The sequence below is a fragment of the Mastomys coucha genome, unplaced genomic scaffold, assembly GCF_008632895.1.
Source record: "Mastomys coucha isolate ucsf_1 unplaced genomic scaffold, UCSF_Mcou_1 pScaffold21, whole genome shotgun sequence".
Taxonomy (NCBI): Eukaryota; Metazoa; Chordata; class Mammalia; order Rodentia; family Muridae; genus Mastomys; species Mastomys coucha.
Window position 1 is genome coordinate 72,001,812 of NW_022196904.1, and position 72,089 is coordinate 72,073,900.

At 43.7% G+C, this 72,089-nt stretch overlaps 1 protein-coding gene across 1 annotated transcript; it reads right to left on the bottom strand.

Annotated features, from left to right (window-relative positions):
* Window positions 1–10,073: 10,073 nt before the first annotated feature.
* On the bottom strand, window positions 10,074–36,237 carry Bnc1 (basonuclin 1). Its single transcript, XM_031387201.1, has 5 exons — window positions 35,988–36,237; window positions 22,006–22,105; window positions 20,797–21,032; window positions 16,812–18,667; window positions 10,074–12,296 (listed from the first exon to the last, which is right to left on the bottom strand). The coding sequence occupies exons 1-5, from the start codon at window positions 36,081–36,083 to the stop codon at window positions 11,612–11,614; spliced, it is 2,973 nt and encodes a 990-aa protein (XP_031243061.1). The 5' UTR covers window positions 36,084–36,237; the 3' UTR covers window positions 10,074–11,611.
* Window positions 36,238–72,089: the final 35,852 nt, after the last annotated feature.

Consider the following 72,089-nt stretch of genomic DNA (forward strand, 5'->3'; position numbering starts at 1 on the left):
GTTCTCACTGTTCTCTGTAGCACAGCTTGAAAAACAGGGAAGAGGGGAGTGTAGGGCAGAGATCAGAGAAGCATGGACTTGCAATGGCATCTTCTGAATGGTTTTAGAGAGAAAAGCCTTTCCTTTCTTAGTATCAATCCACACAATATTCAGTGATCTCTGGCTTTTATAATGTTGCAAAAGTGTTCCCATACAATGAGACAGTCAACACTTTATACTGGGAAGGCGTGGCAGACAACTATGTACCACTAGGCTAACACAGGTGCTGGGTTACGGTAGGACAGACCACCTGTGCTGTTCAGTAGGCTAGCAGGTTTTGAAGAAGATGGCTGAATCATTAAGTTGGAAAGCATCTATGAATAAAATCAGGTAGGCGGGGAGATGGGAAGGTAGGAGGTTAGGTAGGAGTAGAGTAACTACCATCTAGAATAATCTATGATGCATTACAATATAACTAGAAGTTCAAAGGTCACTAGCACAAGAATCCATTGATGCCTCAGGAGGGGAAATGCTTGATTAGGTTGTTGCATGGTACATACCTGTATTGAATTTGTTTACAATAGACCATACCTGTATGCAATTGTGTATTCTAGAATGTGGTCCTTTGAGCAAACCAGCTGCCATTTTTACCAAACCAGTTGTGCCTGTTTGCAAGAGGCCCTGAAGAACTAGCTTGATGACAGTTGACAAGACAGAGAGGTCCTGAACATCCTCTGGTGCCCACAGTGACTCTAGCCAGTCCTCCTAGCCATTTGTATTCAAATTTGCCTTCATTGCCTACAGCCTCAGAGACTTCAAGTCTTAGGACATGGGCGGGAAAGTGAAAGGGTCTCTCTCTCTCTCTAGGGCTGTGAGTTGCCATCAATGCTGCTGAAGACTTTACAGTGCTACTGTTTTGGGGTAACCCATACTCTTTACTCACGCTCACTGGTAAGCCCATCAGTTCCCCAGGTGAACTTTGGTAGATCCATATTTTGGTTTGTTGCTGGGACCTTATGAGGAGCGGGTAGACATTGTTCACATCTTCCCACAGAAGTAATTCTCACAACAGATATGGAAAGAACAACGACCCCTCAAAGAACCAACCTTGGAGAATATAATGTCACACACCTTTAAGTCTAGTACTTGGAAGTGGAGGCAGGAGCATCAAGAGTTGAAGGACAATCGGAGCTACAAGAAAACCTGTTTCAACATCAGGGACTGTAACTGAAAACCAAAACTCCACCAAAAACAACAACAATAAAACAAAACAAAAACAAAAAACCAACAACCCCCCCAACCCAAGGAAAAATCCTGAACCCCTAGTAAAACCCCAATCGGATGGAAATTGAGTGAACTCCATCTCATGGAACTAGAGTGAGCTCCTGCACTGTAGCTTCTCTCTACAACCTCTTCCCTGTCCTTCAATAATGCCACTTGAGGCACTTCTGAGACTCCCCCAGAACACCTCAACATGCAATCTGGGACCACCATGTCACAGATCCGGAGATGGGGACTCCAGAGTTGATGTTTAAGGTCTCACAGCAGGTGTGTTGAGGTGGAAGGTGATGCCAGGGGCCAGGGCAGGAAGCAGGATAGGTTCCTGAAGACATGGACTTTCCCATTCTGCTTTTGTTTCACCAAGGAAATGCCAAAGCTGTGGTGTCTGGAGCCCTGGATTGAAGTTCTATCTAAGGCACTTAACTCCTGGAGGAGGGACTATGCAGGGACAGGTCCCTTCTCAGCTGCCCTTAGAACTGGAGGGCAAGGATGGCAGCCTCAGGGGAACTTCCCACTTACATTCCTAAATCTGGAGGACTCCAGAGTAGCACACAGTGCCTATTGCAATAACCCATAAATTCTGGCAGAGGGCACTCCTCCCTAACAATCCAAACAGCTAACAGCTGTGATTGGAAAGCCACAGTATTTCTTTATGATTTTCCCCTTGACCTCAGTATTCCAGCCCTTCCATAAAGATAAAGTACCACGACTATGATTAGAGAAAATTCATCACTTAAGACTTGTAGAGGCAGATTTTGCATGTTTTCTCTCACTTGTGAATCCTAGATTTTATATAGATGCATAAACATATCCTCTCCTCTCTCTCTCTCTCTCTCTCTCTCTCTCTCTCTTTCTCTCTCTCTCTCTGTTTCACACACACACACACACACTATATAAACATGAAAGTAGAAATATCAAATAATATTATACATACATGTAAGAAATTAGAAGTGAGACTGGGGGGAAGGAAAGGCCCTAGTAAAAAGGAGGAAAGGGGAAGTCACAGAGGATGAATTCAGCCAAAGTAGATGACATACATTTGAAAATGTCTTTATGAAATGTACAAGTACAATTGGTACCACTATTTACCAATATAGGCTCAAAACAAAACTTATATGACACAGATTTATAATGTAAATGCATCAGGTAGGAATCCTTCCTCTGAAGTGTCCTTAAGTAGCTACTCTAAAAATTCCTGGAAAAACTGGCTTGAGTGAATAGCTCTCAGAAGACGTTGTAAGCTGGTGCCCAGAAACTTGGTGACATTTTCCTCCTGCTCTCACCATGGCGGGGCAGCTGGGCCAGGTCTCATTTCCCTGCACAGAGGGATCTATGTCTACAGGGTTGCTCCCTTGGGTTTCACATTCCTCTGTAGCCATCTCGTGTTCTGTGTGGTGAGCCTGGCACCCACTCTACTGTCTCTGTGAAGGGGTGACTGGCAGAACCCATGCATGTCAGGCCTGTCTAACCTGATGCCCCTTCACACATCCCAGAGTGGCCATGAACAGGGCCCAACACATTGACAGATAATGACATCATGTCACGACATCAAAAGGTTGGACACCTCTGGTAGACCAATAGCTCTCGCCTTGGAGCTTCTTTGTCTCCACCCCCATCAGGGAATGTTTGACAATGTGTGGAGGCATTTTAGTAGTCATAATATCGTTAGGGAACTACTAACTAATGAGTAGAGGTCAGGGCAGCAGCTGAACACTCCAGTGCTTAGGACAGTCCACACAAGGCAGAGCGCCCTGATCTGAGACATCAATAGTGACGAGTTTGGAAAAACAGGGTCCAGACCTAGGACTTGTGCTTCTTAAAGTATGGTCCCAAGATTTAGCATGGCAGCATCACCCGAGGACCTGGTACACACATGGAGTCTCGGGCACCACCTCAGGCCTGCTACGTCAGAAGCTGGGAATAACGGCTGTGCAGCAGTGTGCCTTGCAGATGATCTGCAGCACGCTCAAGGCCGAGAGACCTGTCTAGGGAATGTAATACCTGAAGCTGGACGTTTAGTGGTGTACTTCTAAGCTGGTTCACTTTGAGGAGGAAAGCATCACTGAGTTTCTGGGCACCAGCTGTGTTGTCATCCTGAGTGGGTTGCTTGATCTCTGTCACCTTCTACCCCTCACCCACAACGTCTTCTGAGAGCTATCCACTCAAGCCAGTTTTTCCAGGAACCTTTTAAAAGTAGCTACAAGGAAAGTTCAGGGGAAGGATTCCTACTAGTCACCCGATGCTTGTATACTATAAATCTGTGTCACTGCAGAACTACCAAGATACAGGGTCTGAGTTATTTAACTAGAATTTACATCTCTTACAAGTTTCGGGCAGCCAGGCAGTGGTGGCACACGCCTTTAATCCCAGCACTTGGGAGGCAGGGGCAGGCGGATTTCTGAGTTCGAGGCCAGCCTGGTCTACAGAGTGAGTTCTAGGACAGCCAGGGCTACACAGAGAAACCCTGTCTCAAAAACAAATTAAAACAAAACAAACAAACAAACAAAAAACATTTCAGACAATGCTGTCAATGCTTGTCTATGCCCACATTTTGAGAAACACTCAACACATTGCCTCAAATTTGCCTGTGTGAAACCCAGCCAGAGTGTTTAGATCCAGGCTTCCCTCACTCTCAACTAGGAGGGCATCTCCAAAGGAAGGACCTATGGCTAGGTTTGATTTTTTTTTTATTAAATTTATTTTATTTTTTATAAACAAGTGTATGTTTATAAAATGGAACATATGATCAAACTGGGTTGAAAAATCTTGTCTGGGAGGTTAGGTGCAGGAGTTATTGACTAATGACACAATCTCTAGGTCTCTCAGGCCTACCGCAGAAGTTGTTGAGCCAGGATGGGGAAATTCAGCTGGGGAGTTTCCAAGCTTTGTACCTAGGTCACAGAATGAACAGGCAGGCTACATCAGAACTTCTGAAGGTCAGACCTAACAAGCGGTTCTTTAAAAAGCTGCACAGGGGAGTCCAGTATAAAGCCACATTTAGGAATGAGGGACCTTCAAACAGTCTAGCAATTTCTCAAACATACAGTTACCATATGATACGTAATTCTACTCTTGTATAACCACCCAAGGGAATTGAAAACATGAACTTACACAAAAACTTGTTCATAAATGTTCACAGTCATAACAGCCATAAAGTGGGACAAGAGACACCCATCAGCCAATGAATGGATCAATGCGTTAAACAGATGGGTTCTAAGGATGCAATGGGATAGTGTCTAGTGATATCAAGAAATGACATGTTACAACATGGAAAAACCTTGAACACATAAAGGAAACAAGTTTCAAAAGGTCTCAAATTGTATGACCCTATTTCCATGAGGTATTAAGAATGGGTGAATCCATAGAAACAGAAAGTCGACCAGTGGTTGCTAGGGGCTGGTGTTGAGGCAGGAATTTCCAGAGTGAGTGCTTAGTGGACACAGTTTTATAATGAAATGTTTTGGAACTAGATAGAGTGGTATACAACACTATGAAAGCTATCGAAGAGAACGCTTTAAAGTGCCATGTTTTATGTTACAGAGATTTTATACCAAGGGAAAATGCACACAACCAATAAACAAAGCCCACCTCAGTGTTCTGTAAGCTTTCCTAAAAAAGGTTTTAAGAAACCAGGGGCGATGTAGATGTATTAGTCTATTAGCTTAGTCAGGGGAAATACCCTAACACAGACAGCATGACATAGCTATAGTCCTGTGATTTTGAACACTTGACCGGGTTAGGAAGTGAGATGCTTTTGGAGTTTGAAGTATATATGACCAGACCCTGTGATTAAGGGCAAAGATGCAAGCTTTCTCCCAGGAGCTGTAATTTATTATTTCAAAGTCTGTCTTTGTGCTTTCTGACATGTAGAGGCTAATGGAGAGAATCATTGCTGAGATAAATTTTCTGCACGTGTGTGGTAGAGACTCAGTTATTTAATATGAATATAAGTGGAAGGATGGCCTGCCACTATAGGCAATTGACACTTAAGTTACACGTGTGTACGTAGCCATTAATGTAGCTAGTCTTTTTCTGTGTTTCTGTGGGTATGTGCATGCACACATGCTCTTGGAAGCCAGAAGAGGGCATCAGATCTACTAGAATTAGAATTACACAAACTTGTGAGCTGCCAGACATGGGTGCTGGGAACGAAACTTGGGTCCTCTGCAAGCGCAGTGTCTCGGTTACTTTCTTATCGCTGTGACAAAATACCATAACCAAGGTAACAAAAAAGAAAGCATTTAATTCTGCTTATGGTTTCCAAGGCTTAGAGTCCATGATGGAGTAAAGGCATGACCACAGGAACATCTGAGAGCTCATGTCTTGATCCATAAGTAGAGAGTGGACAGCTAACACAAAATGTTGTCTTTTGCAACCTCAAAGCCTTCCCATCATTGCTACCTCCAACAAGACCACACATCCTAATCCTTCCCAAACATTTTACCATTTGGGGACCAAGTATTCAAACATGTGACCCCATGAAGGCCATTCTCATTCAAATCACCACAAACTAACAATATGAGCTTTTTTAAAAAAAAATATTTATTTATTATATGTAAGTACACTGTAGCTGTCTTCAGACACCTCAGAAGAGGGCATCAGATCTCATTACAGATGGCTGTAAGCCACCATGTGGTTGCTGGGATTTGAACTCAGTACCTTTGGAGGAGCAGTTGGTGCTCTTACCCGCTGAGCCATCTCTCCAGCCCCCAATATGAGCTTTTTTTTTTAATTTTTTTTTTTTTTTTGAGACAGGGTTTCTCTGTATAGCCCTGTCCTGGAACTCACTCTGTAGACCAGGCTGGCCTTGAACTCAGAAATCTGCCTGCTTCTACCTCCCAAGTGCTGGGATTAAAGGCATGTGCCACTACTGCCCATGAGCTTTTAACCTTGTTTTAAAGAAGAAAAGCCATCGGAGGTGTCCTGACCCTAGCCCTCAGTTATTTACAAATGGCTATCTATGAGAGGGATTATAGCAAATAAAACACAAAGTAGAATTGTCTTCTAACAGTTAAGCTTGTATTACTTTCTTGTTTTAATTTTTTGGCTTAGAATCTTTCTTTTCTTCTTCTCTCATAATTTACATCCTCCTTCAATTCCTCCCAGTTCCTCCCTTTCTTGATGAACTTCAAATTTCCTAAGGGCAGGGACTAAGTGCTTAGTGGAATTAATACTATGTATTTAGCAGTGCCTAGGTTCTCAGTCTCTCTCTGATGATGGACACCAACCTGAAGGCCAACCATCAAGAATTGTGAGCCGGGTGTTGGTGGCGCACGCCTTTATTCCCAGCACTTGGGAGGCAGAGGCAGGTGGATTTCTGAGTTCGAGGACAGCCTGGTCTACAGAGTGAGTTCCAGGACAGCCAGGGCTACACAGAGAAACCCTGTCTCGAAAAACCAAAAAAAAAAAAAAAAAAAAAAAAAAAAAAGAAAAAAGAATTGTGAATACTGAGGTGCTGGTCCTGGAGTAAGGAAATCTGTGAGCCAACCCTGAGAATGTGGTGGTGTTCAGCCTGCCGTGGAAACAGTAGGAGTCAAAGCTTCCTAAAAACCATGATTGCCGAGTTGAATCTCAAAGGAAGACCATGGGCCAGAGTTGGAAAGGTGGTTTCTGTAGAGCAGGTGTCATATGCAGGGCCACAAGAGGCTGAGCCCAGAGAGAGGGACTGGCTGTAGAGGTCAGGCTGTGGAACATGGTTGCAATCATACGACAGGCTTGGTCTTGCTGGATTCTAACCTGAAGGTGGTAGGATGCTAGCAGCTAGAGGTTGGGACACAGTCGAATGTGTGCAGTGGAGGAACTTCCTGTGATTGCTATGTGAAGGCTGGATTTGAGAATTTGAGAGCAAACAGAAGTAGTTTGCTGGAATAGTCTTAGATGAAAAGAGGAGAGCATTGTCTTTATCAGTGCTTCTCAACTTTCCTAATGCTGCAATCCTTTAAAACAGGTCCTCACATTCTGGGGAACCCACAACCATAACACTGGTTTCATTGCTACTTCATAACTGTAATTTTGCTACTGTTATGAATTGTAATGCAAGTATCTGTGTTGTCCAATGGTCTTAGGTGGCCCCTATGAAAGGCTCATTTGACACCCTCCCACCCCCCACCCCCAAAGGTTCATTACCCATGGGTTGGGAACCGCTGATCTTGATAAACAAAAATTCATTATGGGTATGAAGAAGTGTGTGGGGAAGGTAGTGTGTTGGGATTTGTTGGCTGCTGTCTACCAGGAGTGAGGAAAAGAAGTGCTAGATTGTGTGTGGCACCATAGACCACATTTGTTGAGCACTTATGTACCTGGCACTGAGCTAAGAGCTACATGCCCACTGTCATTAGGGTCTTACATGACTCCTGAAGTGGAGACAATTTTCTATGCTTGTGGTATTGATAAGGAATGATGACTCAGGGAAGTCCTTCATCCACTCCACAGCTGTTAGGATGTGGAATAGCTACTTGACCTTAGACAGTTGGACTTGAAGAGCAATGTCCTTGATTACAGTCGACGTTCTTCCAGGTCGTTCATGGTAATGATACCTCTTCTCTAACATGAGAAGTATTCAGAGGATAACGATTGGGTAGAGGAGAAACTGAAGTGCCACTGAATTGAGTTTGGGTAAGTTGAGCTGGAGAGGCTGTGAACTGGTTATTCTATGACATCCAATGGACATTTATCTCCTGCCTGAGAAGGCACTAGCTATGCCTAGGAGTCAGTTGTGGGGAAGAAGAGACAAAGCTCATGTTACAACCAAGAGACACCAAAGAACCAAACATATCCTTTGAATGTGGCTATCAGAAAGTCACTGGGAACCTTGGTGTGTGTTGTCTCTTTAGTAGGGTAACAGAAGAACCATGACTGACTTGGCTGCAGGAGACTACCACAAGAAAGGACAAGAGTCCAGAAGGGTTGGCTTTCTTCACTTTGGAGATGAAGAGCTTTGTAAATGTTATAAAGGAACAAACTGGAGTGAGTTGGGCGTGATGGTGCACACCTGCAATCCCAGCAGGTGGGAGGTCGAAGCAGGAGCATCTCGAGTTCAAGGGAGCCTGGGCTGTGTGGGATGCTCTTGTCTTTAAAATAAAGAAAGTAGTAGAAAGGATGGGTTAGACACTAAGGGACAGGAGAAGCGATCATTGCTGTCCCTCAAGGGGAGGGGAGATGGCATACATGCGGAAGAAACCTGGTGGTTGAGTTGAGAGTAGCATCCCTCAGACAGGACAAATACTTCTGTGGAGTCTAGAAAAAGTAAAGGTTTGAACTCACTTTGACCAGGACATAGGGGTTTCAGAAAGGTGGCACTGGCTAAGGGCTCCAGGCACTGTGTTCTGAAGTTCACGGCTACCTTTACACTGAAGCCCCCATGGCTGTGTGGACTGTGAAGTGATCTTGGGTGCTTTCTCTAGATCTTCTTTCCCTTCAGGATAGAACTGCATCATGTTTGCTGTCTGTCCTGCTTTCCCTTACTCCTTTTCTGACTTAAAGAAGTTCCTCACAATAAAATCCTCCTGTATTTTAAATCTGGTTCATAGAGGTCCCATACCTATACATAGCTCCAAATAGGGAAAACAAACAAACAAACACAAACCAAAAAAAGCCAGACAGGTGGGAGCTAAGGAAAAACTGGATCTTTCAGTCATAGGTGATTCTAGGGAGACTGAGATGGGACTGAGTTGAGAGATGGGTGGTGGGAGAATCCCACTCACGTCTTAGAGAGATTTACAGGTCACTCTGATAGTGCACAGACACAAGCTGGATCTTCTGCAGGTGTAGACAGATGTGACCACACACAATGAATGTGAATATGAGCGTTGTGAGAAGGGCAGTGCCCAAATGGATTCCTATCTAGTTATCTGAAGAAAGAAGTGAAGTCAGCTGCAATGTGATTTGTGAATGGAGTTTTGAGAGGGCTACTGCAGATGGAAGAGGAACACTGTATGCAAAGAAGGCAGTGTAGTGGACAAGAGGATGGAGAAGTTAGTAGAGGTAGAAAGATACTCCAGGTGTTTGTGAACCTTGGTATGCTTCTGGGTTTTCTATCAGCTGTTAGGGGAAGCCATTGGAGGGGGTTTGAACTTGTCCACATGATCTAATTTACAACTGGTCAAGATCATTGTAGCTGCTATAGGATGCAAGACTTGCAACAAAGGGCCATTTAGGATGCCACTGTAGCCACCCAGGAAGGCTTAGGAGTAGAACGAGACTAGTATAAGTGCTAGTAGATAGTTTCCCTCTAAAGATGTCCTTTACTTAGTAAAATATGGAAGGGAGGCTGGATGGACAGATGTGTTCAAGCTCTTTCTCTATGGGCTCACTGTCACTCACTGATTTTCAGAAGTTAGCATTCACCAGGAAACTCAACAGTCTGCAAACTGGGAATATGCAGTTTGCAACTTCACCATCTGGTGGACATGCAGCTTCCTGAGCTGACGGAGTGGCCAGATATTTGACACCAGTTTAAGTGGAATACTAGATTCATGAAGGTGGACAAAAAGTGAAGAAGTTACATTTAAGGAAAGCTTATTGTTTCATTACGTTCAACTTTAAGTACTAGGTAAGGCTTATCCTGAACAGCACAGGATTTATGAGACACCACAGTATGTGGTTTTTCTTTAAAGATAATATTCAGCTCATCCTCTCAATGAATTAGTCACTTCATCTCTTTGACCTTTTCCTTGCAATCTATATTGTATAGGAAGTCTTGTCAACTGCGCGGACTTTCAGCTCTCTCAAGTCCACAATGTCTCTGAGTTTGTACATATGAAAAAATCCACTCGTGAAAATAAGACATATAAATGAAACCATTGTTATAAATATTTGCCTTTTAAACAAAAGGTATGCCATATATTTTTATTAAATCATAGAAAACATTTGCATACAAAATTTTCCATTTTGGGGAAACTAGAATGTTAAACATCTCAGTAACAAAAAAAGCTTGAAGGATACATCTCTCCTTAAGAAGAGACAACTTTTAAGTAATTTTTTTTTTAAGTCGAAATAATTGCTAACATGTTGTTGGCTTTCTCTATCTTTAAGCCGGGGGATAATATCTCTTATAACCATCAATTTCCTTTAAGGATTTTTTTTAATTAAGTCAACATGAGTCAAACAGTTAACTTGAACTCTGAATACAAAATCCACTTCTTTTAAAGCTGCATAGCCCTTATGACTATTGTAAATGCCTAATTCCAAGAGACATTCTCACTTCACAGGGCTGATTACAAATCCTCTCTATAGTGGCAAACATGTCTAACAGTGTGGAATAGATCTTGGAATAAGTTAAATATTAGACACAAAACAAGGCAGTAAGGTCTCTGCTTTGCTTTCTACCAAATGAATGTCAAAGTTCATCCAAACCTTATATATTTACCAACGAGTGAAGACCAAAGGATCCAGTGATATTGAAAATACACAACAGCTATAAGAACCATGTTCTCTAAATAGCTTGGTGGATATATACAAATGATTTAGTCAGAATCACGCTTACACTCACCCCAATGGGTCAACAGACTCTGCAATTCACCACCTGAAGACAGGCTGTGGTTCTGAAGCAAAAGTTGTCATTTGTTCTAATTCTGAACAGAGATTCGGAGGTGACAGGGACATGTTTGCACTCACACCAAATAGTTACATAATATAAACTCAAGTTAAATATTATCAAAATAACTTTAAATTAAACTGAAGACCACTACTCTTAAGTGCATGAAATATTTTCCCTCTAGCTTTTTAAATGCATGTTACAGATCAAGACTTGACAAGAAACATATTGGAGGCCACCCAGCTTCCTTGGAGAACTCCCTGGAGTTCCATGATAGACTGAGGGAGCAGTTAACAACTCCCAGTGGAAGGATGCTCTCTGAATGTCAATTCCCTAAACTCAAGTCTGGATTTTGGATTCACTCCTGCCAAAACAGGGAGGAGGACCTGAAAAACAACATCTTTGGGACTGGTGTCATGCCCATGGTGACTGTGCTGTATTCCAGAGAACATCTTCCCTGGTACCCTTAATACTGCAGGCCTCACGTGTGCCTGGTTCCTGACCCCTACTCCCTCCAGTTCATCTGTAGACCTGGAGGTTTCCTAGGAAACATGTAAACAAATCTGGGAAAACTGGCTTTCTGTGTTTTCCTTGTGTCAGTGAAAAACTCTGTGGGCTAAGAAAAAAAAAATAGGAAGGGCTACCCCAGTGTCAGCTTCTCACAGGCGCGTCTTGCGCTTACCCTGCTGTAGAAGGCTGTACAGTCAAATCACTTTTGCTTCGCTCTTGAGAAATGGTCCTAAACAGTCCAGCTACCTTATTCTTTGGATCATTCTATTCCTGAAGTATGTCAAACACGTGTAAGTCTTTGGCTTGTCACTGGAGGTGGCTTGGGGAAGCGGCCAGGCTCTTGTGCAGGTTGGGGTTCTGACTGTGCCTATTGCGACTGCGGACAGATGAGAACATCGTGTTGCAGCCTGGCACCTTGCACTTGTGCAGTTGGCGCAGGTGCACGGTCTTGTAATGGGCTCTAAAGGTCCCTTTGTTACTGTACAGCTTCTGGCAGAGATGACAGGTAATCGGCAAACCAGAGGGCAGACTAGCAAGGCTCTGGTCAGCCTTCTCCATCAGGACACAGAGGGGGTACTCATCTTCCCCAGAGACAAGGCTCTGTCCTTCACAGTTGCCGTCACTGTCCTCCATAAGGGCAGTGCCTTCCTCGCTCACGCCATCAGAGTCCCAGGAGGAATGACTGCTGCTCTCTGACTTCATACTTGAGGTAGTGCTCAAATCCAGAATGGTGCCCTCACTAGGAGGGCCAGAGTTGTAGCTCTCCAGGCTGGCACTGTGAACTTGAGATATTGGGTAGACCAGGCTGCCCATGCCACTTGTTCCCTTGAAGATGACAGATGTCTGTGATGCTTGTGGTGTAAAAGCCACATCCTGATAGGCCTCCTTGGCCACATCTTGCAGAAGGTAAGCTGCACGAAAATGGTCCTCACTAGTCTCCAATGCTTCTTCATTCAGTACTTTTTGGTGGAGGCTTAGGTTCGAGCTGTGTCTGCAAGAGTGAACAGACAGTCAGAAATGAGTTGCTTTGGTTGTTATTTTAGAGCCATTATTCTGAGTAGAGAGACTCAACAGACACTAGGAAATCCTGTGGTGTGGTGGGAGTCACAGCTGGGGTTAACATCCTGTAAGCCAGGCTATGTGGTCAGTGGGTACTAGACCATTGTGTGGCTACCTATCAGAAGCCATCATTCACCTAGGAAAGCCAACAGTCTGGAAACTTCAATTTTCACCACCAGATTACATGTAACTGCTGTTATCTCAGCCATAGAGGATGGCGAGACTACTTTAATTAGGCTAATTTAATGGGGATACTAGAATTGGGAGGGGGCCTAAGAAGAGCACCAGTCACAAATAATAAGAAATTAAGCAGGGTATTTTATTTCAGTGAAATGAGGAAAGAGTACCATCTTCAAAACACACCATGCATATGGCCAACGAACACTTGACACACTGCCACTGTCATATACAGAAATGATAGTATTTGGGCTATATTGAATTAAACATGTTATTAAACCTTGCATTTCCTGATTCCCTTTGCCCTTGACCTTTTGATGTTGTGGGTAAAAAAAAAAATCAGAGATTCTTTTTTTTTTTTTTTTTGGTTTTTCGAGACAGGGTTTCTTTGCTATCCTGGATCTCACTCTGTAGACCAGTCTGGCCTCGAACTCAGAAATCCACCTGCCTCTGCCTCCCAAGTGCTAGGATTAAAGGTGTGCGCTACCACTACCTGCAACATTAGAGATTCTTAATGTGGTTTCCCATCATCTTTCTATTGGATAGCACTGGTCTAGAGTAGGTGTACATGTTTCACTCCAGAAGACCTGAAGTTACAGCAGGCAACCTAACCAGCTGGAATCGTGTGTGTGTGTGTGTGTCTGTGTGTGTATGTCTAGTGTAGGTCGTGCTTGCAGTGTCTCGTAAGGAACCAGACAGGAGTTTTGCAAATGCAGCAGTGTGAACACACTGCCAATCTTGCACCCGGTGATTTACTCCTAGCGGGTGGATGATGAGCATCCATTATGGCACATGCTGCTTACCCCCATGTTATCATGGATGTAACTTGTAAAATCAATGTTGCTCTTTCTTGGGATCCCCTGATCACTTCTGACAAGAAAAAAATATCCCTATATCAAAAGGTGACAAACTTACAGGTGACAGGAGAATGATCCCAAAGAAGAAAAGTGTCTCCCTTAATATAGACCAGAATTATGCCAGAGTCAAGGAAACACCCTCTCTATAAATAAAGAATTAAAATTTCCCTTCTAAATCCCTCAAGGTATGCATATGAAGGCGATTTAATCATATTTCATAAAATTTATATATTTGTCATGCATTTTTTAGCCCCTTATACATTTTTTGTAGACATAATGAGAATTATACCTCAAGATCACCCACTCTGCAAGCAGCTCTTCTCAGCTATTGCCCTGCCCTGTGATTATGTTAATGTTCTGCACTGAAGGGCTGGTACTTGTCTGGCAGAAAACCAGACAGCAGATGGACATATTAATTCCACTACATTCAAGCATTTTAAAAAAGTCAGACATTTGCAGGAACCTGGAACACGGAGGTTCTACTACAATGTAAATATCTCTGGGGTTTCCTGTCCAGCTCTTGGGTATCCAGTGAAGACTAACAGCTAACTCCTCTCTTCTTCTCAGGCCTTAGTGGGTTTGCCATTCCTATGGTGCTAAAGTTCTTCCCTATGAGCAGGAAATACTATGAATGCAAAGACTGTCTGGACCATATGCCAGGCTTTCTTCTCTAAAGACTCTGAATCTGTGCCCCTGCCTTATCCTCCCTTCAACCTCCACCTCCCACTAAGGGTTCTCTCCCTCTCAGTTCCATTTACTTGAGATCAGTGACTCTTTAAAGCATGGGCTAAACAAGCCTAGTCCCTGACAGCCTTACAGTAGCTCCCAGGACAAGAGTTCACAGCTAATTATTAATTCAGGGGTGGTTTCCAGAATGTATATAGCATATGCTGTTGTAACAGACTGAATTCAGAAGCAGATGTGAGAACCAAGCTGTTTTCTACTAAACCAAGTATTAGAGATCTGAAAAAATATAAAATAAAGCTATTTACTTCACTATATAAAGCTATTTACTTCACTATATTTCTCTGGGAAAAATAAAAGTCTTTTCCCATTAAAATGTTATATTAACATATAGTATGTATATTCTTGTTTTAAAGAGACATGTCATGTTTTTTTCCAGTTTTACTTCTTAATATAATAGTAAACAATGATTGCTACAACCTAAACAAAGAAATGCACTTGAAGGTCCTCGGCTGAGTTACATAAAAAAATTGTTATGAGACTAAGACATTTAATCCTGGCTGGCTTGGACATTCCCCTTCATTCAGGGGGCTTTGATTAGCATATTGAGGAGTATGGGTAAGCACCCTAATATGTGTCACCATGGCCTACATGACATGGCAGCAATCTCCATAGCTGCCTGCAATTACCTTGTGCTGTCTGTCTCTTCCACTAGACTGAAGACTTGTGTGAGCACAGATTGTTACAGAGTACCTAACATAGAAGAGTTACTGATCAACTCTGTCCCTGTCTGTCTGTCTGTCTCTCTCTCTCTCTTTCCCTTCCTCTTCTTCTTCCCTCCCTCCCTAGGAATTGATGCTGGCTAGAACTGTGGCTCAAAGAGGGGAAGTTAGTTTCCTTAACACAGCGTAATACAGTTGTCAACCTTTGACTTAGCTGGAGTGACAAACCGGGGCCTGAGCTTACCTATAAAGTCCTACTTAAGATGGTGTTTTTGAAACTATTGATTTGTAGATAAATGTTCAAATATCTCTGACTTTTGGAATAAGTAGTATTGAAACATTTAGAATATAAGATGAAGATCTGTTATAGTCGAGACTTCTATATTTACAGGTCAGAACATAAGAAGCCACTGACTGTATAAAAATGAAGTACTATATGAAAAGAACTGTTGATCTAGTATGTGTTATAATCTAGTAGGCCCTGTGGGCTATAACAGCCTCACAGGCAGCAGAGATAACCTAACTGAGGTGACTACCTCGTCCTCCTAACAACAGCTTATTCATGAGCAAACCCTCCTCCTCTTCTTGGAGGACGAAGGCGAAGGGCTGGCTCACTAATTAGGGTATCCTAGTGGTTTGCTTTAAACATCCTAGCAACAGAAGCAGGGGTTCTAACTAATATCTCCTGTGTCTTCAGTAAAGACAATGAAAGTGTTCTTATGAGCCCTAGCAAGGAATGTGTGTGGGAGTCTTTACATTTTCACCCTCTTAACAAATTAGGCGTTACAATTTGGACTAAGTTAGTGGTGATGCTAAGCTGCTTCAAGTCAAGCTTGTTTGAACAAATGTAGTTTTCACATCCTCCAAGCCATTTATCACACTGCATTTCATCAGACAGCTGACCCTTTCATTAAACCTCTTAGATCACCTTGGCCATACCTGTTCTCCCTTCCAGAGGCTGGGAGGAGGTGACCTAAATTGTGACTGGTAGCCCAAGTGCACAGAGAGAAGCCCAGTGCTGTGTTCCAGGATGATGAGCCCCGTGCATGTGCACTCTGAGACTAGTCTGTGTGCTTCATGAAAAGAAAGCATCTTTCCAGCATACATCACAGCTACTGAAATGAGCTGCCGATCATCTTTATTCCTTGATAGTCTCTAATCAAACTGCTACTTTTTTCTACAAGTGTTGCTGGATGACTATGAACCAGAGAAAAGGTTTCGTGTGATGGCTTCTGCATTTTGTGAAATGAAAATCAGGCTAGTTTTGAGAAATGGCATGATACTTTAAAAAGCCCTTCCTCCCTCTCTCCACCTCCCCACACTTGCCCTTCCCACCAGCTGCTAACCCGAGAACCAGCATACCATTAGCATACACACTTGGGGTCAGATGTGTTTCTCAATTTGTAATCTCAGACTAGAATGGTAGAATGAATGCTATGTGTGCTGAAATGTATCAGAGCATGTATCAATAAATTAATATCAGTACATTCACTAGTAATTCAATAATACCAAAGCTACATAAACCCTTTAGAAAGGTAATAGTGGAAATCTCCTGCAAAAAGCATCATGCCTTTCCAGGTCATGTTTGTGGTTAAATGCTTTTAGAGTTTTAGAACTAAAAGTTCAAGAGTTTCCTCAGAAAAAAATACCACATCATCTGGAAACTTGCTAGAAATGCAAACTCTTATGTTTCACCCCTGACCTACAACAGTAAATTTTAGGGTTAGTGCCCAGAGGCCTGTTTTCCTGACCTTCCAGGCCAATACATGCTAAGGTTTAAAAACTGCTGATTTGGGTGGTGCTGACATGCCTTTAATCCCAGCACTTGGGAGGTAGAGTCAGGCAGATCTCTGTGAGTTTGAGGCCAGCCACATCTACAGAGCTGAGCTTCAGGCCAGCTGGGGCTATACAGAGAAACTCTGTCTTGAAAACCCAAAACCAACTAAGCAAGCAAGCAAGCAACCTAAAACTGCTGTCTAGGGAGACAGCTGCTGACAGTCACCTTACCTGTCTCTGCTCCTACGGGAAGGGAAAGCTGCCCCACAACCCTCCACTGTGCACGCGTGTGTCTCTCGGGCATGTGTGTTCTTCTCATGTGTCTTCATGCTGCAAGCGTTTTTAAAGGTCTTCTTGCAGATGTCACACTGAAAGCGAGCTTCTTCCTTCTGTCTCACTAGTGCATGCTCACCCAGGTGCTCCAGTTCTTTAGACTCTTCCAGAAAAGGAAAAGCTATCCCCCTGTTGGACAAAGCACCGAAGAGTCCCCCAGCCAGCAGGCGCTGCTGCAACTCCATGTAGTCAGGAAAAGGAATTTGGGGGCCCAGGCCAGGTGTGAAATGGCGCTCGTGGCCGCCATCCTCCACCTCTCTTGGCATCACTGCATTCAGGGCTACCTTCTGTTCAGTCTCCCTCTCAGTGAGTGTAGTCTGCTCAAGGGTTCTGCTGATAGCTCCATGTGATTCAATCACAGATTCAAGATGGCAGGCTCTTTCTCCTGGTGGAAGAGGCTCCTCTACGCTTAGCTGTGTATGCTGCTCCTCAGGTACTCTGTCTGACTGAGGACTGCTGTCCTCTGGCTCATCTTCACTGACTACCTGCAGGGGCGCCTCATCGTCTGAGCTGAGACTGTGTCTCTTCTCCTCAGCTATTTCCACAGCCTCTTTCTCTATTTTGATAGGCATACTGGACTTCCGGGATTTCTTCTTGGGAAGAGCATCAAATGGCATGTCTGTGGAAACCAGCTGCTCTGGGATTGAAGAGGACAGCAGAGGGAGAGAAGGCAGCATGCCGGGTGTGTTGGCCAGCTCGGCGGGAGTGGCTGGACTGCGGTAAAAAGGAAGGACTGGCTGGACCGTCTTCAGATTAGGAAAAAGCACACCATTTTGCCCAATGCTTGAGAAAGTGGGTTGGCCTTTGGAGTCGTCCACTGAACCAGTGTAGCCAGGGAGGGGCCCACAGTCTGGAGACATCACTGTGAAACCTGGACGCTTGTAGGTCTCGGAGCTTGCCAGGTTCAGGCTGTGCCTGAGATCTTTGTCCCGGTTGTTTCTATTCATTGGCATGTGCAGGCGAGGGTTGGGGTTGGCACTATGTCGGTTCCGGCTCCTCAGGGAGCTGAACACCATGTTACACCCTTCAATAGTGCACTTGTGCTTGATCTTCAGGTGGACGGCGTTGTAGTGGATCTTGAGGGTGCCTTTGTCATAGAACGTCTTCTCACATGCGGTGCAGAACACCCGGCCCTTCTTAGCACTCAGGCTGTTCCTCTCAGGCTTTACTTTGGCCTCAGGGGACAACTGCGTCCTTTCGAGCTTACTGGCAATGCTGTATGAGCTAGCGTCACTCACGTGAGCACTGTCTTCCCTTTTGGTGACAGCTTCTGGACAGCTGAGACACTGTTCTTTTTCAACCTGAAATGGGGTGGAAGTTAAGAAGCTGCTGTCAGAGAAGGGCCTATGGAGCTCCTGTTTGGGGTCCTGGCTTTGGTCCTGCCCCTGTTCCAGCATGTACTGTTCAGGCAGTGACCCTATCAGAGCAGGAGGCAGAGGGTTGAAGAACTGAAAAGGCAGCATGAAGGTCATGTTGCTTATAAGGTTCTCAAAAGGATGCATGCTGCTGGGGTTTCCTTTGTCCACTGGCGTGGGGAGGCTGGCACCCCTGTGGCTGCAGCTCTCTATGAAAGCCCTGATGTCTACGTTTGCTGTGGCCGGCGGTATGACGACAGACTGCTCTTCTTTCTCTTGGATTGCCATGAGCTCAACTATAGACTTGGTCTCTCCAAAGCGAAGGAACTGCTGCAAGGTAGCCACTTCCTCCTCACTGGTCATGATGCTCCAGTGATCCAACACCTTCCCCGAGGCATCCTAAATACAAACCAGAATGTGAGAAAATCCCAGTCCATGGCTGCCTGCTCTGCTCCCCACACAGGTGCATTTCACGGAACCTCCACCAGACTGAAAGAGGGTACTTTCGTGCACACAGAAAAATGCTATTGCAGATCAACACAGGCTTTGCAGAGTTTAATCCCTGCCCACCCCACTCCCCTAAGCCAGATACTCTGTGCAGATTGTAAACTACACAAATATAAATAGTGGCCATACCATTAGTCTAGAAGAGCTAAGTAAATGTGTATTACTCAAACACAAGTTAGGGAAATTCAGTAATTATTTTTCATCTTATTTCAAACTAGTTGGCTGTCATATATGATTTCTGTCATACAATGAGGCACAATGATTTTCTTCACTAAAATGGAAATATGTATCATTTGAATGACAGTAGTATCTTCATCTAAAGAGTACAAATGGGGCAGTGAAGTCTGGATATAGCTCAAGTACTCATTTGCTGCAGACTTAATAATCTCCCAAGCACCTACCATCAACAACCAAATGAGCACTTATTGATCTTCTACCCATGTTCATAAAGCAGAGCTATAGCTACATTGGAGTGCTGGAGATCTGTCAAAATCTAGCAAGGCCTAACTTCTCCCAAAACTACAATAAATATTTTATCACAGAACATGTATTTGATGGCCTACTGAGATTTTTTTTCACAGTGCATGTGAGAGTTTTGAAGATGAGGAGGACTGTAGCATCATAAATATTTCAAGCACCAGAAATTCAAGGTAATCCTAATACTAGAAAGCAAGATTATTAGGATCATTAAACATTGATCTATATCATAATGCAAGACCAGAATGCTACTCTATGTATGGTCATTTCTAGTCAGCTGAAGGCCCCGTACCAGAGGTGTGCACATAGGATTCCAGGGAAAGATTACAGGCTTCAGAATTAGGAAGAAATGTGCTCATTTCTAGGTCTGCTCCATACTGGTAGAATAACTTTAAGTGAGGGTACTCACAGCCTTCTGGATTTTCAATTAGAAAACAAGGGTAAATGGATTTAGTGCTATATACTTTTAATCCTAGCATTCAGGAGGCAGAGGCAGGTGGGTCTGTATGAGTTCATGGCCAGCCCTGCCTACATAGAAATTCTAGGCAAGCTAGGGCTACATAGTGAGACCCTATCTGAAAAAAAGAAAGAAAAAAAAAAAAGAAAACGGGGATACTATATCTACTTTATCACAAAAGTACTAGAAGAATATGTCTACTAATAAATAGGTGTTGTCAATATATGACCAACCTAAAACTAAAGTTAATATTAGACTTGAAAATACATACATCTCTCAGTTCGCTGAAAAAAATTTTAACTGAAGTTTGCTGATATTTCTAGAGTAGTGGCAAGAAACAATCCTCTGACACTTCAGAAAATGCTGTTTTCTCAGAAAAGAGTTGGATGGTCTCTGACTTAGAAACAGGAGGCATTGCACCCATGGTGTGACATAGGAAAAGAAGCTCAATTACTCTGGACAATAATAGACAAGGGAGAGCAGACTGAAGCACTGAAGCACTGAAGCACTGAAGCAAAGAGGAGAGCATGTGTGGAAGCTGAGAGAGAATTTGGTGTTGCTGCAAGAAGAGGAGAAAGTGGGTGAAGAAGAGTCACGAGCAGGAGGAAGAGGAAGAGATGGAGACAGAGAGGAAGGGCTAGCTTATGAAGAGAGCAACATCACACATGGAGCCAAGGAGAAAAAGTTAGCTGCCAAGGGCCAGAGGCTCCAGAACAACAGGAGCATCAGCCCGACTGCTGTTCGCTGTGTAGTTCTCATCCCCCAATTCTGACACACAGAGCACCTTGGGGAGTGGGGAGTTTGTGTGTGATACACATAATGGAGGCAACACCCAACATGAAGCAAGCAGTGTTCTGTGGAAGTTAGCTTAGTGAAATATGCTCAAGAGTTCACGTAGTGCTCCTATAGCCTAAAGCTTTGCAGAGACCTCAGGAAAGTACACGATTCCTCCCAGAATCGCAAATCAGGGCCTTAAGTCATTAGGAAGAAGTTCAAAAGGAAGGAGGCCACAGTGACTGGTTGGGACACTGGGTTATGTCAGTTACATGGGCACTCAAGGAGAAGAATAGGGCCAAGGTCACTGTACCTGTAACACGTATCCACGGATGTAGTCCTGAAGCGTCCAGTCCAGGGCATGGAGGATCTGGAGAACCTCATCTTGTTTCAGCACACTGAAGAGCCGGTCCAGTAGGATTTTCAGGCGAACAGGGATAGCCTGGGTTCCATAGAGCATGAGACTGCTAATATCGAACACCACATTGGACTGGACAATTTCCACTTGGCTTGTTGGATACACGGGGGGAATCCTCAGCTTACTTAGAGCTGAAAATCAAGTGTGAGATGTTTGGGAAAGTTCTAATTTTAAGAGAACCATTGCATAGAAAGAATCTAAGAATAAGAAAGAACCATAAGAATAGCTGGGGTTACTCTTAGTTATCTGTACCAACAGGGAGAAAAACAAAAAACAAAAATCCATAAAGGTCTAATATCTGTAAGAGCCACAGGGCTTCATGTCCTTCACAGAAACTTCTAAAATAAAATGACAGACTTAAGATTTTTCTCCCATTCTTGTGACATGCCTGAGAAGGAAAATGTTCACAAACCAGGGAAGGGAGAAAGAAAAGGGAAACACAGAAGCAGCAAGAGCAGAATCAGAGACTGGACAGTTAAAGAGTCAGAGTCTGGAGGTGAAGATGGCCCTGGGATCTTCAAAGATCTGGGCCCAGGGCCTAATCTGCTGCTTGGGACTGGGGCTTTAAAAATTAAGCCACCTAAATCCAGTCTGTTCAACACAAGAGTTACCAGCCCCTGGGGGCTATTTAAATGAAATCAATCAAAGTTAAAGAAAGGTAGTAACACTGCTCTCCAGCAGTCCGTCCACCCTTCCAGCACTCAGCAGTTCCAAGTGGCTCATGACTGTTAAGAGTTGGCAAATGCAAAAGCAGGATGTCCAGTTATAAATTTCAGCTAAATCACAAATAGGAGGCATGCTTGTATCAGGACACATTTCAGCCAAAAAATATTAGAGGCTAATTATGACTGTGGAATATGTCTATCAGTGTCATACAACAGCACCTGAAGGATCAGTTTTGACATATTTAGAATGGAGTTAATAAGATATTATGTAAGTTAAAATGTGAAGAGATAATTTATGCAGCCTGTTACCTGGAACATAGTAGAAATTACTATTTAGTTTAGGAGTCAGCTGTCACTCTTTGCTATGAAGTCAGTTCCTCTATAAATGTAAGTTATTAAGAAAGGCCACTAAAGGGTGAGAGGGAAGAAATGAAATTACCATGAGCCACCCATCCGTGCCTGCACTCTTCGCACTGACGGTGGTTTATCTTCCCAGGCTTGAAACTTTGGCAACTGCAGTTCAGAGTACAGCCAATAGCCTGCAAGAGAGAACACATGTATGTATACGATGTCAGAGCTATGTGCAGGATATGTTGCATTTATTAAACAAAATGACTTCCTGCATTCATAAGCATTCGCTCAGCAGTGGGTGCCTTGTGCCAGGCCAAAGGTGCATATTATACCTTAGGAAAGAGGAGCTGGGAATCCAACACTGGGGAGACCATGAACTTCAACACAGATATGTTGTATATGATAATAAGCAAGACTCTATAACTATTTCTTAGAAAATACTATGGTTTGAAACCTTGTTCTTATGAAGAAAAATTAAAAATTATATTTTTACCAAATTTACAAGCCGATCAGAGCAGCAACTCTGAGAGAATAAAGATTAGTTTGGAACCAGTAAAAGAAAAATCTGAAGCAACAGTGATCCATGTAGAGACTTGTTACCCTCTGATGCTTAAGATAAGAGAAGCTGAAAATCTTAACTAGATTTGAGAACACATAATGGCTGATCATATTACATGACTGTTAGAGGCAGATATAGGTCAGGCAAATCCTGCACTGAGGCCTCAGTTTTATGTTATGAGCCATATCTTGTGTGTGTACATGTATGTTATATGCATGTACATGTATGGTATATGCAATGTCCAAAAGTACAGTGGGAATAGAAAACAGATGCATGTGCCCAACAAAGTCCTAGTGTTAAGATTGAGAAGACACATATATAAAGTTCTCTGTATGAGTGTGTATGAGTGTGTGTGTGTATGGTATTGTACATTTATATGTGCATTCATGTGTGGGTCTGAATATGTGTATGTAGACCAGAAGGTGACCGCAGGCCCAGGTGTCTTTCTCAGTTAACCTTGTTATTTGAGCAGGGTCTCATAGCAAGCCCAAAGCTCACCAATTTATACAGACTGGCTGACCAGTGAGTACCACAGATTCTTCTGTTTCTATCCCCAGCTGACCCTGTCCCCCTCCTGGGGTTACAAGTCTGTGCTGGGATTTTACATGGGTGCTGCGACTCTAAATTCAGGTCCCCATGCTTGCATGCCAAGTACTTTATCAACCCATCTGGTCAAGAGTTTCTCACAAGACAGAAGCTTAAAGCATATAATTTATTATTATAACAAACCAACAAGACCCCTTAAAGGAGCTCAACCAGTGAGACTCCCACTCAGTTACTTGTATTATATATATATATATATATATATATATATATATATATATATATATATATATATATATAAAGCTATAAAGTATGGTTCTGGGTAAAATTTGTATGGTTCGAGAGCTTTGAGATTGGGAGAATATGTGTTTGGCAAAGAGGCAATAAAGGTCTCTGAATTTGGGCTTAAACCTTTAAACCTCTAGTCTGCCAGTCAAGGGACAGTGAGGTACAGTGCGAAGGACAAGAAAGGAGAATCTGGTCAGGATTTGGGAATTCACTTCAAGAACTAGTACAACCTGTCTCCTTCAGGGAAAAAAAAAAAAACATCTTTGTAGTCCTGTGAAATGTACAGATACTCTGGGACAGTCTGGTGACTTCTTTAAACATCAAGCATAGTGTGTGACCAAGAAATTCTGCTCCTCGGTATACAGCCAACAGAACAAAAAACATATCCATTCCTAAATCATCCACAAGACTGTTCATAGCACTATCCACAGCAGTAAAAGTAGAAACAATCCCAATATACACCAACAGATGAATAAGCAAGACTCAGTCTACCCATCAATGGAGTGTTGGTATCTTCACAAAGGAATGGAGAATGGATATATGCTACAGATGCGTGAAGAAGTCAGGCACAAAAGTCACATAGTCCTATGGTTCTATTTACACGAAATGTCAGGAGGCCAATTCATAGAGGCAGAGAGCAGAGGGGTGACTGCAGGGAACGGAGCATCGGGGAGAAGAGACTGGATGGGAAGCAGAGGGTACTCGTTGGGTTACATAAAGGAATACATAAAGTTCACTTACTGAGCTTGTAAATATTGCACTCTTTCCAAGCTAAAAATTTGTGACAATCCTATGATGTCTGTTAGTGTTTTTTCAACATCTCAATATTATCCATATTTTTAAAAGCAATGCACTATGTTTCAGTTAAGGTGTGCACACACAACTGGTATTTCATACTTCACAGACTGTAGCGTAAACTTAACTTTTATATACACAGAAAGCTATAAAAAATGTATGATTTGCTGTGTTTTGTAGAATTAAGCACAGTCTCATCAAGATATGTCTGTAGTAACTCTGTTTAACTTGTGGAGAAACTTTGTCAGGTTGTTTTGGGAAGCAGTTGGGTTGTTCTAGATTCCCATAGTAACACATGAGGGATTCATCAACACTTGCTAGTGTTTCAAGACAGGATTTTATGCAGCCCAGACAGGTCTCAAATGTAGTCCAGGATGACCTTAAACTCCTAACCCCACTGCCCCCATCTGCTAAAAGCTGGGACTGCAGGCTCCTGTCACCTCATGTATTTTTGTTTGTGTTTTGTTTTGTTTTGTTTTTTGTTTGTTTGGTTTTTTTGCTTTTAATAGCCATCTTTGTTATCCTTCTGGATGCAAGTGAAATCTAACTGTGGTTTGGTTCATGCTTCCTTGATGACCGATGGGTTAGCATCTTTTCTATTTACCGGCTATTTGTGTATATTCTTGGGAGACATATCTGTTAGATCCTTTGACTACTTTTTTAATATAAGGTTGTGGTTTTGGTACTATGTTGTATGCAGTCTTTTATTTTTCAGGTTCAAGTCTGTTACCAGATACATTATTTCAAATGTGTTCTGCCACCTTTTCTCTTTCTTAATAGTATCTTTTGAAACACAGACGTTTCAGATTTGAGTAAGTTTAAGATGATGAAGTGTCCTAAAATTAGATGATAATGATGGCCATACAAACAAAGTAACCATTTGCTGATTGCTAAATTCTAACAGAACACTAAGTTACATAGCGCTGAAGTAACTCACAATCCAGATTCAGCAAATATTGCTTAAGAAGAAAATATTTTAAAAGGAAGAACATTTCTTTTACCTCTGTTTTTTTGAGATAGCATTCACTCATTTAGAAAAAGGTATGGATAGCTAGGCATGGTGACACATGCCTTTAATACCAGAACTCAGTAGGCAAAGGTAGGCAGGTCTATGAGTTTGAGGTCAGGCTGGTGTACTTAGTGAGTTCAGACTAGCCAACGTTATATAAGGAGACCCTGCCTCAAAAAAACAAAAACAAACATGCTTATGGAAATATACAAGTAAAATTACATTTCATTTGTTTTGAAAATTAAGCCTGTCTTTAGAGAAAGATATGTTGAATACACATTTGCTCCAACTCCTAAAGATTTTGCTCAAAAGACTGAGGCTCATGCAAAGTCCCTGGAAATACTGTGTGAGTCTATCTCCTATTCAGCAGAATGAAACCCCAAGGAACAATTCCAAGCATATTCTTTAGCCAAGGACTGAAGCCTATGTTCTCCATCTCCCGCCACTCCACGTGTATGTCCCAACCTTTGACAAATGACCTCTCAGGTGCATAGATCTCTGTGGCTGTCCTGTGTTAGTCAGTGACAGTGGCCCCGGCCTCTGCCTCACCATATGTCAAGCAAATTCCTTTAGACATTTCCAAATGCCCCTAAGATCTACTTCATCTGTCGTCAAGACCACTGACCCAATTTGGTCATTCCCATGTAGCAGCTTCTACATGAGGAACATTAATAAACAACGCTATCTACAATTTTCATTTATAAGTGTTGATTTATGAGAAGCATTCACGTTGTTGCACATGAAGCTATTTGAATGAGGCTTAATAAAGCTTGTTAAGCATCTATAGAAATAAATGTCAGAGGAATTATTTGTGAACTAGAAGAACCTAATTAGAATATTGAACAGTTCTGATGCAGAGACCACTAGACTTTCCCACACAGCTCAGAATTCCACAATGTCAAATTATAGCATTCTTAGATGAAGATAAATTAAACCTTCTCAAATTAAATCAAACAAAAAAAATCTAATTACAAGATGAAAGTCCTCATGTAAATCAACATGGAAAACTTGAACTTTACACGTTTTCATTTGGGTCTCTAATACTCTAGTCCTCAGAAGGAAAGCAGATATTTCCAGCAATCCAAACTCAACAAGACATGATTATCAAGTCTTAGACTCTTGTCCTAATCAGATGGTCTCCAGAGTTGTTATTAGCCACTTTGATGAGATACAAATCCATAGCTAAAGTTCTGCCTTGCTAACTCACAACCATCATTTGCTCACTCATTCACAGCTTGTCTGTGACACGTTCGTCATTCACTGTCTTGGGAGAGGCTGGGACTTTTGCTAGTTTGATGGATCAGTTTAATCTCCCAGACACCCCTGTTCTACCTTTAGTTTGAGAAGATGCTTCCACAGGCCTTTTGTTAGAGGGGCTGAGTACCCATCCCAAGCACACAGTGGGGTAGATGCAGATGTCCGGCATTGGACAATGGAGGCCTGTTTGGGGATTTGAATTGGCCCCAATAATAAAAACCACTCAAAGCTATTGTCATCTCTATAATATGTATATACTTTAATATCATATATTTTTCATAGTTTTTAAAGAGGTAAGTACGACAACTTTTTTTGTTTGTTGCAATGATTCTTTGGAGGGTCACATCATCTAGCTGTGTAACTTTCTCAGTTCAAGGTATTAGTCTTCCCTATCTAGAATACTAGCTGCATGTGACTACTGAGATCTAATTACACCGTACAGCGTTTAAACTCAGTTCCTTGGTCACGCCAATCATGCTTGCTGCCCTACTGCACCTAGTAGCTAAAACCATGAACAGTGATGATACCATCACTGCAGAAAGCTCTGTGGGCCAGTGCTAAGCTCAGGAGTGAGATCAGCCAGGCCATGAGCCCAGTGGGAGCACTGTTTCATAGGTAATTTCATTTCGTCCTTATTATCATGCTGTGAGGACAGAATTATCTTAGAACACTTAAGTTAATGGAAGGTTTATAACTTACTCAGGGTCACACAGCTAGTCAGTGATACTAAACATTTACTGTGTGTGAGACAATGCACCAAACAGCACCCATGTATGACCCTCCTTCTCATAACCACTAAGGGAGATCAGTGCTGCCACCCCTCTTTTATATATCAAGAAGCCGAAGAATTCATAGGCTATCCAGGTGGTCTAAAATCCGAATATTCAGGGGATATCTTCCTTAAAAGTATCAGTGTTTGGTGCTAACCATAGTAGCACCCAGTCGCAATACTTTTTAGGATTATCATACTATGCACAAGATCAAGAGGTTAAAGTTTCACATGTAAAGAAACTTCACTCGTAAGTATTTCTTGGATGTGAGTGAGACATCACTCTGGACTGTTGAGGCTGCAGTGTATAAGACTGTGGGCCTGTATCTTCATGGGGCTTAAATCTAGAGGAGGTAGACAATGAGAAGCAAGTAAGAATTTCACAATAAAATGACTGTTGGAAAAGAGCTGAGTAGACCTCAGTGCTAAAACCTGCTGGCATGCAGAGCACCAAGAAGGAGACATCCTGTATATAGGGCCTCAGAGGAGGATGTTCAAGCCAAGTCCCAAGGGAATAAAGAGGACACAGAGAGTATCTTAGAGAGAAAGCTCAGCAAAAGGGCAAAGGCCATAAGATGTAAGAGAGACCGGTGAGTTTATGTAAGAGAAAAGTTGCCAGTGTGGCTAACAGAGTGAAGTTAACGGTCAGAGAGGCACCGGGGACCATTCTACACAGGCCTGTGGGGCAGGCCAAGGGCTAAGATTCTATTCTAACAGTGAGCCTCCTGGAAACATTACATGTGAACGTGGTCTGCTGTTATAAAGAGAACTCTAGCAATGCAGGTGACCGTCTTTCACTTCATTGAGCACCTTCCCTATCCTATGTCATACTGCTGGCTCTGTCTTCAGCTTATGCTGCTAGGCACTCCTGCCATCCTCAGGCCAGTCAGCCATATTAGCGGATATACAGACGAGAAATGAAGAAACAGATACACAGTCTGGCCATGCTTCTTGCTGCCATGTCCACAGTAGGTTCTCTGGCTCCGGTGGCTTGACTCTGCATAGACGCAACCACCAACAATCGACAAGAGGTAAAAATGTTCCTAAAAATCTCTTCACAGCTCAGAAAAAAGGGTGATTAAACAATTATAACACCTATTGACTAGTAGAGTCCCATGTTTGGTAAATCCCCCACTGTGCTACCAGAATGGAGACGTGAATGACTGAATCAATGAAGGTTGAATCAATGAAGGCTTTACCTTGTGCAATGATTACAGATGTCCATCTAGCTTCCTTGAATTTCTATTTATTTATTTTATTATGCACAGGCACACCTGGCACAATGTAAATGTGGAGGCCAGAAAGTCTGTGGGAGTTTGCTCTCTCCTCCCACCATGTGGGCTGAATCCCGGCCATCAGGCTTGATGGCAAGCCCCTTTTCCCAGTGAGCCATCTTGCTGTCCCATAGTATCCTTTTTTTTCTGATCTGCCTTGGTAAAAGAATTTTAGCTGGGCCTCATGATGCAGACCTATAAATCCCAGTTATACTCGAGACTAAGGCAGGAGGATTATAGGTTCAAGGCTTGCCAGTACTTCAAAGTGAACTGGAAGCCAGTCTGGACAACTCAGTGAAGCTCTGTCTCAAGCCGGAAACTAAATAGAGGGCTAGGGATATGGCTCAGTGGTAGAGTGCCTGCTCAACATGTGGGCCTTAGCTTCAACCTCTAGTACAGAAAAATAAGAAAGAAGAGAATTTTAATTTCCTTGCCCTCACTGATGAGCAGGTGACTAAGCACTGGCTCATGGTGGACAGTAGAACTTCCTGGGTAGAGCATTACAGAAAGCGCCTCATACATGGGAAGTGGTCGAACTTCAATTCCTTTGTCCTTCCTCCACCTTAGAAGAAAACCAGGGTGGCTTGAGACCAGAGGGCATTCTGTGACCACTAGGCAACATGGAGGGCACATCAAAAGGATGGCTGTGAATAAAGAGTGGTAGCTATTATCTTGGTGCCTTTTACTAGTAGCCAAATGTGCTTTCTAGTTTGCACACTTACACAGTGATCTTCCCATTGGCTACTGAAAGGGCCACAAGATCAAAACAAAACAAAACCCATCTAGAAAATGGTTCACGAGGAGAGATGGCTGAGGCTAAGTTTGGCGTCTGAGGCCCTATCTTCAGGAATATTAAGGAATATTAAGACTCTGCCAAATTTCCAGTGGTAAAAAGAAATCATTAAGTTCTCAACTTGAAATCAAAGGACCCCAGGCTGCCAAACCACAACTCACCTACAATTCACTAGGTTTTGGGACAGAAAGGCTTCAGGCTTTTCCAGCTTGTATTTTTAAACAGTGGATATAGATAACTGCTATTGGTTTGTGTGAGTCCTGGAAATTTCACTGTACATCCAAAACTGCCAGTCAGAACATAATTTAAAGTTGCTAGGATGCCCTGTGAGAGGGAGGCTTTATCATTCTCCTCCCTATGGTGCAACAGCCTGGCTCGCCTGGCTCTCCTGGCTCTGAAAACCAAACATTCAAAGCTGGGAGTCATCCCCTTGGAGCAGCCTGACACTGTAGTTCTGTACTTGTTATTTTTCTTACCAGAACCAGGTTTGCCTGTTGGTTCCAACCTCCCCACTCCCTTTTCACAGATTTCATTTTTTTTTTTAAATTTTCTCCATCAATTTTCTCATATACGAAACCCCACAGGGGTGCAACTAGGATTCTGAAAATACTTTCTGTCATTTGTCAGATAGGCAGTCAGGACAACCTGGAGAAGGTAGAGAGCCACGGAGGTCCTCGCGTGTGAGGCAGCTTACCTGGCTGGCAGCACTAATCAGAAGCCCATGTGACAAGCACACAGAACAGACGCTTATCCCACCAGCGCATCACACCTTTACCTTGCACAGCCTCTGCCAGGTAAAAAGTGGCAGTGACAGCACAGAAGAGATGGCTCAGTGGTTAAAAGTGCTGGGTGCTCTTCCAGAGGACTCAGGTTCAATTCCGAGCACCCACACAGCAGCTCATAGCTGTCTTTACCTCCAGTTCCAGAGCTTCCAACACCCTCACACAGACACACGCACAGGTCAAATACCAATGCACATAAAATAAATTATTTAAAAAAAAAACAGCAGTGACTATGGTTGATCAGTTAGCTTATATCATTTACAGGTGAAAACACAAGGTTTTAAAACATACTCCAAACAAATGAAAATGTCATCAGCAGTTAGAGAATACTGGGAAACCAACAAACTGCTTTGAAAAGCAGTAAACTAAAGGAAGAGTGAAACAGATGTTCCTTCCCATAGGACTTGAGTCCCAGGGAAGACAAACCATTGACAACACAGGTTCTCTTTGTGTAGGAGTCAAATCGGTGAAGAACTAACATGCTCCTGTTTCACAGCTCTTAATTAAAAAAGACAACAATTGGCCCTGTTAGACCCTGAATAGAAAGTACATCCCATTGCACATGTGGTATTTTGTCAAGACATCCAAACCTATGGCTGAGCAAGATTCTTCACCAACACTGAGTTTGGAAGATACAGGAGACAGAAAGATATGTAAATGGCATTACAAGAAAGGAATTGTCAGAATTCAGACCAGCATTCTAAAGATGTCGGCTGGCTGACTCGGCCTTCTCAACAGATAATGGCAAGGTTGAAAAAAAGAAAGACTATAAACCTAGAAATTAGAAGAGACAGATGGTGTATACATTTGTATTCTAATTTGAACAAACTAATGGTAATATAAAGTTTATAAGACAGTCTAGGAAATTTGAACTTTGCTTGGAAGTTTAAAGACATTAAAGAGTTATGATAATTAACTAGTATTATTTTCTGGTGTTGAGGCTTGAACCTAAGGCCCTGAACATGCTAAGCATGTGCTCTACCACTGAGCCACACTCCCAAATTATTTTAAGGTGTTTTATGGTATATTGGTTTTGTTTCTAAAAGGGAATGCTTTTATATTTTACAGCAACATATAAAATATTTTTAATGAAATTGTATGACAGCCAGAACCCCCTTTAAAATAATCTGAAGTTTCCAGTAGTAGGAAATAGGAAATGAAGATTAACTCTTGACATCCCAAACACATATCACCAAATTTCATTACAGTTTAATTCTGTTTACTTAAATTCTTCTATAATAAAAAGTGAAAAAGTAAACTATGTGAAGACTCCCATTTCCTTCAAAAATTTCAATTTGCACTAGCCAACAGAGAATAACCTGTGTAGAGAGGCCAGGGAAGTCTTTCTCCAGGAGAAATCAGACATGTTCTTTGTATACAAGCAATATCCTGGGTTGGTGTGCCGAGTCCAGGAACGTGGCCCACAAAACATAGGTTTCTGTTTGGCCAACAAGAGCCAATCTTGAAAAGCAACATAGGTGGGGTTGAGGGCTGGGAGGCCCTGATGGACAGTCAAGAGTCTCTCTGTGGGTCTTCTAGGGTTCTGAACAATGGAAGACACTGTTAACTGTTACCACCTCTGGAGTGAAGACAATAATTGAAAAGGGGGACCTGGGGAGCCTCAGGGTGTAGTTAGTATTTGCAATGTAAAAATGACACTGAAGGAGAACTGACAGACTGTGGCATCTCACTGCAAGCTAGGGCTGAAGAGAAGACAGAGGCAATAGGGCAATATAGATGGGTCTTCGAGAGAGAAGTTAGGGAGCTAGAGGCCCTTCAGGGGACGGATGTTGGGCTAAGTCTACCTGTGAGCAAAAGGTACACGGGACACTTCTGTAAATTTCCCTTGGTGCTTAGTTCAAAGAGGATAATGGGAAAAATACTTGTTCTTTTGATGTTTATAAATCAAAGCCTAAACCCTATGCCAAAACAATTTAACATCTACATCCCTTTTTTCATAATATTAGTTTTTAAAACTGAAAATGTGAAAAATTGTAGAAAATATACAAGCATCTTAGAAATCAAACCGAGTATTTCCTTTTTTAAAAAAAAAGCTTTAAGTGGGGCGGTGGTGGCACATGCCTTTAATCCCAGCACTTGGGAGGCAGAGGCAGGTAGATTTCTGAGTTCTGAGGCCAGCCTGGTCTACAGAGTGAGTTCCAGGACAGCCAGGGCTACACAGAGACACCTGGTCTTTAAAAAAAAAAAAAAAAAAAAAAAGCTTTGAAATGCACAGCAATATAAATGATATAGGCATATTTCTACATGTAGACAAACTCAGAAGTCTTCATAAACCTTACATAATAAGGCTAAGAAGACATCAGTGATGTGCAGGCTTAGCCATAGAATGTGGGAATAAAAAAACACTTCAAAATTTTAGTTAAGGTCATTTAAATACTTCACACAAATGTTACTAATGATGATGTAAAAGCCAAGTGTGAATATGTCTAAAGAAAACTGTCTTAAGGATTCAAAGGGAACGAAAAACCAACTTTTTTGACAAGATAAACTCAAACTCAGTTATTTATGTCATTCTACACCCCCCCCCCACCTTAAGACTCAGCATAGTGCATCATGAAATGTTAAGGAGGTAGGAAAGCTTGAGTGTCATAATAATTCCAGAAACAGGTGGAGGGCTACGGAGTGACGACAACATTTCTAGAAGCTGGAAAAGAGCTGAAAACAGTTTTCCACATTCCAGTATATGAAAGGCTCACACAATCCCCAGGAAGGGACAGCTGAATCAATATAATGAATGGGAAGAACATTTAAAAGTGTAAATTAGAGTTCACCTGAGGTAAGCATTCTGTTCTAGTCTGCTCCGGTCTGCTCGAGCCCAGCTTTTACATCTTCTTTTCCCAACCTCTCCCTTCCTTTACATTAGTGGAGAGAAATGGTGATCTCTTCTAAGCTAGAGCCCTTTTACCTCTTCTAAGCTAGAGCCCTTTTACGATTGGTTAAGTTGATTTATAATAAATGGTCCATGTGTGGACAGGAACTGTGAGAGCTTTTATCCAAGTAACCATGTACATCTGAGGAGGCCCCACACTGGACTCTGAAGAAGCAGAGCTGCTTTGTATGTTTAGACTCACCTTCCTTGGCTAAAACAGGCATATGTGAGGATGCAGAGAATGAGGGTGCCACACTGCAATCTTGGAAACTCCAGAAGGAGGGAGAAAGGACTTCAAAGGATGATGAGATAAGAAAAAGGGTTTCTGCTAGAAACCAACTAAAAAGGGAGGAGGACCCCAGCACTTCCTGACGCTGCTTCTGTGCAGCCCTGTTATCTTAAACATCCCTCAAAAAAGTCACCAACAGTAAACAAGCAAAGTCAAGATCTGTAGTGAAATATTCACAATAAGGGAAAGGACAAAAAGAGAGGGTGACTTCCTAAACCTTGATCTCGGCAAAACCAGAGCCACGTCAGGTCGGAGAACCTGGGTGAACAGCCTTTCTAGTTTCTTTCTAACCAGACTGCTTCTGACAAGAGTAACTACCCCACTCTAAGTGACATCTGCAGTGGAGAAAATCCACCCTGGGGTGAAGCACACTCCTCCTGCAAGTAATTTACCTTGCAAGCCTTCGGGGCAACTCCTCTTAATGGCCACTGTCAAAATAACTTCCAAAGCCATATACAGAAGCTCAAAGACATTTCTGGCCCCTTGTACTGCAGTTTCACTTTACTAACAAACAAAAGTTTTAAAATGTTCCCTCACACTTACTTCTTGGCACCCAGAAGTGACAAGTGTGTGCTTAAGACACAATTATTTGTTGTGTGGGGAAACCTGGATGGCTTTTTCTCGCCACAGGTCAGGGTCATTTTTCCAAGCTGATGATGATCTGAGGTATAAAATCTAGATATGGGCCCGGGATAAGGTCTAACTTCTTCTAGGGGAAAGGTCATAAAAACCAAATCTTACTCTGTATAAACCTTATATTTCTAAGGCAATGGATTTATGTGGGTTAAGATTTCTTATGTGAATTCCAACCCAGGCACACCGATCACTGGTACATATCCTGGGAAATATTCACGGGCAGATTATTCAAACTAGTAACCATTTTCTCTCTGATGGGCAGAACTCCATGGAATCCTTACCAGTCTGCCTGGGTGGACTTGATAGTACAAATTAAACTATGCAGCTGTCTGAACACAATTTGAGTTCTCAAACTCTGAGGAGCTCAGACCCCTAAAAGATTCCATCAAAGTGTCTGAGGATTCAGCTACAACAGAACACAGTCAACAACTGAGTGGGGACAGTTACAGTTTCTGAAAAGCTGAAGTCTGTGAACTTACTCAACAATAAATAAAATAACAAGTCATATTTTTCAACCATCTGAAAGTATGCTAAATGGGGAGTTATTAAAACTCCCCAGAGGAAGAAGGGCAGCCGTCTGTATCTATTTTAAAGAAAAATAAAATACAGCACAAATTGTAACACTTGAAGTAATGTGCAAAATTACACTTTGATGCATACAATTTTAAGAAAGGTATAATAATATGCATCAACAAATTTGGGGAGGGGCAAGTGAGAAATTTGCATGTTTCACTACTCAACAAAAGTTTTAATGCACAAACATCAATTTGTAAACTCAACCTCTGTTAAATCTGAAAAGATCCCATGAAATCTAATAGCACAGTGAAGACAATGAGCAAGAAAAAAAAAGGTTGCCAAGAAAGATTTGCCAAAATGCTGTTTTTTTCAGTTCACCTATACTGTCACACCAAAATCTTGTTGCTTTAATACGAAGAATTTACTTCTTATTGTTGATACATCTGTTCCGTGTTTCCATGCAGTAACACGTCTACACACACACACACACACACACACACACACACACACACACACTCTGACAGGGATTCCCAGGACACCAGTGGGGCCTCTTTCAAGCCCCTTAAGTGTTAACAGCAGAGGCCTGGCTAAGACCAGGCGTCTGGCCCGATTTAAATGCCCTCATCTTCAGAGGTCTGCGGTGAGCCTAGCCATAAAACTAGGGGACATTACCGAACCCCAGAGTGTCTGATCTTTCCCCCGCAACACACACAACTTCACTCATACAATTAAGGCAGCTAGTTGGCATTCCATTTAACTGTCAAACTCAGGCTGGTGGCAGCCCTACAGCCACAAAGAGATGCCTTAAACGAGAAGAACATGTTTCTACACCGCATTTGAGAAAGTTTGGCTCCGAGCTATGTACTGATTGATATCAGATCTCTCTCACTCTCCTCTCCAATCTTGTCACATCTGGCTGACAAATCCCCAGGAGCTTATACAAAGTCGGGCCGCCAGTAGGGTTAAGGGAGTAGCGCCCTTGGACAGCGGGCACCCAAGGCGGATGCTGGGGTACGCCCGGCTGGAAACCCGCTGCTGCCGGTTGGACAGTCACTGCACCACTAAGCACCTCACCTCCGCATTGCGAGGGTCCCTTCCTGTCACCCGCAGGTAAACCATCTCCAAAGAGACTGGACCTTGGCTCTTAGGCTTCCCCATCAGCAACCGGATGAGCTCCTCCAAGTCCCTGAGCGACCGGAGGGTACGAACAGCCCTCACTGTCCCACGCCCGATGAGCCCGATGAGCCTTCAGCGCGGTTCATGGGCAAGCGTCCTCCTTAGACACGTCTAAGCGGACGGTTTGCAGCGCTTTGGCCTTTAGTCTCTTCCCTTTTTTAAAAAAAAAAAAACAAAAAAACAAAAACAAAGATTTGTCCCTCAGGGGACCGGCGCCCCCTCCACGCCCCTCGGGCGTCTCCGCGACTCTACTCCCGGAATGACCGAAGGTCACGGCTTGAAATACCCAGACAGATGGACGTTCGTGCGCCAAGAGCGGCTGGACAGGGCTTCTGGGGTGTAAGAGAAAAGGGGCGCCGCTCACGGGTCACCCCGCTGTGACTGGGCATAGGCTGGGAGGAACCGCAGTTCGGCCTCCCGAGACGCGCAAGGCGCCGACGAGCAGGTGGCCCTCGTCGGGCGGCCCCGCGCCCATTGCCCGCGCGACCGCTTACCTCAGCCATCCTGCGGCCGCTGCGGAGCCGGCCTTCCCGGCGCGCGTCCCCTGCCCGGGCCGCTCCGCGTCCGCCCCGGCTCGGCGACCGCCGCATCCACGCTCTGGCCGTCCGGGCCACCCCCACCCCCTGCGCAGGAGAAGTGGGCGGCTCCCCGCTGCGCCGGGTGGCCGCGCCGGCCCTTGCGCCCCTCGTGCACCCTCGCGTCCGCCCCGCGCCCCGGGGGGCCGCCCCTCCGCTCGCCCCGCCCCGCGCCCCTGCTCCGGCCGCCGGGGGCTGCGGGCGCCGCTCGGAGGGGTGGAGGGGGAGCGGGCGCGCGAAGTTGTCGCCCCTGAGGCCAGGCCGCGGCCCCCCGCGCGCAGCGGAGACCTCGGCAGCCGCGGGCGCGGAGGTGTCTGCCCCCGGCGGGCTTGAAGGCACTTGTTGAGAAAGAGACAGACGTGTCGGTGTCTGCCTCTCCTCGGCGAGGGCGAAACGCTCTCTGAAGTTCCCTGGCTCTGCTCTCTGGGGCTGGTGCTGCCTCCCTCGCCTCCCCCGGAGGCGCCTCGGGTCGCGGTGCGGACCAGGCAGAAGGCTGCACTGCCCCCGCCCCCACCGGGTACTTTTATCTCCACAGATGTGGGGACTTGGGTCGGGTCGTGGAGGCTTGATTGGGAACTCAAACACCCCGGTCCCTTGGGTGCTTTGTGTTAAAGTCCCGGTGTTACCGCTTTCCTGGGACAGGTGACTTCGCTCTTTTAGTTGGAAAGCGGGATTAGGCTTTCTCGCCCCTTAACCGGGTTCTAAGGAGAGACAGAAATGAAGTGATAAATCAAACAAGAGGTTTCGTCCCTGTGAGCTGATGGGGAGGGGCCCGCCAGGAGAACCTGCTTTCCGGGGCCCGAGGACAAAGAATCCATAGGCTCTAAGAACAGGGGAAGATAGTCCACAGCTGGTGTGAAAGAGAACCAGGTTTTACTATATAGCTCTTGGGCAGGGCAGACCTGAGACCTTAAGAAAGGCCAAAGTGTTTGGCTTTTTGGGTCTTGTCCTTTTTAGAATTAAGAGAGCCTAAACTTGGAGTGGTAGGTCCTGTTTTCCTTTTCTTCCAATTTGTTGCACCTGCCTCGCTGCTGGTGGGCGTCCTTGAAAAGGGAACACAGTCTTAGACAAATCAGAGATGGAGGGACAATGAATGAGTTGTAAACAAACAGAAGACAGGATGTCTGTTGCCCCACGTGCTGACAACAGGCTTCAGAGGGGGAAAAGGTGTGAATAAGACACAAGACCAAGACGAAAAAAACGTGTGGGTATCTGTGCTTCATTGGGGTCCGGAAACTGGACAGCCGGATTTTCCCCAGGTGCCTGTTCTGGGTCTCCGTAGTACTTGCCTTGCAGGAGTGAAGTTGCCTGGCCATTTTGTGATAAGCGTTGACCTGGAGAGACGAATTAATATTACTACATGGCAAACTTCATTACGAAGCTTTGTTTTCTTAGTGACCAAGCTAAACTGGTTGATTACCTTCTGTTTCTCTGCTCCTTCCCAAACCGCTGCAGCCCACCACACCACCCAACATTTTAGGCCTTTCTTCTGGTTTTTCTTTGCTGGCTATTGCTTCAAGGTGTTCTCTTCAGAGAGGAATGTGGCCCTGGCTCAGAAGCCTTCCCTGACCCACCAGGCCTCCACTCCACATATTTTTGCACCCTTCACTTGTTTCTGCCCCCCCCCCCATGCTTACTGCATTTTGAAGCCTAGTTGTTTTTCCTTGTCTTAACTTCTTGGCTATTGCCCATCTTAGTGGATTCTGTACAATGAGCTGCTGTAGCAAACAGGACCCTTGTTTCAGAGTTAGAGTGACCTGGGCTTATTCTCAACAATTGGAAACTGCTGGAGGAAGCTTGCCAATTTGGTCTCTCTTTTCTTATCTATAAAAGTGGATCTGTGGTGGTACACGCCTTTAATCCCAGCACTTGGGAGGCAGAGACAGGCGGATTTCTGAGTTCGAGGCCAGCCTGGTCTATAGAGTGAGTTCCAGGACAGCCAGGGCTACCTACACAGAGAAACCCTGTTTCGAAAAACAAAACAAAACAAAGAAACAAAAAAGTGGATCTGAAACCACCTCTAAATTCAGGTTGGCAAACTAAATAAAATAATCTCTCTTACTACATGTAGAGCTGATTTTTATTAACTAAATTAATTAACTAATTCTTGTAGAATTTTAGAACGTTTATATTTGCTTGTTATACATGCACCAAAATGTCTAAATCCCAGGAAATGGTCCATTTAAATATTTTTAATTTTTTTCAGTTGAAATTTTGTGTTCACTGCAAATGAACTGTATTTGTTTTAGTAAAACTTTACACCAGTGATAGATATTGGAATCAACATGTTAACTCTGTTCCTGCTTACAAACCTAGGGAGGATTTGGAATTGGTTTGAACATATGAAAACAGGCTGCCTCTCTCAAAATGTATCACATTTTTCATACAGGGAATTAATAGGCCTAGATGAAAATTACTAATTAATCTCCTGTAGATTCTTTTAGAATAATATATCTAACAGTGCCACGTAGCTTCTGAAATCGCTCTTAGCACACTCTGCTGAGCTAATGGGCTGGTTTCTCTGCCACCTCTTGGAAACAGGTACTCAGAAACGGAGAAAGAACACACTTGTGGCTAGAGGAAGGCATGTGGTGCAGACTGGGTAAAGATGGTACAGACCACTCTCCCATTCATTTTCTCATCAGCAGTGGGATCTGGCAGAGCTCTCCCCCTCTCTCGGCCTCACCCATCCTTATCTGGCAAATGAGCATATCCCTGGCCCTTCACACTGCTCTCTCAAACCTTAGCATTTCCTTTTGAAATCCAGCCTTACTCTTTTCTCTTTATGTCTAGTTTTTCTTAGCAAGAAGTAAAACAATGCTTCCCCAACCTTGCCAGAAAAAATTTTAAAACCCAATCTATTAAAAAGAACAAAAATTAAGAAGACACAAAGCAAATCTTTGTGATCTTAAGGAAATAAGAGTCAGCTCTTGAGGGACAAGGGGCCTGAATGGGTCCCTCTTGTCTCTGACTGAGTCCTTTCTCAGAGTAGATGTGTTATGATCCCCAATTCTAAAAGGGACTGGCTGTTTGGGTCTTGGGTCAGGGGAGGCAGGGGAGGTAGGGCTGTAGAGACAGAGGGCCAATGTTGTCAGAAGTGGGCATTTGTTCCTCTACTTGTCATCAGCTGGAAATGTGGGCTCAGTTTTGCCAGATTTTCTGAGTTTTCAAGAAAGGCTGGAAACATTCTCTTATTTAAAAGTTGGCAACTAATTCAAGTTTTTGATAAATATAGTATGAGTCAAACAACATGTTTGCAAGCTGAATCTGGCCAGTGTAGCGGTCATTCGTATCCTCTGCCGAGTAGTGATGTCTTCCTGAGGTCCAGCCTCGTAGCTCATAACAGACAGGCAGTGAGTCTTGCTGAGAACGCATCACTCCTGCTCCAGAACAGCTCCTAGCCACTTGAGTCCTAAACATGTCTTGAAAACCATGCTGAGTTTAGATTCAACCTTGTGTTGGATTCAGTTTACAAATGAGCTGGTAAACGGTTCTAATATTTACCCTCTGGAAGAACATCTTCAGTGTTCACAAGTGCTGTTAAAATACAGAACAGCTGCTGCTGCTGCTCTTCCTCCTCCTCCTCCTCCTCCTCCTCCTTCCCCTCCCCCCTCCTCCTCCTCCTCATTCTTTTTCTTTTTTGGTTTTTCGAGACAGGGTTTCTCTGTATAGTCCTGACTGTCCTGGAACTCACTCTGTAGACCAGGCTGGCCTCGAACTCAGAAATCCGCCTGCCTCTGCCTCCCAAGTGCTGGGATTAAAGGCGTGCACCACCACTGCCCGGCCACAGAACAGCTTCTGAGGAAAGTAATTTTTAGAAACATTTCCTCCTGGGGTAAGGGAGTGGGATGAAAAATGAACTTGAAAATTTTTAAATTAAAAAACATTTTTTAATCACTTGGATTATTGTATTTTAAAAATCTTCTCATACCAGCTAGGAGGGTTGGACATTAAAGGTGGGAACATTCTCTAACAGCAGGGTAAGCAGGTAACCTGCCCAAGGAGGTAGTCACCTCTCGCCTGAGCCCATCAGCGGCTTGAGGGAGGAGGAGCCTGCCCTGGGGCTGTTGGCAGGAGGACGGAGTGAGGGCCAAAAGGGTAGGGCAGGCAGAGGCTCTGACCCAGAGCGTGGGCAGAGAGATGTAGCCTGGTGGTGGTGGCCTCCCCCAGTCGTCCACATTCCTCTGAGGACAGTGTCGGGAAACACCAGCAGGCAAGAGTCACCTCCCAGCCCAGACTCAGACACCTGGTGGCGGCAGGTCTGGGCACATCTGAAAGCTCAGCTCCGTGTTGGAGCCTGACTAAGCAGCGCTTGGGCCAACTGGGCCCCCCCACGTGGCTGCCTGCTGCGGGGCAGGCTGGCCTGCTGCAAGCTTGGCGCAGGTGTTGCAACCTCCCCCCTCCAGCTCCAGAGCTGTTTGCTGTGGAGATAGACCAATACGGCCATTCTAAAGATAATATGGGGTGCTGGTAACATTCCTACCCCTCACACAGGTCTAGGGCTGAAAGCACTCAAGCACACTGCAGGTCCTCCAACACAGACATGAGTGCACTGTCCCTGATAGTGTGGGCTTTGGAGTCCAAGACTGTCTCGGAGTTGGAGAGAGGGGACCATCAACGGAAGCAGGATAAAGAGAGTAGTAAATTCCAAAGAGAAAACAGACCCAGGCCTAACTGACTCTCTGAATGCTTCCGCAGGCATGTGGCTTGAACACACCAGTGGCCCTTTCTGCAATCAGGGGGAAAATTGCCTCTTTTTAATATGGACAAGCTGGAGAGGCTTATGATTCTTTCAAGTGTTACACTTGGGGGTGGGGTGGTTTGAAAATGTATTGATCATAGCTTGGGAATGTCTGAGTTGGGCTCTCAATTGGCTGGTCCCCTGTCTTTGGCCTTTGTATGTGCACATGTAGGGAAGTCACAGGTTGATTGACATTGAGCATCTTCCTCAGCCATTCTTCATCATACCCTCCCCCCTTTTTCAGCTAGATCTGCTGGCCAGTGAGCATCAGGGGTCTGTTTGTTCCCTCCCAGATCCCTCAGCAATGGGGTTACAAATGTATGCTGCCACTCACAGCTCTCTGTGGGTACTGGGGAATCCAGACTGGTCCTTATGCCTGTGTGGTAAGCACTTCACTGATTGAGCCATCTCTCCAGTCCCTCTGTGGCCTTTAAGCAGTTACAAGAGAGTTGTGGTCTGTCTTCCAAACACCTCATTCTCTCTTCTCTAGAAGGCACTGGGAAGAAATCACCTCCCTGGCCACTTTGTTTGGTGCTACAATTACGTCTCTGAGCTCCGGGAACCCCATTTCTAATTTACATGTGGAAAAAATATTCAGTCGCTGGAAATTTCCTGGGCAGTTTACAGATGAGCTGATGAATTTGGGGTTAGTTTTATGAGGACAAGACCAGTACTGCTTTGATATGTCTAGGGCGGGAGGAAGGCTGGTGAACAGACAGCAGGAAACTTTTAAGGTGTGTTATTTAAGACACCCAAACACTGATCTATTATCCAAGACGAAGGAGAAAATAGTTGGGCTACCTTAAGTGAGAATTTCAAATAGAGTCATACTGCTTTTGGAAATTGGGATGAAGGAGTAGGAAAGATGAGCAAGAGGATGGATTTTAAGTCATATTCAATTATTCAAAGTATAAAAAAAAGTTTCTTTGAGTATCACTGTATATTAAGGGAAGAGATAATTAGGGAAAAATTCAACAACCCTCCCCCAGGCCAGGCATGGTGTCAAATGCCTGTATTTCCAGTATTCAATAGACTGAGGCAGAAGGATTACATGAATGAAACTACTCTGGGCTATAGAGTGATTTACAGGCTAGACTAGGTTACAATAGTAAGACTATCTCAGAAGGCCAAAATCACTTAGTCATTTGTTATTTTTTTTTTTAAGAAGTAAAACCACCTTTCAATATCTAACTTAGCAAGTTTAGCCGAGATAATGCTTGTGAGTAGAGGTTATCTCTGATATTAAGTAAAAGTCAATCATCAATCTAGAATTCACACTTGAGAAGGATCAGAGGATCTTGTCTGATGGCCTCCTCACTCTCCAAGTCATGCCTCCCAGGTTATGTAGGGGCAGTGTCTTTTCAATTGTTACTCTCTGCTAGTCCTATGGCTGATTGGCTCAGCAATCTACATAGCTAGCAGTCAGCACCAAGGGGTTTTTCTCACAACAGGAGTTAGGTCTAGGTAACCCATTCTCTTTATAGCCCAGGACTTTAGTGGGTTTAAGAAGTTAAACTCTTCCCCTCCCCCGCCAGGTGTGAAGAAGGGACTCCATGACTCTTGTTGCCACTGTCCTTCACTTTGTGAACAATGAGGATCCGTCTGGTAATGCAGCTGACAGGTGAAGATTCAAAAAATAGGAGGAACAGGTGAAACTCCAATTAAAGCGGTCCCAAAACCCGTGGCCCCCGGGAGAAATCTGAAAATTAAATTACTTTCGTCATTTAAATGGAGATGGTTTCCAATAAAGAGCTGTTCAACCAAAACACAGACACTCGCGCCCACTACTGCTACAAGGTTGTTCTGCGCCGAAGGAAAAGCAGAGCACGGGTGCCCAGGAGCCATCCTTCGCTCAGTATCTGAACTTGTAAGTAGCATTGGCGTTAAGAGGTTAGGAATCTTTGACACAGACCCATGGTCCATAAACCAGAGGCCAGGCGAGGTTCTTCCAGGTAGATTTTCCTTCTGTCTATAGCCATGTTCCCTTCCTTCAGCTGAAGTAAAAAATACTTCTGAGACAGACATGGACCAATACTTCAACTTTTAGAAGAGGCTTTTCTTCACTGGATTTTGAGAATGTGATGGGTAGGGACTTCTGATTTTTACCAGATCTGGCACAGCACAATGCTTTTATGTACACAGTAGGTACTTTGAAAAAAGAAGGGCTTTACCTCTACCAGTGTGGGTGAAGAGACTTAAAATGACACATTCTGGATTTGTAATCTCTTAAAATTGCACTCCTATCAATGACACGATGTAAGACTTCTAAAAATGCAATTGCTAACTGTGCTCGGAAAATCCACTTGGTTGAACTGTGGCCTCAAACACCAAATCAGTTCTGATACTTCCATTTCCCAGAGGTGTGGCTTTTAATCCTCAAATTACAACACAAGTTTTAACAGGCCAGTTCAGTCTGTCACCAGGAGTTTAGTAATTAACAAAATGCCACGGCACTAATGGTTTATCAAAAGGCTAGTAAGCAAGCAAGAGACATGATACAGGAAACAGATCTGGCATGCTCACTGAATTCATTTAAGGAACACCTCACTTCTCTGGGATGCTTCATTCAGGGCCAGTCAGTGGAAGCTCAAGATTGGCCATAAATCCCCCATATGAACAAAGCCGAGCTGCAGGAATCACACGCGTCGTGCTCATTTCACAGCTGCAGCTATTTTGCAACAGACTTTGCTGCAAAATACCTTCCATAAAAGTTAGTGGTTTCCTTGGGAGTTCGAAACAGGGCACATAATAGCCAGTGAGTAACCTGCAAGTAATGCCTGTGGTGACAATTTTGCTTTGTTCCCTGGCAGTGTAAGAAGCCGAGTCAGGACACGATTGCTCCCTTGTGAGTGTTGGGAAAGGAGAGGGCACACACTCCAAGCAAGTTGTTCTCTTTATCTTAGGGAGCTGCCAAGCCTTAAATACAAAGCGTATACAAGTAGATGGACTTGGGTGAAGAGGAGACATAAACATTTTGATGATAACTTGGTAGAAGCCAGGAAAAGAAGAGGAACTAGGTGATGTGACATAGATTTAAGTTTAGTCCTGCAGAGGTCCCTTCTTCAGAGCCTTGTTGTCCTTAGAGCCAAGCAGAAAGGTCTGGACACACCAGGCTGGCGCTTCTCCAGAGCAGGCTCTCTGCCTGAACCTCTCCTCTCACTTTCTCTCATCAGGACATCACTAATGGATTGCAGATGTCCCGTTTGGTTAGAAGCACGTCTCAGATACATCTGTCCTCCTTGCTTTTATGGAAAAAACACCTGCAAATCTTTATCTTTGGTTAGATTTACCACACATTCGAAGCTTTGAAATTTGGGTCCAGTGGGAAAGAAGAACATGTCACCACCCTCCTTCTTAAGCTGAATTCCGTAACTGACAATAGCTCTTGGGGAAGATGTTTTCATTTTTTTCTTCAAGGACATTCGTCAGTAAGACTTTAGCAGCCTCAGACCTATGTAGTAGAAAGTTAATTAATTAATTTCTTTAATCCTAGAGCTCGTGAAAAAAGTCCACAATGCTATGGGTAGACAGCATTGTTGATCTCTCTCTCTCTCTCTCTCTCTCTCTCTCTCTCTCTCTCTCTCTCTCTCTCTCTCTCTCTCTCTCTCTCTCTCTCTCGTGTGTGTGTGTGTGTGTGTGTGTTGGTGCATCTTCCTGATCTGATTCTTAAAGATACTGATAGCATGGTACCAGGCAAGGGAGGAGAGAACAACAGAACTCTGGCAGTCTGGCTAGGATATGGTTACAGGACTGGCTTCTTTACAGTACATTGAAAAGACATGTAGTGAGTAAATCCTTCTGGGCCTCCAGGAAGATTCTAACCACTCCCTTTATTCAACTTTAGGGCATTTAGTCCCGTCATCCCATGAATGACAATGCCATTTAATAGAGTCGTGAGACAATAAAATACCGAGGTGCCTCTGGGAACGGTGAGAAGGAGCTCCCACTGGGTGTGGCTTTGTAAGGAGGTAGGAAGCTCTGGCTCACTGGACACCAGTCTTGTGACTTTCAGTAACACACTTAACCTTTTGGAGCCTCGCTAGGCTCATCTGAAAAGTGAAGGAGATGGAAGTCTTTTGTTAATTCCACAAAGAACTAGTGTTGTCTACACACACTGTACTGCTTACAGCAGACTTAGGTCCTGGGTTCATGAGCAGCACCCCTCAGCAATTCTGCCACTTCTGGGACACTCCCAAGTCACACCAACAGGAAAGCTGGCTTAGAACTACCGCCCCCCCCCCCCCCCCCCCCCCCCGTCTTCATTTGTTTCCAATAGCTTCTCAGTACAATTCTTTGACTTCTTTGCTTCCCCATGTTCGTTCTATCTATCTATCTATCTATCTATCTATCTATCTATCTATCTATCTATCATCTGCCTGTCTATCTATCTTTCAGCTCTCTGTCTATCTTTCATTTGTCTATCTGTCTCTATCTTTCATTTATCTGTCTATCTATCTTTCATCTGTCGGTCTCTCTATCTCTCTATCATCTATCATTTATCTTTCATCTGTTTCTTTATCTCTCTATCATTTATCTATCTTTCATCTGCCTATCTCTCTATATATCTCTCATCTCTCCATCTGTCAGCCCACCTATCTATCTACCATTTATATATCTGTCTATCTTTCATCTGTCTGTTCTCTATGTCTCTATCATCTATCATCTATCTTTCATCTGTCTATCTACCTTTCATCTGTCTGTCTGTCTATCTATCTATCTACCTATCTATCTATCTATCTATCTATCTATCTATCTATCCATCTATCTAATACCTACCTCTGTCTTTTCCCCTCTTTAGTCACATTTCAGTGTATTTTGAGCCTGCAGAGGAACATTCTGTTTCTTCTGGCAGTCTTCTCCTGGACTCTTTTGCTTATGCATATGGACTCAGGACCTTGTTTCTAGTTTGTTTGTTTGTCTCACTAATTCATACAAGCTGGCCTGGGACCTGTGTGTGATCCTTTTGCCTCAGTCTCCTGACTAACAGAATTCCCATACATTCTATGCATCTGTCCGCACTTCTAGGACCACTGCTCCAATTCCCTCACTAATTCAGTAAGAACACACACATACCATTGACATTTTTCTTATTTATTTAGTGCATGTCATGGTGTGCATGTGGAGGTCTAAGGACAACTTACAGGAGTTGATTTTCTCTTTTGACCACTTAGCTCCCAGGGATTGAACTTGAGAGTCATGGCAGCAAATGCTGTTACTTGGTGAGCCATCGTATTACCGCAGCATACCCATTTTTAATTTCTCTTTTTTCTCTAATCTGAGAAGAATCCCTCCCCTTCTCTCAAGTCTCTATCTAGTAACAATCTCTCTTTGCTTTAACCCATCCCCACCATCTCCTTTTCAGTTTAGTTTCTTTTAGGCTCAGCCTATAAGAATTTAAAGTTCGATACCAAGGGGAAACATCCCCGCCTTTGTAGTGGACTATTATTATGACAAGCATCTCTTCCTTAATTCTCCCAGTATTCACACCCTTGAGTAGTACCCTTCTCTAAGGATTGTAGACTTGACTGAGAGGTTAGATTAGGTTAAAAAGTTATTAGCAGGTATGATGACAAGTAGAATCTTGGTAAATACTTGCCCACCAAGTCTCTCTCACTTAGATCATTCCTATTTGGAGCCTAGCTGCCATATTATAAGAAATCTCATACTGTCCTGATGGGAAAACAACTACATGGAACTACATGGAATTGGCCCTAGAACCTGAGATTCCTCATTGGGATAGAGGCTCTGGAGGCATATAGAGAAGCCTGAGATGAAACCAGGCCAACCGGATGACTTAGCTAAGAGTACACCTAAGAGTGGCCAAAAGAGAGAGAGCTGAAGAATGGCTCAAATATTAGGATACTGAGAAATAAATTACTCTTTTAAGCCATAAGCTTCAGGGCAACCTTGTAGCAGGTGTGGAAAACAACCCTAGGAACAAGCAAACAAACACACACTCCCAAACCTGCTTTAATGTCCACACCCTTCACTCTCTCTTTTTGTCTAAGCTTTTTGAGGTACCCTGTATGTGGTGGGAAAATCCCTCAATTTCTAATCCAAGGGGTGTTCTTCAGAACTGGCTCTCTCTCCTTGTGCTCATCTCATGGCTCACTCTTCTCCCAGTCTCTGGGATTCCTCAAGCTCCGGGTTCCCCACACTCTTCTCTCCCCACACATTTTCTGTCTCCTACGGCCTCCTCTTCCTCTGCCTGCCCTTTCTGTATCCTCAGGGTTTATCCTCAGCCAGCTGCTTTTATATTTTTTACATTTCACACTTCCCCCTCTGCCTGGATGATCTCTCGATGTCTGATTTGAACCATAACCATATGCGGCTGCTGATCCCTAAATCCAGGTGCTGGGTGTTAGTTTAGACAATATGAAAAACAGGCATGTGTCTAAACCTGCAGGCCAATGAGTGTGCAGGAGTTTTCTGGAAGCACCAGACCATTTCCTGTCTCTCATGTCTCCAGCCTCATGTCCTCTGCCCTGAGTACCTCACCTGCAGCACGTTGCTTCCACACCCCTCCCTTCCAAGTACACTCACCTTTAGATGTCTTTGTCGATAGCCCCCTTTCCCTTCCCATACTGGGCTGGGCAACCCATCTCACAGCTGAACTCTGACCATAGATCTGTGTGTATGTGCAACACACTTTAGTTGTTCTAAATGTGTTCTTTCCTATTTAATTCTAAGCTTGCTGAGTGCAAGGACCGTGTTTACTAATTACTGTCTCTTGGCATTTAAGCTCAGTGCTCAGTGTCCCATCTGCACCTGGTCAAAGGTGTTTACCAAGTGCTTGTCAAAGGACTGAATTATAAGTCTCTTAAGGTTCCGTGGAGTTCTACCCTAGTTGAGATTTTTCATATCTATGTTTTTAGAAGAGAAATTGGCCTATAATTGCATGTGTGTGAATCAAAGAACTTTAGAGTCCACTGACACATTTAATTTATAAAGTAATTTGGGGAAGAGGTAGGGAAATGGCTCAGGGGAATAGAGTGTTTGCTGAGTAAGCATAAAAACCTGAGTTCAAATTCCCAGAACATATATAGAAACCAGATGTGGTGGCACACATCTGTAATCTCAGCCCTGGTGGGTGGTGGCAGTCAGAAAAAGGCAGATCCTGGGGGCTTTCTAGCCAACCAGACTAGTCAGAAAGGCCAGCTCCAGGTTCAGTGAGAGATACTGTATCAACCATAAAGTGTTGAACAATAGAACAATATCAATCTCTGGCCTTCACACAGGCATAAGGCAAGGAACACACATGCACATATGAATGCATGCACACATTCACCATAGATTCTCTCTCCATAGATAGATACACACACACACACACACACACACACACACACACGCATATACACACACACCACAATTAATTGGTAGTTCCTCACTTTCCCCAGTGTTACAGAAATAATTTTCTAACATGGAAATTAGAAGTTCCTCTAAGTACTTGTTGATGGAGGTAGTTTTTAAATATATTTCTCCTCAAGTTTTTTATATCTAACATTTTCAATTACTTGTTTAGTTTTTAGTGATTAATATTCATCTAATTGCTTTTTTATTTTTTGGTTTTTCGAGACAGGGTTTCTCTGTGTAGCCTTGGCTGTCCTGGAACTCACTCTGTAGACCAGGCTGGCCTCGAACTCAGAAATCCGCCTGCCTCTGCCTCCCAAGTGCTGGGATTAAAGGCGTGCACCACCACCGCCCGGCCTCTAATTGCTATTTTAAAATCTAAGAACATAATTGTGTAGCTAATTGAAAATATAGCTATTATTGTATAATTCTTCTCAAGTCTAATTTTGCTTTTTCTTTAAATTAGAGCTACAACTACAGCTGGGCCTAGGGCATGTGCCTGTAACTACAGCTGGGCCTGGGGCATGTGCCTGGAACTACAGCTGGGCCTGGGGCATGTGCCTGCAAATACTGCTGAGCATGGGCATGTGCCTGCAGTCCTGGCACCTTGGAGGCTAAGGTGGGAGGGCAGTTTATTTGTTCTGCACTTTTTAGTGCCCAGATCCTTCCCCTTAGGTTTTCTGTTGTGTACTACTCAGAGAAGTTTAAACACTGAGTTGATTCTCTTAGAATCTCTTCATACACTCTGCACTAAGAATGTCATTAGCCACATTTCTTATGTTTGCTTATTGGATGTTTTTCTAAATGACATCTTATTATGTTATTAATATTTCCTCTGAAGCAAATGCCATACAAGGATATCCAGTGTATTAATAATCCTGTCTCGTAAACCTCATGGTTCCTCATTTTATTGGACTATGACAAGATCATTCCAACATTACTGGGAACTTACATAAAATGAGTTTTTGTTTGTGTTTATGAAGTATATATTCCGTGTGTTAAAGTGATAGTGTGACTATGTTCTGAGTGTTTTGGTATAATATTCTATTTCCTTTGCCATGACTTAATAACAGTGAATAAAACAACTTCACTGTTGTCCTAGTGCCACCATGATCCCAGCAGACACCAAATAAGTAACTGTCGTTGGACTCTCTCCTGTGCAGTGCATCTGGGAGAGGTTCTCTACAACAGGACCTGTCTAGCTCCTGCACTTACTTGAACCCCAGGGACTTCACCATAGCTCTCAAAGTCTTCCTTTTCTATTTTCATTCTGAAGTAGACTCTCCTTCCTTCCAGCTTTTTGGAAGCCTGACACCGTATTGTTAAGCAAAATAATAAATTTTATAAAACAGCATGCTTTTCTTTTTCTGTTCTATAATCAAAACTGATATCTTTTCACTCACTTTCATGGCAGAATATTTATATAATATAATACATAATATAATATAATTATAGGTACATTAATTCCATATTGCCATGAGTTATTCAAAAGTTGAATGGGTCAAAACAGCAAAGGTGTTTGTTCGTTTTTGTAAATTCCAAATGTAAAATGGTACAAGTCCCATTTTCAGTGTTATTCTAGCTGTATAGAAGTTCACTGAGATGCAAGGACTTTGCATCTGGCTAATTTGGGTGTGTGCTATTTTTAATTTGCAATCTTTCTTATAGTAAAGTTTATAAAATCATAAAATGTTTATTTAAAAAAACATTTTTGGGGGCTGGAGAGATGGATGGCTCAGTAGTTAACAGCACCGACCGCTCTTCCAGAGGTCCTGAGTTCAATTCCCAGCACCCGCATGGTGGCTCACAACCATCTCTAATGGGATCTGATGCCCCTTCCTGGGTGTGTCTGAAGACAAGTACAGTATACTCATATACATACAATAAATAAATCTTTAAAAAAAAAACATTTTTTGTGCTTCAGAATATGGGTTAGCTGTGTTCTACAGCTAAGGATCATAGTGGATTTTGCAATGAAGGTATTAGTCATGGCTACAGTCTTTTAAAGGTTCAACCATGAAAGGATTTGCTTCTAACTAAGCTCACTCATGTGATGGCTGGCGGGCATCAGGTCCTGCCTAGATGTTGGAAGAGGTGGCAGACTCCGCCTCAAAGGTCTGTCCACAGAGAAGCTCCAACAGGGCAGTGCTCACGGCAAAATGAGAGAGACAGCAGAGTTGTACACCAAGACCATAATGAACTGTGATCTACTCTCAGAAGTGACATCCTGTCAGCTGCCTCATCTTATTTGTTAGAAAAGAGTAAAGATACTGTCCACCCCGCTGGGGGAGGCCCAAGCATCAGGAGGAAGGGGACTGGGGAGTCGCCATCTTGGAAGGTGCCTAGCTCAGCAGAAGAAGACTCCCTCCTTGTTCTTTCAAAACTACATTTCCCTTTTGTTCTAGTATCTATATTTATTATTCAGACAGAACAACACTCCTTGCTTTTTACTACAAAGCACAATGTAGCTCATTTAGTCTCCATGGTAATCACTGTTTCTTTTTCAATTATAAGTTAATTCTGACCATAATGATGTGATTCACTTGACCTGCACAAACAGCCCTGAGGGTGTGAATGTTTTCAGTCTCTGGAGATCTTACGATATGGCCTTTATCTATCACCACCTCACAGCTAGCAGAATTCTAGGGTCGCTCCTATGCTTTGGTGAGCTGAAGATGCGTCTTTCTCTTTCAGCCTTCATAGTTTCAGAAGATATGTATGAAGCTTGCTTATTTCTTCAAGGCAGAGTTTCTGTATGAAGTTCAGGATGGTCTTGAACTTGCCTCCCCAAGTGCTTTCATAAGCATGTGCCACCAAGCTGGATTTGCACTCCTGACTTTTTCAAGACAGGTTTCTCTGGGTAGCCTTGGCTGTCCTGGAACTCACTCTGTAGACCAGGCTGGCCTCGAACTCAGAAACCCACCTGCCTCTGCCTCCCAAGTGCTGGGATTTAAGGTCTGTGCCACCGCCCAGCTGCACTCCTGACTTTTAACTCAATAATTTCCCTGCCCCTCAATCATTATCAACTCATCAGCTTGCTTTTTTCTTGGGTTTAAGAATACACCAGAATTTGTATTATTAATTTTTCTCGTGATCATATTTTGGATAAAGTCAGTCTGAAATATCAGGAAATCCAGTACTCAAGTCTTAGCCAGTTGTTGACCAGATGTATTTTATTGACAGGCTACCTGTCAGGCTAATTTGGTTCTTTCTTGTCTTCTTTTGTTTCTGTTCAGCTATTTTATTGACCTATTTTAATTTGGTGTGTCATTCTTGACACTATCGTTTATATGGATGAATAGACTTTTAGAACTTTCCTATGTCTTTTAATGAAGACAGGACATAATTTTGTCATTTCCCCTTTTATGATGACCTTTTCACTGATTGATGTGATGGATTCTCTTATCTCTTTGGAAATACAAAACAGATCCGTCTTCACAGGAACTTCCTTGGGGAGGAAGGTTTTCCTTTGGGGAAATCTTACATAATCTTTAGTGCTGCAACATTCCCCCCCACCACACTCCTTTTTCTTTTGAGTTTGGCTTTTTTTCTAAAAGTTTTTACTGTGTTTGTCAAGAAGACCTGAGGGATTAGACTGAAAAAAAAAAAAAAAAAAAAAAAACCAACCACATCCCATGATTCATTTGAACGTGAAGAGTTCTCCCTGGGACTGGTGCCAAAGGTTCAATCAGAAGCTGCGAAGGGCTCCCTTAGGAAGTTCCTGGGTCTGGAAATGAAGGCTAGACCAGGAATAGCTGCAGGTTAGCTAATCTGAATCTTACTTGGAATGATACTGGACTATAAATCAATCAAATATGCAGGTCACTCATCTCTCCTCTGCTGAGTGGCTGGCCAAAGAGAACGTAGAGGAGGCCTGTTTAATTTTATTAATGCTGTGAATTATTTCTTTGTTTTGGCACATGTCTGGGAACTTCCTCTCTATCTTATGCTTCTTCAGGTAAATTCTGGTCCAAATTTGCATGCAGTGTTCAACCTTCCAGTGCATTTCCCCTTGCAGGGGATTTCTGCCTTTCTCCACAAACTGTTCCATCCTCCTGGGTTCATTTTTCTTTTAGCTGAAGTAAATCCTTGGGTAGTCTTTTCAGTGGAAACTGGAAGTTGCAAATGCTCTTAGATATTATACATGTGAAAAGGCCTTTGTTGTTGTTTTGTTCTCAATACTGATAAAGTTCGCCTGTGTGCAGTGTTTGAACGTTGCTACTCCACCCCACCCCCATTCCTTCATGAGTGGACTTCTGTGAGAAGCTGGTTGGTTCTCAGGGTTGAGGCCTGATCTCACCACCCTCTCTGGTCAGCGATTTGTTCTGTCTCTATGTGGCTGTCTCTATATTAATTTTCTAAAGTTTCTAAGACTGTATCTGGGAACAATTTCTGTTATCTTGCTCTCAACATTTGGATACATTCTTACAATATGAGGGAAAATTCACATTTTGCATTTTTTTGTCCTTTGTTTGCTCTGGATTGTTTTTTATCTTTTCTCAGAATAACTGAGGAATTCAGGAATCTGTGTGTTAGAGTGTGAGCTTCTGAATTGCTTCTGATTTTTGCTTCCTTTTGTTTTTCTCTCAGTGGTTTTGTTTGTTTTGTTTTGCTTTGTTTTTGATTTTAGCCTTTTTTGTTCTATATTTGGTGCTGGATAAATTTTTGGTAATTTTTTTTTCAGTTTGCTACTTTTCATTTTTCACCCAATATGGAGTGTTGTTTGTCAATGGATAAATGTTTCATTTCTGAAACTTATTATAAATATTTTTTATCCCTTATTTCATTTTTATCTATTTTTAGTTTGGTAACTCTCTTTTATTTCTTTGAAGACCCTAAAATAGTCATTTTAACACTTTTTTTTTATAATTATACAGTCGTTTCATCCGGAATAAATTAGTCTACTGATGCTGATTTAGAAGACAGTCTCTAAGATGTCCATATAAACCTGAACTGACAGCAGGATGGTCCTACACACTAATGAACTCTGGAAAAAAAATAGATTGTCCTACTTATTTATTTGCTTTTATTCATATTTGTAGGTAGGTGGGGGAAATACCACCTTGCATGCAATCAGGCCCTGAGAAAAGCCATGTTTGGCTCCTTGCTGCTCAGTGATGTGGCAGCCATGGTTCCAATTTCTCCTGGGATTCTCTTCTTAACTATGGTGCTTACTGTGGTTTTGAGTGTGAGCATAAACAAATGGTATTCCATTTTCACGTGTATCCGTCATTGTGAACATGTTGAGAGTTAGAGAGACTCTAGATATGAACTTAACTCCGTTTTGGTATCAGTTTCCTGTCTTTACAGTCTACATTTCAGTAAGGTATTTCCATTTCCAACAGAAATGAAAACTTAATTTCTAAATACACATTAGACTGGATTCTTTAATTTTCAAGTCTTATTTTATTAGCTATCTATAGTTAAAATTAGCATAATCATTCTATACATCATCCTCCTATCCACTACTTCTGTCTAAGTTTAAATAGTTTATCGATCTGACTTCTGATATATATAAAGGGATATGGTCACAATGTTAAACAAGTTCCAGTAGATTATCATTATTAAATCTGTTAATACAAATTTGATTAAGTCTCTCAGGCAGAATTGCTGTTCATGACTTTGCTCCTGGTCAAGTACAATACCGGAGCTTGGGGCCAATCGAGTACATTAGACATAGGTCACAAAGCCCCTTTGGATCCACAGATGCTCTGGATCTTAGAAAATACCTTTATTCTGCAATGAAGTCACAGAATTTCTTCTGTGTAACCACCAGAACATAACCCAGGCAGGGTGTCCTTGTGGGGTGACCAGAGGACAAAGCCAGGAGATGGTCACTCAGAACATAACCCAGGGAGGGTGTTCTTGTGGGGTGACCAGAGGACAAAACCAGGAGATGGTCACCCAGAACATAAGCCAGGCAGGGTGTCCTTGTGGGGTGACCAGAGGATAAAGTGAGAAGATGGTCACTTAGATGCTTTCCTCTACGTCCCCACAGTTACCCAGGCATAGTTGCAACCCCTCTTCTTGGCTTCCTTCATACCAAGCTGTATGTGCATACGTGTGTGCACATGCCCATACACATATGCACATATGAAGGTATGCGTCCTCCGTACTTAACTACCTTCGGCTACGGTAAAATGTTTCCAGAGGAATGTAGTCAACCCCTCTGGCCTGCTCTAGAGGAAGAGCTCCCTTCCTGTCCCAGGAATATTATGAGGAACACAGATCTGAAGGGCTCATAGAAGGAGCTCAGTATGCTCCAGTGGACAGTGAAGCCAAGGGCCAGAGCATGGCCTTCTGGGTTTTGTTTGTTTGAGACAGGGTTTTACTATGTAGCCATAACTGGCCTAAAATCTCATGCTTCTGCTCACCCACCTAGCTCTATTATCATGTGGCCAAGAGGATTAGTCTTGCCCAATCAGCTTGTGCATATTCTTAGATCATGCTAGAGAATGCCAGATACCCTGGAAAATGTGGCCAGAATGTACTTTTATAATTCTCTTTCATTTCTTATTTTGGTGTGTTAAGCTGAGATGAGTCAGGTAAAGTTTATCTAGTTAATCAATGCCTAACATAATGCTTACAGTACATGCAGCATAAAGATGGGACTGAGTTCCCTAAATTCTGTTTCCTATTAACTGTGTGTGTGTGTGTGTTGTGTGTGTGTGTGTGTGTGTACATGAAACTGTATATTAGTATGTAGAAGTCAGGGATGGACCCTGGATTTATTCCCTTATTGCTTTCCCCTCTATTTCCTTCCCCTGACCCTCCCCCACCTTCTTGTCCCTATTTAAGGACATTATAAGGGGTTGGGTGGTGGTGACTGCACACACCTTTAATCCCATTGTGCTTGTGAGTCAGAAGCAGACAGATCTCTGTGAGTTCGAGGCCAGCCTGGACTACAGAGCAAGTTCCAGGACAGCCAGGGTTATACAGAGAAACCCTGTCTTGAAAAAATACACACACACACATGCACACACACACTCACATATTACTCTGCTCTCTTATTCAGTTCTGGCCTATTCTTTCTATCAGAGTTTTTTTTTTTTTTTTTTTTTTTTTTTAAAAAAAAAAGGTCTGCTGATGTCAGCCAGGCCTAGTGGTAGAGGTATGTAATCCAGACTACATGGAAAATGTATGCAGTTGGAGTCTAATTCAAGAACTGTTGGGGCGTCAGAATGAGTTTAAGCCCAAGCTAGTCAACTTAGTGTGACACTGTCTCAAAATAAAAGTCAAGAGAGGACTAGGGCTATTTCTCTCCATGGCAGAACACTTGCTTCATATGTAGACTCCCTACATTCAAGCCACACCCAGCATGCACAAATAAAGTCTTCAATTATCAACCATCAGATGAATGTATACAACAGATGTATCCAATGGAGTATTATTCAGCCTTAAAAAGGAAGAAAATATTGTCATGTGCTTAACCGTATCCACCTTGAGGATGTTATACTAGGTGAAAAAAGCCACTTACAAAAAGACAGAATCTCTATGAGTCCCTGTAGTAGCTGAAGTCCCAAGAGAGAGTTCAGAAGAGCAACTAGGAGGGCTGTTGAATGGACTCAGATGAAGATTTTTCGGAGATGGGCTGCACAGCAGGGCGACTACACCGATCAAGGTTCAATCAAACATTTTATCAGGACAAAAAAAACAAAAAAACAAAAAAAAACCTCAGACAACACACTAGCACATTATGGCAAAGCTTCTGTGGGAATGCAACAGGAAGGATTCTGCGTGATTCAGGCTCAGTCAGGGCAATCTCCCCTGAGGACTTGCAAGACAAGACGTAAGCAGTGAACGGATCAACCAGAAGGTGCAGAAGAGAAGAGCTTAAGCAGCTCTAGACAGCGAGGTGTGTATGTGTGTGTGTGTGTGTGTGGGGGGTGTGACTAACTTACACAGCCGTGGCCCAGCCTTATCAGATCCTGTGCGGGTTATTACAGTCAAACAGTTTCCGTCTCTTTCTGTCTACACACTGATGCCAGGTTGATTTTTTTTCACCTGGATCATGTCACCCTCCCACCTTCCTGGATAATCCTTCTAGAGTCCTTTTCACCTGGCCCCACCCAGCCTCCCCATAGCTGCTCTTCCGTTGTTCCCCGTCTCCCCCCCCACCCCACCCCGTGAACTCTTGCCCGGGTTCTATCGCTCCGTGTTCCTGCCTCAGTGCCTTTGCTTATGTAACACCTTCCTTCAAGAACATTCTCCCTCTTCTCCTCAGCTCCTGGTTCTATCCTGCCTGTTCCTTCGGGGCTCACCTTCCACTCCTCCAGGGCCATTTTCTTTCTGGCTCTGTAACTCATCATTTCTTGTTGGTTGTCTTATCCCTTAACTGCACCCTCCCCTCCCCCACACTCACACACATTACTTGAGAACCCCGTGTTACTCATGTCTGAGTCCCTAGTGCTTAGTGGCACATCCAAGGGGCCAATAACACTTAACACATACCAGGCGTCCACTAGTAATTATTCCCCGCGATCAGCAGCTTATAACCGGCCAGTGGGAGCTGGCCGACTTAGGCTGAGGTTCACTTGAGAAGTAGCCTGTTAACCTTCAGCACTGCCCCCACCCACCTCCAGCAACCCTTCTATCTACTTCTGACATTCTTGAACTGAACATCTCCCGGCCAGAGCCTCCAGATGCTTAACAGGCTTATCTGCCTTACAGCGTATGCTTCCCGAGACTAGACACCTTCTAGGGAGATGCAGAGGCTAGAAAAGGCAAGAAGGCACATTTTCCTAAAGTTCAAAGCTCTGAGGCCCATCAAGGATACTCCTCGGGTGGCAAGGGAACCAGGTGAAAGTCTTGCGCTGATTAGAATCAAAGCAAGTGGTTTAACTCAGGAGAGCAGCTGCTTCCATTGCCTGGCGTTGGGCAGAACCATTTCGCTGGCAAACTCGGTGACTGGGGCTGCAGAAGAGTGGGGGCAGGAGAAGGAGGCGGGCCCGGGTGGAGAAACCCACCTGGATGCCATCAGTCTTGTCAGAGTAAACAGAACTGACAGGAGTGCTCGCCGGCAGCCTGGTACAGGTTAGGGGGGGTCACCGAAGCGGCCCGGTGACCTGCTTGCCTTAAGGTAGAGCTGCTCTGGAGTCTGTCACGGAGGACAGAGCTGAAAGCTCGTTCCTCCCAGAATGAACCCGTTTCCTGGCATTCCACACGGCTGGGAGTGTATAGGCTTTAAAAATGTTCTCAATGTAAATCGGAGCAGGGCTCAAATGCGCACATTTCAGGCAAAACAAACAAAAAAGATCCCATCTGTACACCTCAAAAGTAGATGTCCCTAGACATAAAAATATTTTTTCAAAAGCTCTCCCAGTTTCTTAAAGTTTGGAGGGTTTAGAAGGAATAGTCCAGTGTATAAAGAGAATCCTACCAGTTAATTATCTAGAATTTCCCCAGCACAACGGCAGGTTCTAACTTAAGCAAAGTTTTGTGGTTGTTGTTGTTGTTTTGTTGTTGGTTTTTTTACTGAAATCTTATGATAATATGGAAAAAAAAACCCTTAATAATATAGAGGGTAGACATCTTCCCCCCTCCCCCACTGCCATCCTCCATAAGAACATGGGACTTTAGAGATGGCCCAGCCCTGAAGAACACTTGCTACTCTTCCAGGGAGCCAGAGTTCAGTTCCAAACACTTCTATCAGGTTGCTCAACAGACTATAATTCTAGCTGCAGCTGCCTTCTGGTCTCTGTAGGTACCCAAATTTACCTGTGCGCATGCACACACACACACACACACACACACATACACACACACACACATACCCTTAAAGATCAAAACCCCCAAATACTCAATTCTTCTTCAAAATGATATGCAGGAAAGTGATAGCTGTGTCATGATCCCCACACTTCGTAAGAGCCTTCTTCCAAATAGAAGGGAAACAGAATGAAAGTTTGGGTAACCAAGGCTTTTGAGCTGGAAACCCTAGTGAGACTACTATGTCTTTCTGTTCCCCCTACCCCCAGCAACCGCCAAGGGCCTGTGGTGTGCTCCGAATGTTTCAGGAATATACAATGGTCACCAAGCCATTGAAAGCCATGGTCATAGTTCTCTAGCACCACCGCACCCCCATCCCAGACACAAAAATGGCACCTTACAGGGTTGAAGGAAATCAGTCATCTTCCAAACCTGCTTGTGATCTCCAAGATGTCCCGCTGATTTGTTATGTGACCTTGGGCAAGTCACTTCACCAGCCCCTGTCTTGTTTCTTTACCTATAAAACAAAGATAGTAAAGCACTGGTGCCTCCCGGGTATTTCTGGCACTAATGAAGGCTCATAAAATGCTTTGAGATCCCCAGGATGAAAGTCTCTTGAGAATAGTAAAGCTTGATTATTATGCTACAAACATGACATTCCCAGGAAAACCTCAGACTCTTACCCCACCTCTCAGGGAAGATTTAAGAGTGTGGAGAATTGTCATAAGTTTTAAAAGATGGAGACCTCCATTATGGCTACAAAATATGCTGCAGCAAACTAGTATATTAAGGGCTATTATCATGAATAATTAAGGCCAAGTTCTCCGTACAGATGAATGAGCCATGCGAACATGGCAATACAGAGGGTTTTCACTGTGGCCTCCTCCCCCAAGCAGCTACTGTCGCAGAATTCATTTACTCGCAGTGGATCCTCCAGTTTGCATAGATTAGCAGGTTCACTTTATATAATAGGTTGGCCAAAAGTACACTTCTAAGGGCTACTTATATATCTGCTCTAAGAAATAAACCCAATTAGAGGCCTCTTCCCTTCTTAGTACAGAAGACAAGGTTCATTAATGATAATGAGGGTCTGAGCTACACCAGGCCCTAGGTTTGTAATTAATCTTGTACAGGCCTTCCCGCTTGAAAATATTGAAGAATATCAAAGTCATGAACAACGCCCACGGCTAGAACTCAAGCACGTGAAAAAGAAGGGCAGGCTCCTGCACAGACGTTTTTTTGGCTGTCTTGGACAATGTTACTTCTGATGATGCGCTCAGCTTGGAAGGCATAACCATAATTAGATCAAATGAAAGCCTTTAGATAGCTCAACAGGATTGACTATTAAAAATCCATACTTTCTATATTTGATGGCATTTAAAAAGATGTCCAGAATAAGTCACAAAGCACAGGACTTTAAAGACATGGCTTGCTGGCTTGCTGGGCTCTGCTCAAAGACCCTCCCCCAATTCAAAAATGGCTTGCCAGCTCTAGATTCAGTCAAAGACCCCTGATTCAAAAAATAAGGTGGGGAGAGATTGAAAAGACAGCACACACTGACCTGGCCCCCACCTGCACCCATACACAAATGTTCACATAGTGGACGACTTTACCCACACACACACAACAACTTGGTCAAGAAGAACTGAAGATACCAGTGTGTCAGTATTAAGGACTTTGATTTTGCATATCTCCTTAAAACAAATATCCAAAGTATTAGTGGCATGCTGTGTGCTTTTTCTGTGATTTTTTTTCTCTTCTTATGATTATTTTTCTATGATGATGTTGCCTTTGGAACCAGTCAGGATAATTTGCAATGCTAGTGTGCCCTGTGACCATATTTAGTGTGTGTGTGTGTGTGTGTGTGTGTGTGTGTGTGTGTGTGTGTGTAGGGGGAGGATTGCTTTCTTATAGAGATAAGGGCCATGCTCAGATTTCTGGAATGCTCTTTGAGAGTTGAGAGATGCTGGGTAACAGAGAAGGGATCTTGCCACCTTAGTGAGCACTGTCTCTACAGCTAAAAAAACAAACAAACAAACAAAAAAACTAATCTGCAACTGACCTGAAACACAAGACCAACAAACAAACAAACAAAAAAGCTGGGCAGTGGTGGCACACGCCTCTAATCCCAGCACTTGGGAGGCAGAGGCAGGCAGATTTCTGAGTTTGAGGCCAGCCTGGTCTATAGAGTAAGTTCCAGGACAGCCAGGGCTATACAGAGAAACCCTGTCTCGAAAAACAAAAACAAAAACAAAAAAAGAAAACCAAGACCATTCATAAGGTTTATAGATAGCAGGGTGGACTAGGCGTCAAGGGAAATGCAGTGCTTTTTGTATGCAACACCGAGTTTTCCAAATGTCTGCTGTGCAGTGGACACACTCACTCCTTTACTAGGCTAAGTTTGCCCTTCCCAAAGCATCCTTCTCTGCCTGGAGCACGCCTGCTCCCCCGCTTTACCCACACACGGTCCTACCTCTCACTGCACTGTGCAGCCTTTCTCAGTGGTGCAGAGGGCGAAGAAGGTGCTTCTCCAATGCACTCACAGCATTGTGGCCGTGTGTGTGTGTATGTGTGTGTGTGTGTGTGTGTGTGGTGTGTGTGTGTGTGTGTGTGTGTGCGCGCGCGCGCGCGTGTGCGTGCGCTCCATCTTCTACCATCCTGTATCTTGTCTTATCACAAGTATTTCTGGGTCTGTTTATGTGCCCTTCAGAGCTTGAGCAATAGATGAGAGTAAGTCCATCTTAATCAGACTGGTTGTGAGAAGGGTGAGAAAGCTCCCGATGCCTAATACGAATCCACTGACCAAGATCTAAGTGGTCACTACCCAATGTGGCGAAGCTCTGACCAATCAGAACAGATGCTAGCTATAGGCTGTCCTCAGGGCTATGCTGGAGTACAGCTCTTCATGGGCTGCAGAACAGGTTCAAAGTCTTACTGTAATTAATGGATTGGGTGCCTGAGTGACTGAGGACACCCTGGGATTTTTACGGTCACAGGACCAATGTCTCCACTCTCCTGCCTTTAAAACAGGGAGGGCGGAAAGGTAGCGCCCTCTTCCCTGATGTTACTATCAATCTATGTAAAGAATTAGACAGAGTTCTTTCGTTAATCCAAGTTGATTGGCTATGCTGATGGCCAGAATCACCTCTCATTTAGTAGAGAGGTTGTCACTAACCTATCGGGAATGGCTCTGGCAGGTTGGCCTGGAGTCTATCATAGAATATTGAATACAAGGGTCTTGAGGTGATGGGTGGTCCCTCCCTTCTGCAGGTGGCCCAGCAGCAGGTAAAAAGGAGTTCATTTGGAGACAAGCAGTGGCTGGTGGGACACACCTGGCACTATGACTTTTAGCTGCTTTGCTCTTCCAGAGGCTGCTGCACCTCACATCTTGCTGTGTAGTAGAATCATGCTGGGTCTTTTTAAAATTCCCCTTGCAGGGAGGGCATCATGAGGCTGGTTGAATGGGAATCTCTGGGATTGGACTCAAGCGTGGGTACTTTCTGAAGCATCTTTAAATGATTCCAAGGAGTGGTCAAGTTTGAGCACAGAACCCAAAGCCCACTGACACTCCACAGCTCCAGGGGATGAGTTGGTGTAAGACAACAGGGAACAGTGGGGATTGTGGTAAACTGGAAAGCACGTGTTCCACTTAAGGATTTCCAGCTTTTAGAAAATGAATTCACTGTTCAGGCCAAATGAAACACAGCTGGCAGCTGGATTTTTTAGCCCATGGGCCATTGATTTGCAAATCCTGCCTGTGATAATATTGCCTGTGAGGCCAGGGAAGGTTCTCAGGATAGGTCAGAGCTTGGGCTCAGGAAGTGCAGCTGAAGCTAAGGGCTTTGAGCTTCTGAAGGATTTCCCCTTCATTCCATTCTCTTTTCCTCAAGCGACTGCTTCCTAGACGCTATTGCCGATTGGCTTTTATTTATTTATTTTATATGCTTTTACATTTAGGACGTCTTGAAAATGTATCTTAAAGTGCCACTTGTAGGACATGCCCTCAGGTTGAATTTCAGCTTGGCAGAATTCTCGGCAGCGATTTCTGCTGACACGGCGCTCACCTAAGCTTTCCTACAAGTCCTTCGGTGTAAAGCAAGGAAGCAGAGCCAGTGGTACGTTTCTGAAGCAAACCCCCAGGGATTCCTGGGAACGGGCTTTCCTTCTCCAGACCACCCTTTCCCACCTGGGTCACTCTCCGGGTTGAGAGGGTGGGCTTCTATATTTTCTTAAGCCCTCCCCCGCCTTGTCCCTTGTCCTTGCGTTCCTTTCCTGTTCTTAGGGTTCAGAAGTCGTTGACTAAACTGGGTGTGGCCTGGACAAGGCTGAACGAGTCCTGTCACATTTTCCTCCCAGCTCCTCCCCGCCCGTTATTAGTAATTCCCTTACTGCACCTAAGTCTCAGCAATGTCCTTATCACAGGGCCACAGCCGGTGTCATCAGATTCTGTATCCAGATGAAGATGACCTGAGCTTCATTTCCTCTGTCACTTCCACAGTCACCACCGAGGTGAATTAATACCCGCACCCATCTCAATTTCTTGGCAGAAATTGCCACACTTTGTGTTGAATTGCTACCTCTATCTCAGCTTTCCAGTTTACCTAATAGAATTACTTAGGCTAATAACAGTGAACAAGTAACTGGTCGTAATGACAGTTGCGTAATAAACAAGTACACCTAGAACAAAGGAACAAATGAATGAATGAATGAATGAATGAATGATGGATGCCTCACCCTGAACCACAGGCTGATAACAGGACTTCACAGGGAAATACAGGGACAGTGTATGGTTCCACTTTCTTGTGGATGTGGGTGAGGGGATTGGGGTGAATGGGGTAGGAATAGGGGGTGGGGAGTAGGTTGGGGGGTGGGTGTGGTTGTTTGTTTGTTTGTTTATTTTAAGCATCTGCTCTCACTGTCACTCAGATGTCAGAACCAGGAGCAAAGATGAGCAAGTAAGTTGCTGCCCTCGGGGAGCTCCCTTGAGAGTGGGGTAATCCAAGAGGTTCACCCCCCAGTGCTCTGACAAAGAGGTGTGTGTACAGAGCCTTGTGGGAGCCCAAGAAGGAAGTGACTAACTCTGCCTTGGGGCACTGGGAAAGTCTCAAGAAGCTGGGACATCAGGGCTGGGCTTCAGAGACACTCCCTTTCCCAGCAGGAGCCTGACTCTAAGTTTGGGGACAAGGTCTTTCCCAGGTCTGTCCTCCCCTCAGACATTCTTTATGAGGACAAAGGGGCAGTTGTAGGTGTTCAAGACCACCCCTTTCCCCTTTTCTTAAAATACACTTGTCTTCACACCTCACAGTGGGGACTGCGGATCCCAGAGGGAGATCAGACCTAGTAAAATGGTAGAACACAGACACGCTAGGAATGAGTGGTGCTGTACCCAGGCCCAAGACAGCTAGCGGGTGTTGACCGACCCACCACACTGGAGTAGGCCTTACCACTGTCCTTGTTTAGAGCTGTCTGTTAGCAATAGAAAGAAGCATGCATACTTGCAGTTCCTTCATTGTTTTGGAGTTCTCTGTGGACAATGCACCCTCTCATTTCCTATACCCTAGGTGGAGTCCTCCCTTGTCCTCACTCTGTCTGTCACCGGATTCATTAACTTTCTGTAAGTTCAGACAAACCTGTGTGTTGAATGCTGGCTTGGAACTTCTAGTAAGTTCTGGTTTGCAATGTGCACACCCTTTGGCAACTGGTGGTTAACACTAGAGCCTTGATCTGCACATCTTGACCCCTCCCCCAGGAAGCAGTACCATGAAGGTCCATTCTACCAAAAGCCAGTGGTTGCCCAATCCTGTCTTGCCCTCCAGATGCAGACCATGGACCATGAACTGGGGATGTGAGAAGGAGATCCAGGAGTTTCTCAGGATTGGGAGTAGGTCAACTGAGATGATGTAGGTCCTTTCTCCAGGATCACTGCCACCCTTTAGGGAGAGTACTCCTGGCCCTGGAGACAGCTAAGCAGTTTTCTCTAGTGATCAAGGCAAGGTGCTTGACCCTAGAGCCTTAGAGTTGATTCTAAAGACTGTGTCGAGCCAGGGGATCCAATGCTCTCTCCTGGGATCCAAGGGCCACATGGCACACATGCACACATGCAAGCAGACAGTTCTGTCCACACACAAAAAGTCATCTCTGTAAAGAAGCTGGTTGTTCCATGTTGTTGCCTGCTACTTTGTTCATTAGTCTGTGGTGTCTAAATCCTATACGAGGCATTCAGGGAAACAGGTCTTTCTGTAAGCATTTTCTTGAAATTGATGTTTTGGGGAGCAGAACACATTTGGTTGGCAGAATCCTGTATCACAGCAGTAGGGAAACACTAAGAACCTCTCTGAAGGGATCCAACAGAGACTGAACGAAACAGTCAGCCCTGTTTGGTTTTATGCTTTATAGCATTACCCGTGGTTTCCATTTGCTGTAATCAGAGGTTGTCTCATAAAGAGAAGGGTCTGCCTCAATTTTATGCTATATACCCCTTTAAAGTGAAAGGTAATTATTCTATTACAAAAACACTATGTAATACTCGAGAGACAATGTTTACAAGTCTTCTAAATATGCCTTACATGTGTATGTCACATATGTTGAGTCACATTTTCTTTTCTTTGTGTGTGTGTGTGTGTGTGTGTGTGTGTGTCTGTGTGTGTCTGTATGTGAGAGAGAGAGGAAGAGAGAGAGAGAGCTACAGAGAGAGGTGTAAGAAAGAGAGGTGTGTATATGTATATATATGTATATGTATGTACAAATATGTGTGTGTGTGTGTGTGTGTGAGAGAGAGAGAGAGAGAGAGAGAGAGAGAGAGAGAGAGAGAGAGAGAAAGGTGGGATTGGACACACATGCCATGATGGATGGACGGAGGGTAGAGGACAACCTGGGGTATCAGTCCATGCTGTTGCACTTAATTTCAGATGAGGTCTCTGTACTACTGTGTAAGCCAGACTGGTTGGCTCCTAAGTTTCCAGAGTCTCTTGCCCCACCCCACCCCCAGTTGCTGTAGTTCCAGTGGATTAGATGCTGTGCTTCCACGTTCCTCTTTAACATAGGTCCTGGGGACCAGAGGCCAGGTCACCAGGCTTGTACAGTAAGTACTCTCACCCCCTGAGCCTTCTCCTCAGTCCTCGAATGGTATTTTCTAACTTGTCATTTTTACTTAACTATCATGAGCATCCTTCTATAGCAATAAGCATGAAACATCAGTTTTAATGACAAATCATTTTATATTTTGGGTTTTTTGTTTGTTTGTTTGTTTTGTTTTGTTTTTTGTTGCATGACTTTTCCTGGCTTTTCTGTAACTCACTCTGTAGACCAAGCTGGCCACAAACTCAGAGATCTGCCTGCCTTTGCCTCCCAAGTGCTGGGATTAAAGGTGTGCATCACCTCCACCTGACTTTATAAACAGATGTTTTTTTAAAACACATGGTTCCTTTCCAATTTGCAAAATCTTTACAAGAATTGTCAGCTGGCCATGGGGAAGATGACTGTTAGAAGTGTCCATTCCTAACTATTTCCTTAGTCAAAAACTATGTTCACATCAAAGATTTGAGATGCATATTACCTGATTGTCCCTTGGACCTGGAGATCATTGAGATTGCTACCTAGGAAAGATGTAGAAAAACTATATTTGCTGTGTCCTGGGGAGATGGCTCAACAGGCAAGAGTGCTTGTCACACAAGCATGAGGACCAGAGTTCAAATCCCTGGTACCCATGTAAAAAGCCAGGTGTGGCTGTAGGCCTTAATCCAAGTGCTGGGGCTGGAGTGAAGACAGGAGGATTGCTAGAGCTTGCTGGCCACCAGTCGCTCTCCAGGCTCAGTGAGAGACCCTGACTCAAAGAGTGTAGCGGAGAAATGACAGTGTGAGGCACCCAGTGCTCCCTGCTGGATGCAGCTGTAGTTTTCGCTTCATTGTTTCCTGTATGAATATGCTACATTGTCTGTCCAGTGGAGAACAGACGATTCCAGTGGTTCTTAAAGTGTAGTCCATGGGCCATCAGCATCACTGAGGACCACTACCACACCTGCCGAGGAGCTTGGATGTGCATCTCACAGAGCCCATTGCCAACCCAGATACACAGTGGCGGAACCATTGGAGTGCTTCTTCTGCATTGTTTTGGTTATTCTTGATTGGAAAGTTACTAGCTTAAGCCCAGTATATTGGGATGTAAATCTAACATATTAATTTTATAAATTGTTAAAATCTTAAGTGTAGTCTCAGCGCTCAGGAGGCTGAGGCAGGAGGATTCAGGGTTTGAAACCAGCCTGAACCGCACAGTGAGTTGCAGGCCAGCTTAGGCCAGGGAAACATTGTCATAACAAACAACGTAAAGAACAAAATAAAACAAAGGCCCGGGTCGACTTTCGCCCACATCTTTTTTCTTCATCCTAGAGTCAACAACTGAATTAAAAATTATCTTCTGTCTTTTCATACTCTTAATTACAACTTTAGTGTGAAGTTTTAAATCCAAATGGTGTTATTTTCAGTGTTAGGGCTTAAAGCTATGGCCTTTTGCATGTTAAGCAAGTGTTCTACCACTAGGTTGTATCTGTCACTCTTAAATAAAAAACAAAATTATTATTTGTTGTGTGTGTATGATGTGTAGGTGCATGTCTATGCATAGGTGACATGCCACAGCATATGTTAGAGGTCAGAGGACAACTGGGTGGCGTTAGGTGTTTCCTCCTACCTTTACACAGTGGCTTGGTTTTCTATTACTATTATAAGATACCTCAAAAAGCTGGTTGAGGGAAAATGGGTTTATTTGGGCTCCCAATTCCTGAGGACATACAGTCCTTCAGGTCATGGCAGGCATGGTGGCAGGACAATGATGCCAGCCTATACAGATAGGAAACAGGAATTGGGGACAGGTGATAAAACCCTAAGGTTCTTTCTACCCCCAGCCAGTGACAAACTTCCTTCAGCAAGGCTCTTTCTCCGACAGGTTCAATAACCTTCCTAAAGAGCCCCACAACCTAGGGACCAAGTGTTCATTTCACATTCAGACCACAGTATACAGGTCCCAGGGATTGACCTCAAGTCACCAGGTTTGCACAGCAGGCACCTGTACCTGAGCATCCTCACTAGCCCTCCTCCTAGTGCTTGTTATTATTAAAGAGGTAGACTCTCTTCAAGAAAAGCACATTCACATCTACATTGTATCTTATTTTATTCAGAATTGTCTCCATTTTAGCTCACTTTAGAGCTCAACATAATTTCCCTTTTCTCAGGCTCTTAACTATTTTTCTTCTTCTATTTCTTTCTTTCTTTCTTTCTTTCTTTCTTTCTTTCTTTCTTTCTTTCTTTCTTTTTTTTAACATTCTGAATGACTATAATGCATAAAACTACAATTCCCAGACTGCACTGCTGCAGGTTCTTTTCTTGGGTCTACTTGCCTCATTGTGCCTCTACTGTGTAGCTCTTAGGATGTAAGTGTGTGCCATCATGTCAGTCACTTGCTGCCAGGGTGGTCTTTCTCTCTCTGGGTGAAGAGATGGTTCTCCTGGGTGTGTGGGTGGGGCGAGGACAAGGTGCTCCTTTTCCTGGTGATGACAGGGAAGGTGCAAAGACCTTCCTTGCCTTTTTTGTTGGTCTCTGTTCCATGGGTTGAAATTTAAAATTAAGCAATGTTTTCCCCCACTCTGATCACCTTAAGTCTGGCATCTGCCTTTCCAAGATTTTATATTTTTTAAACTCATTGTTTTCAGCATGAAACAAATAAAAAAGGCTTTCCTCGTGTTTTCAGGTTGAGAGACTGTTCCAGGGTGTAATGGTTGCCCCTATAGCAGGGCCTCTTTTTGCGGTCTGTGAATGAGCAGAGGATCCCTTGTCCGCGGTTCAGGTGGCACAGCATTGCTTTCATTATACTTTGGTTTAAAGATCATACTTGGACAAAGGGATGTCTTTGAACTTCCAGAATGCTGTTGGTGAGAGGCAAATGAGAAAACAACATGGCTGCCTTCATGGACAAAAGAGAAAAACCAGAAAGCAGAGCCAAGAGGTATAAAAAAAATCCTTTCTGAGGAGAAATAGGACTGAATCCTAATCAAGGGTTCTTCCATCTTTCTCCCAGTTGAGTTTCCAAACTGCTAGAGACTAGCTACTCATTAGGAACAAGGCTCTAAGCCCAGATCACTGACTTCTGGCCTGCTTTCAAAACAGGAACATCCAAAATGCTTCCCCATGCAGTTCCCACTACTGTTAGGTTAGAAGCTGTTGCAGATGACGTTTAAGCATCTCAAGTGTTCTGAATGAGAGGAGCCAGGCCCAGGTAGCTTCACTTAAGCTAAGGACACACATGCGCAGCATCTGGCCTTGATGTAGATGAAATGAATGATTCCAAGCATCAAGTTGGTGCTATACATTTGGTAGTCTTGAAAGATCCTTAGTAAGGGGCAAAGGGGTAAGTAATTCATAGTCAGAGAGTTAACTTCCATGGTTTTGAAAATACACCCACAAATTATTTGTTATTATATGTTATGTTCATCAAGAAGTGAACTCTGACTTCCTTGAGGGTCTCCTGGACTGAGTGACTCATTTCTAATGAATGGAATATGGTAGTAAAGGATGACACGAGACTTCTAAGACTAAGTCATGAGAGATATTGTAACTTCTTCCCCGACATTCCTTTTATTCTTTTCTGGGGGCAGCTGGCTGCCATGTTGTCAAGAAGCCCTATGGGGAAATACATATGAGAGAAACTGGTCTCTTGTTCACAACTATGGACGTGAATTAGATGGACTCCCTTATTGTGAGGAAGTCAACAGAGAAGACTACTCAGACATGGGTGCAGGCCATAGGAAGTCTTTATGAGCTGTCCAGTGACTACACTAGGTATTTGGGATCCCAGTATAGCACTGGGCCTTTCTCAGGGTGAGCTTTTAAGCCCCCAAAATACAAAAACAAAAACAAAAAACTGTGCTGTAGGTTGACATACTTTCATTAACTAGTACAGTTAGCCAGAAGCTAAAAAGCAAAGTTAGTACATTTTGAGACTTTCTCAAAAGTATATGGATTTTGATGGTTTAGGCCTTTGTTTTAGATTCAGCAGGTGGTGCTGTCACCTTGGTGAGTTTTACAGCCAGAATAGTACTTCTATCATGGAGTCAGTTTTGCTAAGGTCTAGGGGCCTCCTATGGTCTGAGGCCCTGTTATACCTCTGAAGCATTTGAAGATGATCGCAGCCCCTGACAACATATTGGCTGTGGCGTCACGAGAGATTCTGAGCTAGAACTAGTCAGCTTAGTTGCTCCTGATTCCTGACCAACAAAGGCAATTACATAATTAATGCTTAGTGCTTTAGCCAACATGTCCTGGGGTACTCGGTGATACAGCACTAAGTAATTAATACACTCATATACTGTCATTCCAACACCCTTCTGACTCCAGACATGGATCAGGAAAGAGGTCCTGAACAGGGTCTTTTCAGAGACAGCGCTTGTGGAAGGATTCTGAGAGAGAGGTCACTGCACCAAAACTGCAGCAGAATACTTGCTTATAAACCAAATATTTGTATAACCAGCACCCTAAATAAAAATACAGCCTTTGAATTACTTCCTAGACCCAGATCAGCCATGATGCCTTCAAAGAAGCCACCATCCTGACTATGAACAGCAAAGATTAGATATGCTTGCTTTTGTTCTTTACATAAACATGGAATCATACCTTCCGTGTCTGGCTTCTAATACCCAGCATTGTGTTAATGAGATTCATTGAAATCATTTCATGTAGCTGTAGATTGCTCACTGTAATTACTCTGCCTTATCCTATTGTGCGAAATCCCACAATTTATTTATTATCCATCAACTAGTGATGGGCATTTGGAGAATTTCCAGTTTAGGGCTATTACAAATAGTCTAACTATGAACATGTAAAGATTAGTTTTATGATAACAATGTCTAAGGATTACAAATGAGCATGTAGCCTACCTTTTCCAGTTTACCTTTCAGGCACAGCAAAGAAGAAACTGAAGGTTGTAAAAATAACGGAAATTAAGTGTTCCCATGAGCTAATCTGAATCACTTCTAGAAGGCAGCACTTAGAAACCACCCCTCCCTCTTATGGGTGCTTGGGTCCTGAGGGGAAAAGCTATCCTGTCCTTCAGGTGTTGTCTCACAGCAAGGTAAAGACAGGACAAGGACCTGCATGTTGAGATGCTGCACAGTCCTCAAGAAAAGCCAAGATAACCAAGAAAGATAAAGAAGGCTTCCAGGAAAATAGACACGGCCAGGTCTCAGATTGGGAATGAGAAAGAAATAGGGAGAGGAAACTCACCAAGGTGGTCTTTATCTAAAGTTAACCCATCTTAAAAAGGACTTGAAGAGTTTCAAAGTAGGAGAAAAAAACTGATTCTATTCCATGTTCTCCTAGCCAGTTGTTAAAGAAGATAGAAATTTGCAGACAATTTTATTGTCCACAAAAGCTTATTTTCTTAAAGATTGACATATCTTTAACCTTTAAGTGGAGCACCCATTCATCCACTGAATATCTGTCCCATGAGTGAGTCATCGTCCTACACCACCAGGAGTGGAAATGAATGAAGGACAGCCAAAGCCAAAGCCACTCAATGATTTTAGGTCCTGCAGCTGGCATGGTTGGGAAATGGTTAAGCTGAGAATTCCAGAGAATGCTTGCCACAGGAAGCCTGGTAAAGCTGATGATGTCTTCACGGTGGGGGAGACATTTTCAAGTTGTTCTCAGCCTGGAAATAGTTCTCTTCACCCAAAACACCAGATGTTGTAAAACTTCCCTCACAGCTGCAGTGGTGATCAGAGGCACAGACGGGAGTTTATGGAGTCAAAAGTGCTTGGTACCAAGATGTGCACCCAAACCAGGCAGTGACCATTTAGGAGTGGTATTTACTGCTATTTACTGTGCAATAGCCAGTAGGAACAGATCTATATGGGCTTATGTGACTTGCATTGGTTAAGATGTACTCCAAGTGTAAACTCTGAGCAACTGTAGATAGAGAGACCTACCATGGTTGTTGTGAATGCCAAGGAGGGAGATTCCCAAACAAGCCCCCTGGAATGTGGCACGGAGAAGCCCAGAGAGGACATAAGAGTAGTGGAAATGGAAGCCAACCACAGAAGATTCAGACAGCATGTGTGCAGTCTCCACATATGGCTGAGGACCTCCAACGGGACTGAAGTGAATATAAACATAGAACCCAGATGGCTCTGATGGTAACACACACACACTGATTAAAGATTCCAGAAGCTGTATAAGGGCACATTGCATAAGATTAATTTAGTCCTTCTCAGTCTGAGATGCCCAACAGAGGCTAAATAAACCCATGCCGTGCTAAAAGCCCCAAGAATGCTCTGTTTCAGTGGCTTTCCATGTGAGATGGTCTCTGCTCAGTGTCCAGAGCCTATTGTTCAGGATGCAGTGTCTTTAAGGGATGTTCTGGTCTTTGGAGTGATGATTCATGATATCTCAGTAAAGAACACCTTTGAGTGTTCTATCTCAGCTATATGCTTTCCTTCTGCCAAAACTAGACCAGCCATCAAACAGCAATGGGACATCATTCTGCAGGCAACTGGCAGGTGTAGATGATGAACCTGAGCACTGAAATGCAAATTTCGGGGCTGGGGAGATGGCTTAGTTGGTAAAGTGCTTGTAGCACAAACAAGAGGACCCAAATTCACATTCTAGCTCCTATGTAAAGCTGAGCATGATGGTGTGCTTTAGTAATCCCAGGGCTGGGAGGTGGAGACAGGAGGATCCCGGGGATTCCTAGCCAGCTAGTCTAGTCCACTGGTGAACTCCAGGTTCAGTAAGACACTGTTGTATGGAATACAGTGAAGGGGCTGGGGAGATGGTTCATAGGTAAAAGCACTTGCGGCCGTGTACATCTGTAATTCCAGGGCTCCTGTGGTGAGATAGAAGAGTCCTCAGAAACTCCCAAGTCAGCTAGCCTGGTATCCACAGTAGTGAAAGAAGAAGGCCTTGTCTCCAATAAGATGGAAGATAAAGACCAACACTTGAGGTTGCCTTTTGTCTCCATGTACACGTTATAGCATGTGTCTATACTCAAAAATGGACACATAGACACACATACCTACACTCTCACACACATATCACATACATACAAAACTTTTAAAAGTTATAATAAAATCAGGGGGTACCCAATGTCAGCCTCTGGCTTCCATATATGCACAAAAAGGCAAATGTATTCCTTCCACAACACGCACGCACGCACGCACGCACGCACGCATGCACGCACGCAT

Coding starts and splice junctions, on each gene's coding strand:
- Bnc1 (XM_031387201.1), bottom strand. CDS start 36,083: ATGCGGCGGTCGCCGAGCCGGGGCGGACGCGGAGCGGCCCGGGCAGGG. Junction 22,106..35,987: donor GCGGCCGCAGGATGGCTGAG/GTAAGCGGTCGC, acceptor TCTCTCTTGCAG/GCTATTGGCTGTACTCTGAA. Junction 21,033..22,005: donor GCACGGATGGGTGGCTCATG/GTAATTTCATTT, acceptor CTTGATTTTCAG/CTCTAAGTAAGCTGAGGATT.